The sequence below is a fragment of the Acipenser ruthenus genome, chromosome 12, assembly GCF_902713425.1.
Source record: "Acipenser ruthenus chromosome 12, fAciRut3.2 maternal haplotype, whole genome shotgun sequence".
In the NCBI taxonomy this organism is placed as follows: domain Eukaryota; kingdom Metazoa; phylum Chordata; class Actinopteri; order Acipenseriformes; family Acipenseridae; genus Acipenser; species Acipenser ruthenus.
This window is the reverse complement of record NC_081200.1, coordinates 3,015,510-3,076,457: the sequence shown is the minus strand read 5'-3', so window position 1 is coordinate 3,076,457 and position 60,948 is coordinate 3,015,510. Positions and strand designations below refer to the sequence as shown.

Genomic DNA, 60,948 nt, shown 5'->3' with positions numbered 1-60,948 from the left:
GCTCTGGCCAATGGTTTTGCATCAGCCTATAGAATTAACACATTTTGCTTCATAAAGTCGAACGAAACCTGCTGAATAATGTTAGGCTAGCATATTGAATTAGTATCTTTGTAGTTTTCCATATACTTAACGAATAACTGACAAAAACTGTGACATTTCGAAATCTAACATGAAATACTGGACTACTATTATGGCTTCCGGTAGACTTTTGCATAATCATTTTGTAGTTTCTTTGATTCACATGATGTTAAATAAAATATCTAAATTATGTTCATGTAGCTTTTTTTTTCTTTTGTAAATAATGTTTCAATCTTAAAATTCTAGGTGATGCAAAACTTTTGGCCATAGCTCTAAACCCCAGTAAAGCACACAAGAAAAAAACAAATAGCAGAGCCTGCATGACACAACAAGTAGCTGTTTTTCTAAATACAACCTGTTTTATTTGAAAGCAATTTAAACTTACATTTAGGTGTAGCTGCATTTCCCTAAATTGTACAGAACAGAATACATGTTGACTACAGAGAACAAGCTAACCACTAGTTCATCTTTAGGGAGGCCCAGGGCTTTGTTTAATTTAATAAAACATAACAAAGAGAGAGAGAGAGGTACGGGAAAGCTATACTTAGTATTTTTAACTGTTTTTGGTTTTATGTTCATATGTTTATTTTTTTAATTATGTCTCAGTCCTAATATTGTAGGTGATGGCAAACGTTTGGGTACAGCTGTACAGCAATTACACCAATTCAATGTATCTTTATTCAGGTTTGGTTTAATACAGATTACTAGTAGTAGACTTGTCATAACTTGCACATGCTTTTTGCACTGGTCTATAGATGTCTTTTGCCACTCTTCCCAACAGATACATTTTGCCATGCTTCTTAACAGATCAGTTTGAAATGGCTTCATTTGACCAACCTTTTTATCACAATCCTGCAATGCCTGATTGAATCCAGGACTGGACATGGTATGGGCTGTGGATTAGCACCAGGAACCGTGCATCCCAAAACAAATATGCAGGGAATGTCAATTGATCCAAAAAGTCTAGGATCCAAATACTGCTACTGATTAAATTATTAATACAGGGCTCGCTAGTGAAAATCAAACACTTGACGGTGCATGCGTGTCTCTTTGATGCATTTGTGTCTCTAATTCTATGGGTATTTAGGTCAATACAATGGAACATATATGTACATATACAGTATGCTGACACTAATGGTGAGGTTTCTCAAGATCTTTACACCATCGTAAACGGAAATATTAAACTGTTTGTGTTAAACCACACCTAAATGAATATTCTGAGTAGGTTGTTATTTACTGAAGACTTTTTTTCACCACGGTGTAATTCTCACTGTTATTTGGTAAATGAACACACCGGGAATGATACAAAATAGGAAGAAACAGCTCGGCCAGGGTTGCTTCTCGCGTGTTATGTAAAATTGCCGTTTCTATGTCCCTCTGTTCAGTTTGCACCATTGATCGCTATTGTACCGTAAGCCTGGATCAGTGAAAAAAGAGACGCATGAACCTGTGCCCGCTGCCACCTGTACCGGTCCAAAAGAGTCAGGCCTACAGAGAAATGTTTCAGCATGGTCCGGAGCTTGGAAAAGCTCATCACGTATATATATATATATATATATATATATATATATATATATATATATATATATATATATATATATATATAACACAAATATAACATCATGCCAATACAAGAGTACCCCTGAGCACTGTTATGACTCAGGGCATAGTAATCGTACAGTTTTGAATTTGCCAGTAATACTTATGAAGTGTTCCGGTAACTGAACAAGAAATGCATCGACCAAAACACAACAGAGCTGACATGTATTGGTATTCTCCATTCTATTTGAAAACACAGTCTTTCAATAACTTATGGGTTGGTGCTTTGTGCATTTGTATTGGGTGATTTAGCTTCAGTGTTTGATTAAATACAGTGCATTCAATCACACTCTGTTACCTGTTTATTTGGTTAGTTATTTATTCCCCTCTATTTTTTATGAGTTCTGTAAATGCTACTACTTGAAACAGCCCTGCAAAATAATGCTGACAGTTTTTGGGAGGTTTCTGGTCTATGTGGTATATTAGGGGTTCAAGACTAACCGTGAACAGGCTCAGTTGATTCTTAAGCTGTGTTCAGACTATATCCGAGCTCAGACCAGACCAGGTACAAATACAGAAATGTACTATGTAACTTAAATAAAAAAGAATGATCGCTCGGTGTAAAACACAACGCAGAACTGAGAATGATTAAGCTTGGAAAGGTGTGTAATTGAACTGGAATTGATCAGTTATATGGTTTAATTACAAGAACCACCAACATCCTTCAAACTCGCATTGCATTGTATTATCACTCAGCTTGGGTAAGCTATCAATGGGGGTTTAGGAGCAATGTGGGAGAACTCGGATCAGCTCAGATCCGTGCTCATAAAAATGAGATATTAGTGTGAACAGTCAATCTCGGTTTGTTTCTTCAGCCTAGTCCTAACAGCTTTGCATCCAAACCTAAACCTCTCTGTGGATCATGCAGCACATGCACATCTTTAAGAAATATTTTTGCAGAGTCGCCCAAAGAATATAAACAAATCACATCGCTTATGTCATGGAAATCTAATGTGTGACAAAGATTAAAGGCAAACGATTGATCTTGAAAACCTTAAAATGCCTGATTTCACTGTATAGTCATTCCACTTAAAATAAGTTAGGTCATATGATGTCATCTGTGTCACGAGTTCTAATCAGATTCAAAGTGAAACATTAAAAAAAAAAAAAACATGTTTTCCCACTATTTTTGTATTTTTTTATATTGAGGTATCAGTAAAAAAGATACATAAAAAGTAGGTAACTTTATTGCGTGCATTTTTTCATTTCTGGAAAAAATAAATACAGTTTTGTTGACGATTTTGAATAAAGAACTTTGAGAATCTAGCACTTAAAAGACTAAAATAGGTAAGAGATTGTGTTTTATTTATCACAATAAAGTCTTACAGTTTCTGTTCCCCTTTGGTTTTAAACCACCAGATGAATACATTACCAGATGACTGCATACCAATGCTGAATTGCTGACTCCCGAAATGGTTATAAACGTCTCAAAAGATATCGATACGCCTGAAATACTGGTCCATTAGCTCATAACAGCAGAATGATTTATTTTAGGAAAATAAAAATAATGTTGATACTCATGAAACTTCTAACTAATAAACACCATGTACATGTAATGTTAGCTAAGTGACATTTTCACATGCAACTCTGTCTACAGCTAAATGCACATTCAGTTTCTCCATTGGTTTGATGCAATCAGGGATGCTGGCACTAGGGGTGCTGGCTTTGCATTATAGGGGTTACAGTTCTGTTCAATGGCTTTCAGCACCCCCATTTTAAAAATGGTTCCAGTGCCACTGGATGCAATAATAAGACATGGTAAATGTCATAGTTCCTGTCCAGGAATATGTAAAACAATAATAATAATGTAGACTTAAGATAATAAAGTAACAAAATGAAGCTGAGCTGCTGGTTTTCTCCTTGCTATTGCACTGAGGCGGCGTGTGATTTTATTACTGAACAAGGTCTCTACTGAAGCTCTGTGACATTTATGACAGCAAGTCGTTTTCATGTGCACAGTTCTCCCAGGGCGTCTCACACACTGTTTATCGTGACTTACCTTTTCTTATCACATTTGTGTACACTAGTGTTCTTACCCACATAGCATCAATAATGCATGACAATGCACTGAAAACTTGTAAAAGCTGCAGAACCTCTACCCGTGTGGTAAGGAGACTGGATAAAATGAAGTGCAGGAAATATGACGATGATAGGGCTGTTAGCCTCGGTTGTTTTTGCTGTCGCTCAAAAATCCTAAAGGATATCTTGCTTTGTTAGCCTTTGATACTGCAACAAATTCCTTCTGAACCGAATATGTAAGTACCAGAAAAAAGGTTAGGGTTAGAATTAGGAATAGTGTTAGGGATAGGGTTATTGTAAGGGTTATATTTTATTTTTGACTAACACAAAATCTACAAATACAAACTTGTTTTATTGGTCTTAATAATAAATTAAGAAAAACAATTAACCAAATATGACTCCTGTTTCCTGCATTGCAGCCTCATCCTCTCAATGACGACTCTTTGATTTTGTGCCTAAACTGTTGTTTGCTGTACAGAGCACACTTGTGCCCTCGTTGCATTGAAAAATAAAGTGTTCTCCTTGCTAACATGTAGTTTTCATATTTTTAAAAACTCTCATCATAGCATTTTTGGAAGGACTAGAATACTGCTACTACTACAACTATTTGTAAATCAGAGAAAATAATGGTTTCAGTAATCCATACTGCATCTGCCATTTACCACACAAGTTCATCTTTTTATTTGTGTGTGTGTGTGTGCTGCATGGAAAAAATCGTAGTTACCACAATGTCCTGTGCAAAAGCAAATTTCGTGTACACATTACACACACACACACACACACACACTCACAGACACACACACACACAGACACACAGACACACACGCACACACACTCAGACACACACACAGACACGCACACACAGACACACGCACACACACATACAGACACACACACAGTCAGACACACAGACACGCACACACACACACAGACACATACACACACACACACGCACAGACACACTCACAGACACACACACACGCACACACAGACACGCACACACAGACACACGCACACACACACAGACACACACACAGTCAGACACACAGACACAGACACGCACACACAGACACACACAGACACTCACACACACACACACAGACACACACACACACACAATTCCATGTACCTTTTAAAAGCACTCAGTCTGTTTTGAAATTCCCACGTCGTTAGAAGCGAGAGATTCGGTCGTCAGCCAAGAAAAACACATCAAAGAAAAGGGCCTTGATGTAACCCTTGTGAACTGGAGGAGAGGCAGCATGCTTGTATTCAGGAAACTTGGAGTTTATTGAGCCCACATTGGCTTGTATCCTTGGCAGTGTTAGTCAATACTCAGTGTTTATACTATAAACCCACAATGCCATGACACTAGCACTAGTATTCTTGTTATAAGGTGGAACACAAACATAACTATGGCTTCTGACTACAGCACTATAAAGGGGAGCGCTGTACTTTTAATACATGCCTTTTTACTATTAATTGGAAGCACAAACACCAACTGCAATTCTAAAATGAATGGTTTCTAACTAAGGCTGCTTCCAAGCCCACATAGATTTAATGTAGGACGTGTTTATTGCAGATTGTGGGTGTATCTTGCTTTAAAAACAAATGTCATCAATGCTATTAAGAGTGAAAAAGTTTTTTTTATTTAACTACTGTGGGCTTCAGCATTTTACAAAAAAAAACAAAAAACAAAACAAAAAAACACTGCTAAAATGTAGCTGTTATATTCATGAACATTTTAGTTTTTTTTGTCCACTCATTTTAAAAATGAATAATATTTTTTTTTATATACATATTGCAACTTTAACTTTCAGAGCAGTGCTGGTTTTGTTACCATGAAAACCTCAAGCATTGCTTCAAAGTGTGTGATTCATACCGAAAACAAAAGCAGCCTACAGCTTTGGGCTGAAGATAAAGATTGCGTGTCTGAAATGTGTTTTTCCGAATGACATTAGCAAAGCAAAATTAGAACCATCTCAGAAGATTAGAAAAGCCACACCATATGGCTGGATATGCCTGCTGTAGGATTAGGGTTAGCATATTCAAGGGCCTGCTGTAGCTTTGGCTGCAGAATACAGACCGCGTGCACAAGTGTGACATTTCACAGAAGGATGAAAGGTAGAAATCTATTTTACAATACGTGCAGGAAACAAATCAGCGTGGCCTACGCATGAGAAATCACATTATTCATTTAGTTCTTTCTTGCTGGTTTTTTTTAATTTATTTTTTTTAGTTTGGTGGTGAAGTGTGCATTTGTTTCAAAATCTGGCTTAGTAAATGTGTACCAAAAGACTACAATTGAAAAAGCAATGTGGAAGCCTTGTACAGTATGCTGACCATTCATTTCCAATCATTTATATAGTTAGTAACCATTAGAATAGACAGGCCAAGCAGACAGCTTGGTAGAGAGGTTTAAGGGTTTCAGAGGGTTCTGTATATCAGCAATATCATTGCTGTGCTTTTAAAAATATATTATTATTATTATTATTATTATTATTATTATTATTATTATTCCTCATACGATAGCATGCATATTCAGAAGGAACAAATCCATATCGACTGAAAATTAGTTTGTAATATAATATCAAGCTTTTTTTTCACTTTATATTAAATTCAATACCAGCAATTTGTTTAAGACTCTGTAACAGCAGATACAGCGCTAGACGTTTAGGTTCACTTGCGCATTCAACTCACCAGGCTGATTTCGAAGCAGGCATACAAGCTTGAGCCTAATTCTAAAAATCGAAATGTATTATTTTCCAAGAAACTAAGAGTAAACCGCAGATCTGTAACGAGAACGATCGAATAAAACTGAAAGAAAAGCAAGTACATTTTTGATTCGAAAGATACGCTGACCGAAGCTCAGCTATTGGAAGAGTCTAGACAGCAGACAGTGGTTAACCTCTAGAAGTGTGCTAATAATAAAATAACCGTGTTGGAAAAATACGATTATCAGAGAGGAAAAAAGAAAAACAGCTGTGAAATTATAAAACTAGCAAGTTAAATGTCTGTCCTGAGCACAGTTTCCTACCTTGAAAATAATTGTATTCCTGTGCCAACAGGGCCGTTTGTGTTTTTCAGCGTGTATTTCAAAAATAATAATAAAAAAAACAGGACCGTTTGTGTTTTTCAGCGTGTATTTCAAAAGGAAACAGCAGTGCAGTGCTGTGCTAGTATGCTGGTCGGGTTACTGTAACTGAATATGCTGATTGAACACGACAAGTTGCAAGTTGAGTCAGTGCCATTATGTGTTAAGCAGTTAGTTACCTTTACATCAGACATGTGCCAGTTAAAAATAAAAAAAAACATACAAAAGTGTGTGTGTGTGTGTGTGTTTTATTATTATTTGATATTTACCAATAAAAAGAACAAATTGGACTGAGATCCTCTCGCTTAAAACACAACAAAACCTCACCAGGTAAGTGCCGTCTCAATAACTATGGAAACGGATTGTGTTTGCAGCATAACAAGCAGGAGCATTGTGTAATAATATTCAGCTGTGCAGTGATTATGTGAAAAGGGACTTTAAGGACTACAACGGATTGTAATGAGCTAGTAAGTGTTTAAAAAAGAAATTCTGTACTACTGGGAGCCTGGACTGGGGTTTTACAATGATTAATTTCATAAAGCACAATGCAAAGTGGGAAATTATGAATGGCTATTTCTTGCATACTTGTTCCACAGTGCTTGTTTGAAGTACTCATTTAAAAATACTACTATTACCAGCACTACTACAACTACAATCAATAATAATAATAATAATATAACCTGAAAAACTAAATACAGTATTGTTGTAGAAAAATCTGTTAAAAATATTTTAAATCGTTTTGGGAACCATGCAAGATTTTTTTTTTTTTTTTCCATGAAATTATTCAAACTGATTCTTCAAGATCAGATCCCCAAAGCCGCTTCTAAAGCCACGGGAATCTCTAGATTAATCCTGCTGGTGTTTCCCCCAGCAGACATGCATTGATCTCTATAAATGAAACTCTAGTCTAGTACACTGCATCCTGTGCGAGAGCAGTTTGAAAAAGGTCTTGCTTGTTACAATCAAAACCTGCTGAAGTTGAGATAATCAAAGAAGACTCTCTTATCTCTGCTTCTCCAGCATATTATGAGTTTTCTAATTTCATGGTAATGCTGCTTTGAAGTTTTGCAGTTGATCATGATTCAATCTTTATCTTTTTCAAGACAAACTTTTCTAAACTATTGGGATCTTTAGTTGGTAACTTTTATTGTATATGATGCTGTAGAGTCCCTAAGTTTACCACTGTAAATGTGCATGGTACTTTTGCTTTCCCATGATTATAATATGCCTTTACCATGGTTTTCCTTGTTTTTTGATATACTTTACCATGCCTCTCTGTGCTTTATAGTACTTATCTATGCTTAGGATGCTTTCATCGTGCTTCATTACACTTTGCTATGCTTTTAGTATGAACTTTATAAGGTTAGGCTGGTGTATCTTTCCTCTAGAACAACACTATCTGATAAAATGTTTCATCACACATTTGAACAAATAAGATGGACTACTCCAATACTCTTACAGTCATTGTCATGAATCACGGTCACCCCCAGTCTTCACTCCCACAGACCCACGTACAACACATGAGCACACAACCAGGGTGACGTCATTGTGATGAATCACAGTCACCCCCAATCTTCACTCCCACAGACCCACGTACAGCACATGAGCACACAACCAGGGTGACCTCAATGACTGTGTCTGTCTGAGACAGCACTATACCAGCTTGTGCAACTATTGAAACTACATTCTGTTACAAAATCCCTTTTTTTTGTCATGAACAGATTTTATTAGGGTGTACTCAGCTCTTTCACACTATTGCAGTTTCCTCAGTCCTCAGACCTGGCCAGTGCTAGCTATAGCTGACAACACCGCATGCTTTAGTTGATAACCATGACTTGATGTATATATATATATACACTGTATCCTGTTTTGTACAGACTAGACAAGATAAGAAAAGGTGACAGACAATTACTGTTAAATGTGGCACACATCGGCTTTTAAAAAAACTACTTATACCGTTAAATAATCTTACTCACAGGACTGAACAAATCAAAGCATTATGTAATACCTAAACATATGTGACATGCTTGTATGTGTATATATGTGTACATGTATTGTGACTGGCTCAATACAATGAACAAACATATGTTTAAAAGCATATGTATTAAGAAAATGAATCTTAACCATAGTAGTAATTAGTGACATCTATATGTTTAGTGATTTGATCAGTAATGCAAGCAAAAAATGTTATTATTCGGAACAACTGTGTTCCAAAACGGACCCTTTCTGAGCATGAAGGAAAGAAGCATGAAATGAAGCGGCTCGCAGCCTCTCTGCGTGCACTGCGGGTCTAACCACATCCTTCTTTCACTGCTAGCTCATTGTGTGCTCATTTCTACTTTGGTGTTGTTTGTTTTTAGTTGGGTTTTTTAATTTTTTTACCAAAAAAGCAGTGTTTTAAATGCTGAAGCGCCAAGTTTATCTTGTTCATAGGAATCATGGTATACTGTTAATGTTCAAATATTACTGCACCAGTTGTAAAGGTTGTATTTATTCTGTCTATATTTATTCTCTGGTAGAACTTGCTGATGGAAAGTACCAAAGAGGATCTGAACTAACCAACAAATCCAACAAGACCAGCAACAACAAAAACATGTTTCCTCTTAAAGGTACAAGTACAGGTCTATAATAGATATAATAGATATATATATATATATATATATATATATATATATATATATATATATATATATATATATATAGTAACAGGATTGCACTCACTCGGGTTCGTTGCCCCTTTAAAAATACGACCCAGCACAACAGAAATGGATTTTCAAGCGCGGTTGCGCTAATTTTTTAATCAACACAAAATCAAACAAATACAAAATCAAAATAAACACCTAACTCCTCTTGGAGCACTAACTCAACTTCCAGGAACACACTGTCAAACAAAAAGGTGCATTCCACACATGTTTCTCTCGCAGGGAGGTTTTAACCCCCTCCCTGATGTCTCACACAACCCACTATCTTACAATATATATATATATATATATATATATATATATACAGACCTAGGTTGATCTCTGGTTGCCTCAGATAGCATGGTAGAAATAGCTAGGTAGGCTATGGTGTATTACACATGCACACACACACATCTCACGAGATAAAGCTTTATAAAATAGGCTCACTGTTGTAATGCAAATATCACACAATGCTGGCGTGCTGTGCACTAGCACAGTGTACGATATAGGAGTTGCCTAGCTGTGGAGGTTGATTCAGATGGTGATCAACAACATATACAGCTTCATTTCTCTCTGGTATAGGGGCCACAGCTTTACCTCATCAGTAATATGAGGGTTTCTTTTTTATTAGTCTGTTGTTTTTTATTAATTTATGATTTGTTCATGAATTACCAAACTTTATTGTAATCCATAAAGATCTACGTATCTTGTGTTTCTCTCCCTTTTTGTTTCTTGACTTCTCTACTGTTACAGTATTGTCTTCTTATTTTTTAATAGCGATAGCTGTGAAAGACCACTGAACTGCAGGAGGGTTACAGTGCTGTTCAAAGACTCTGGATTGGCTGTCTTGGAGTCCCTATACCCGTCATGTTAAAACAGCCTGCAAAGGAACAATCACAACGATTCATTTCATCCCATCCCTGACACGCAATTAAAAACATATCAGCTTCAAGTGGACTCAAACTAAACCCAATGAATGGCTCTGCTGTAGTCATCTGTGCTCAAGGTAGTGTTTATTGCCATGTGAATGTGAATACATGTTAGTATAAATATGAGCTGTCAAGCTAATCATACTGTACTGCTCTTCTCTTGAGTGCTGATGAATTTCCCCATGAAGTAAGTTGAAACTTGCTCCTCTGAGCACGCTATCACGGCACCACAGCACGTCTCTTAAACATAAGATTTGAAATGCAATAATATTGGAAATATATATATAAATCTATATATATATATATGAGAGAGAGAGAGAGAGAGAGAGAGAGAGAGAGAGAGAGAGAGAGAGGTTTCCAGGAAGGAACTCTAAAATGCAAATATGATCATTTGATTGACAGGAACATCTTTTGGTGCAACCATCACCAGAGTTTCAGCAAGACAATGGACTCCGGATCCAGGTACATTTAACCCTACCTCTCTTTACAGTCCGTGCAATGCTTTGGGTTTGCCCTCTACCGCCTCCCTCCCCGAACCGCCATCTTATTTTTAGCTTTTAAGTTTAGAGAAAGCTGAACTATTTTGATTGGCAATCATTATACCCTCCTCCCTCTTGGCATTGCCAGCTGCAGGCATGCATGCATACTGCAGTCATAGCTTTGGGGTTGACCTGGCACCTCCATACAGTAGGTGTAAATCACACAGGAGTGATAAAGATACATTCTCAGTTTGGGTTTCCCCCAGCTGAAGGCTGGCAGTCTGTGCTGCTCCACTGTGCTACGCAGGACACATTTCCTGACACAGGAAGTCTACCAAGTGAAATACTGATGAATAAAAGAAATCAGGCTTCCTGGTTTCAGTTTAGCCAGATGTTGCTGTTCTGGGGGCCAAAGTGAAACTTTCCTGAGGCCCACATGACCATATACCGGACCCTCGCTTTCCAAAGGTACATTTAAGGCTAGGAGCTACGTGATGTTCAGAAACCCAGACATGTGTGAGTCACTGCATTTCCCCCTGGCCGATTACTCCGAGTCTGCCTGTCTCATGTGCTTCTCATGGGTGGTAAAGCTTGCAGTCTCTCTCTCTCTCATTGTAGATTCCTGTAGTTCCTCTTGTTGACCAGACTTTCCTCACAAGGCATGTGCTGAAAACCACAGCTCTGCCCAACACAGTTTCATATTACCAGTCAGGCACCATCATCTGCAGGGGTGACAAAAACTAACAAACAAGCTAAGTCTATTAAAATTGTGTGTAGTTCTTAAGAATATATGAATATATATATATATATATATATATACAGTCACCTCCAAAATTATTGGCACCCTTGATAAAGATGAGCAAAAAAGGCTATATAAAATAAACAACACAAGTAATGAGCTATATTTTATGCTCAAATATATGGGAAATCCATATTCTTTTATTCTAATACAATTGCTCAGAGAAAAAGGTTTTTATTAGCAAGTAATAACATTTTTTCTCAAAAAGATAGCTGTCAGAATTATTGGCACCCCTAAAGATTCTTATAAATAAAATCAAACAAAATTAAATCTGCATTAACATTCTATAGGAGGCTGTGTGGTCCAGTGGTTAAAGAAACCGGCTTGTAACTAGAAGGTCCCCGGTTCAAATCCCACCTCAGCCACTGACTCATTGTGTGACCCTGAGTAAGTCACTTAACCTCCTTGTGCTCCGTCTTTCGGGTGAGATGTAATTGTAAGTGACTCTGCAGCTGATGCATAGTTCACACACCCTAGTCTCTGTAAGTCGCCTTGGATAAAGGCGTCTGCTAAATAAACAAATAATAATAATACTTCTTTAAGTTCATCTTGCCTGGTAGAGGACGCAAGTGTATCTTGCCCCCACGCATAGTGAGGCAGATGGTTCAGGAGGCAAAGGGAAATCCAAGGGCCACAGTTGGAGAATTACAGAACGTGGTTGCATCTTGGGGTCACCAAGTCTCCAAATCTACAATTAGACGACACCTCTATGACAATAGGCTATTTGGAAGGGTTGCCAGAAAAAAGCCTTTATTGAGAGCAACCAACAAATGTAAGCGCCTGGAGTTTGCTAAACGGCACTGGCACTTTGATTGGAACCGGGTGCTATGGTCAGTTGAGACAAAAATAGAGCTCTTTGGCCACGCACACCAGCGGTGGGTTTGGCGTCGAAAGAAGGATGCGTGTGCAGAAAAGAACCTCATACTTACTGTAAAATATGGTGGTCGATCTTTGATGTTATGGGGCTGTTTTGATTCCACTGGTCCTGGGGCCTTTTTGAGGTCAACGGCATCATGAACTCTAGTACCAGTACCAGGACATTTTAGCCAAAAACCTGGTTGCCTCTGCCAGGAGGCTGAAACTTGGCTGCAAGTGGATCTTCCAGCAAGACGATGACCCCAAGCACACATCAAAATCCACAAAGAAATGGTTAATTGACCACAAAATCAACATTTTGCAATGGCCATCTCAGTCTCCGGACTTGAACCCCATTGAAAACCTGTGGTTTCAATTGAAGAGGGCAGTCCATAAGCGCAGACCGAAGGATATCAAGCATCTGGAAAGATTCTGTATGGAGGAATGGTCTAAGATTCCTCCCAATGTGTTCTCCAATCTCATTAAACATTATAGAAAAAGACTCAGTGCCGTTATCCTTGCAAGGGGAGGGTGCACAAAGTACTGAAAACAAGGGTGCCAATAATTGTGACACTTCATTTTTTTTGGAAATAAATTTATAATTTGAGAAATGTGTAATTTTGGTTGATTCCATTGAATCATTAATAAAGTCAAATATATTCCACATGTTGGAAAATTACAATATAGCTCAGTACTGGTATTATTTATTTTATAGTCTTTTTTGCTCATCTTCATCAAGTGTGCCAATTATTTTGGAGGTGACTGTATATATAACATTGCTTGTATGAACTTATTTGGAACAAATTATGTACTATGCAATGTCTTGCCTATGAAAATAATTTTCTCTGTTCTTGCTGCTCAATTCACTCAAACCTAAGCACTGGCTGTTTCTAATTTACAGAACCCTGAAGGACAGATTTCGGCCTAACCGCTCTCTGCCTAACTTCGTCTGCATCCGGACACTAGGGGTCACTGTAGCGTAGTGAAGCGAACAAATCCAAGCTGGTTTTCCATTCCTTGCACATGGGAACTTGCAAGCTCCAGGTTCCAGTGTGCCTACCAGGAAACACTGAGTAAACTCTTATATCAATAGTACTTGCATACAGACAGGGTCAGCTGTAGCCAGTTTCAGAGTCTCAGGAGGTGATGCAATGTGGTGTCTGCTTTACAAAAAGGGCCAGGTGAGAGAGCCTATGATCTTCTCGGACTCGATTTCCCCAAGGCTCCTGTTTCAGCATACCTGTTTTCTACTGTAGTGTGTAGTGCAACTTTTAAGAGTAAGAGTAGTGTCTGGTGCATTCAAAATTAGAGGGGTATTTTAGACCCTGTTGTGCATTGTTTGACTTAGACCTTTTTGTATCAGTTGTTTTTTATATATAGTTTTTTTTTATAAAATACCTTTTTAGGATATCTTGAAACAAAATCCTCTCTACAGCAGTTACTGCACTGTGTAATATTTCTGAATACTTATCATTTAAGGTTTAAATTAACTGTTATATTACAGTACATGACTGAGTGATACCTGCAGAGGGTACATCACTTTTAGTATTTTCAGCTTCTTTATTTTGTATTGATAAATGTTTCTTGTACCGATATGTATACATTTTAAAAGTATTTATTCATTGTCAGTCAAATTGTCTAAATTCTTTTTATGTTTACACCTGGCTGTGCATATAAGTACCTGCACTTTTTGGTTGAGAATTTCACCCCAGAACGTACCTGTAATTTTTCTTTTCATTGTTAACATCCTGACAACTTTTTACACTTATAACTTTAAAGTCTGTTTCAAAGCTCTTTTCAAAATGTCCGCTCTAGTGTTCTGGGGGTTGAGATCTGTTCTCTAAATCACTGCAGGAAAAAACGTGCTGTGTTACCTGTTTGACAATGTGGGCAATAATCCTTGCACTATTAGTGCACTAGAGCGGACATTTTGAAAAGAGCTTTGAAACAGACTTTAAAGTATAAGTGTAAAAAGTTAACATTGAAAAGAAAAATTACAGTATGTTATTTAAACAGTTGTAGCAGCATGTGGTAACGTTAACGTTATATTTTTCAGAACCCCGCTACTTACTCTTTAAGCAATAGGACCTGAAGAATTGTATTTATTTATAATTCTATATCTACTTTGAAAACAATTCTTAACTGTGATATTTGTTGTTCAATGATTACGTGACTAAAGGTGGCAGTCTTAGCATGGTCTCACTAATGTATTTTGTCAGGGTGTTTTCTATGTGTGAAATACAAATGTGCACAAAGTAGAGGGGCTGGAACCTCCGCTGGCTGTGGCTATTACTCTGAGCTTGTGTTGTGGTACACAGTGTAACGGATTTGCACGTTAGAATGGGGGCAGAAGTTTATCGTTCAACGTGCATGCAGGGCGTGAGTTTTAAAATAGTCTGCTGTAACCACATAGTGCTTGCTTGTTGAGGTTTTTTCCGACTCGAGTTTTACAGCCAAGCTACAAAGGTGCTGTATGTGTAATTACCTGTCACATGGAGTAACACACACACACACACACACACACACACACACACACACACACACACACACACACACATATATATATATATATATATATATATATATATATATATATATATATATATATATATATATATATATCGCCCCTCGCTATACTGCAGATTAGGATATATCGCAGTCCTCGAGTTAGCTCTCAATTTTTACTGTCTAACTGTGAATGCCTTAGCCGCAATATACATATCTCTACCTGTCTGTCTGCTATCTCCTCCTCGATGCACTCGCATCACCTCAAACTCAACCTCTCTAAATCTGACCTCCTTTTCTTTCCCTCCTCCTCCTCGTCCCCCTCCTCTGATCTCTCTATCTCCATTCCTCTGGAATCTACCACACTCTCTCACTAAGAACGTCGGAGTCACCCTGGACCCCTGCCTCTCTTATTCCCAGCGCACCTCCACTCTGGCACGGACTTGCCAGGAGGCTGTGTGGTCCATGGGTTAAAAAAACGGGCTTGTAACCAGGAGGTCCCCGGTTCAAATCCCACCGCAGCCAGTGACTCATTGTGTGACCCTGAGCAAGTCACTTAACCTCCTTGTGCTCCGTCTTTCGGGTGAGACGTAGTTGTAAGTGACTCTGCAGCTGATGCATAGTTTACACACCCTAGTCTCTGTAATCGCCTTGGATAAAGGCGCCTGCTAAATAAACAAATAATAATAATAACTTGCCGATTCTTCCTGAGCAACATACGAAGAATCCGACCCTTCCTCACCAACTACGCCACCCAGTCCACGTAGAGGACTTATATTGGACCCTGACGCCCCAGATAAAACGAGTGAGTGGTTGTACAGTATTTGTTAGCCTATTTGTTTTTTTATGGGTCTCTCGCTATATAGCAGATTTATATTGGACCGTGACACCCGCGATATATCGAGTGGGTGCTGTTTGTGTGTGTGTGTGTATATATATACACACAAATAGCACCCACTTTTATGCAGTACACCCCCTTCCGGGTAAAATGAAGAAACAAATATCCGGAAGGGGGGGTATTTATTTAGTGATTCCCAGACATTTAGTAAAAAAAAAAAAAAAAAATGTCGCACTTCCAGTAATTCATCATTCTTAAAAACGGAACACATTTTGGTCACAGCTGCTCTGACAGAGAGCTAATTAGCATGATTTGCATGTAGGATAGGATCGCAAGTGGTCAGAGTGGGGTAAAACAGGCAACAAATCTCCCACCCCTATCAACCGCAATTAGGTTAATTATATGTAATGTGACCTATCCTGATTAAAGACCAGAATGCATCCCTCCACTGCGCCGGGGTGAGGAGTATGACAGAGACTCTGGTCATTCTTCCTCGCTGGTCAGCCAATTAGAGGGTTGTTACAGACACAAAACAAACCTCGTCTTTCCTTTTCACCCATTTACGTTCAATTACCTGAGAAATATAGCTAGGCTATGCTGTGCTGTCCCAGGCAAACAAGCTTGCTAGTTAAATATAAAGGGATCACTGTTTTAACCAAAAATCTGTAACATAACCTCAGTTGCAGACCTATACTTGATAATAATTTGTATACCCTATACAAATTATTATCAATGCATGCATAAAAGCAAGGCAGCACTACCATCAACATATGGACCTTTTGAAGACAGAACAGTTATTACAAAAAGTACAGAGCCATTGCACCACCTGCTGGAAGGATAGAAGCATAACCAAAGGCTGCACTTGATTCTCATCTTTTATAAACCTTATTTAGCAGTGTAATCTGTTTGAACGTGTCATTGTCGGCTCATATTTGAAAGCTCAGCTATTTCAATTTAGATTATTATTAATAATAATAATAATAATAATAATAATAATAATAATAATAATAAATCCTTTGTGCCTGTCCGGACTATCGTAACTGCCTGGCATTGAACATACTGCACTTCTTAATTCCTTTCCGTGATCTTTCAGCTGGCGCCCTCTGGTGTCTTAAAGGAGGAGTGCAGATTGTAATATTGTTTATTGCAGTATCGTCATAATAATTATCAAGCTTACTATTGTTTTAGAAATTAATTTTTCTACAATAAACATATTTAAATAATAAGGTGAACACTTATCGTCCTTAACCAGTTGCTTTCCAATTAAGTTGTAAAGACGTCCATAGGCCAGCGTAGGACAGCTTCATAATTCTTCTGAGACGGGAACTTGTGATAAAGACTCTCATCTCGCTAAACCTAAAGCACATCTTTATCAGCAGGCAGGCAGGCAGGTATAGAGTCTAGTGCTGCTCAACAGAATGTAAAAGCTTGGGCTGCAGTTCAAGATTTATTACTCCACTAGGTGGCAGATGATGCTGGTCTCTATTTCCTTTTTGCAAGCATGGACATGTTCAAAGATAATCAAATAAGTACATGTTATATCCTGTGGTACTGCAGTTATTTACTGTGCCTAGTAAAACCTTTTCAAAGTTGTTGAAGCTGCATTGCAGTACAGTAATGTACGGTAGATCGTTTACAAGGCCAGTCTCTGAACACAACAGAGAAAGACACCATTACAAGGCAGGTTATTGAGTTTATTATTATTATTATTATTATTATTATTATTATTATTATTATTATTTTAAAATTGGGTGTAACGCCCATGTGTTTAGCTTGTGAAATTCTCATCTAAGGAAATGAAGAAGATAAATAAGATTGTGTAACTGTCCTTTTGATCAGAAGACTTCAGTCTGAATGGAAACAGCAATGAAATGTGAGCCTGAAAACCATAAACCTTTCTGTGGGTTTGGTGGACTTTTAGGTATAAATATTAAGAAAGGTTTTGGTTTAAATAAAAAATAGCAATGTAGGCTACCAAACCAAATACCCTTTTTTTTTTTTTTTGGTTTGGTTTGTCTTTATAAATATAGAGAAATATTTTGAAAGAAAAGTTAAGTGGCTGCATTCACAGACAGTGATTAGCATTAATCATGATCTTACCAAAGCTACTGTGAAGGAATGTACCCGTATTCTAACATTAGTGCTATTCAAGGTTAATGTATGAAACCGGCTAGCTTTAATATGAAAGAAGACACCTGAGTCTCCCATTCCTGTTCACTTTCTTTTTCTATGCACGGGTCATTTAGTAAATTTAATGTGATTGTGTGTATTTTCTGTAAATAAAAGTTTGATTAATCTGAATTTAAGTTTGGCAGGGATGAGGTTAAAAATCTCATCCCTGTAAACATAAGTGTGGAATGAGGCTGTTCCCCAAATTGATTAATTGAGTGCCAGTTTGGGGATGGCCAGCTGTGTAAAAGAGGAGCTGGGAGCGAGGGAGAGAGCTCCCTGGATGGTTGAGGGAAAGGACTGGGAGCAGCAGGGTGTGATTCTTGGATAATTGAGGGAAAGAACTGGGAGCAGCAGGGTGTGATTCCTGGATAATTGAGGGAAAGGACTGGGAGCAGCAGGGTGTGATTCCTGGATAATTGAGGGAAAGGACTGGGAGCAGCAGGGTGTGATTCCTGGATAATTGAGGGAAAGGACTGGGAGCAGCAGGGTGTGATTCCTGGATAATTGAGGGAAAGGACTGGGAGCAGCAGGGTGTGATTCCTGGATAATCGAGGGAAAGGACTGGGAGCAGCAGGGTGTGATTCCTGGATAATCGAGGGAAAGGACTGGGAGCAGCAGGGTGTGATTCCTGGATAATCGAGGGAAAGGACTGGGAGCAGCAGGGTGTGATTCCTGGATAATTGAGGGAAAGGACTGGGAGCAGCAGGATGTGATTCCTGGATAATTGAGGGAAAGGACTGGGAGCAGCAGGGTGTGATTCTTGGATAATTGAGGGAAAGGACTGGGAGCAGCAGGGTGTGATTCCTGGATAATTGAGGGAAAGGACTGGGAGCAGCAGGGTGTGATTCCTGGATAATTGAGGGAAAGGACTGGGAGCAGCAGGGTGTGATTCCTGGATAATTGAGGGAAAGGACTGGGAGCAGCAGGGTGTGATTCCTGGGTAATTGAGGGAAAGGACTGGGAGCAGCAGGGTGTGATTCCTGGATAATCGAGGGAAAGGACTTGGAGCAGCAGGGTGTGATTCCTGGATAATTGAGGGAAAGGACTGGGAGCAGCAGGGTGTGATTCCTGGATAATTGAGGGAAAGGACTGGGAGCAGCAGGGTGTGATTCCTGGATAATTGAGGGAAAGGACTGGGAGCAGCAGGGTGTGATTCCTGGCTCTGCTATTCTTGCCATTAGCTTGCCACAGTACGTAGAAAACAAAATGCAGTTTAATTTAATGCAGTTTTATTCAGTTGTTTTATTCATTATTTTTCACATTTTAACAGTCAAGAATCTGTTTATATACAGAAACATGTTACATATAAGTACTTAAAATCGTGAATGAATTCAGGTACCCCTTTGACACATTTTTAATTATTAAGAGTTTGACTAAAAAACCCAAATAAAACATGTTTATGTTAAGTGTAACATACTGTAGGCAGGACATGTAATGTGGTACAGTTCATTCATTCATGTTTTTGAATATATTTATTGGGCTTGCATTTCATTATATACCAAAAGTCAGTTAAATACATTGAAATACAGTGCTTTAAATGCTATATTGAGACAACAGACGGAGAGCATATAAAAAGGTCAATAAGCACTAACTAAAGACAAAATGGCCCGTTCCACATTATTTTTAAATTTATATAGCCAAAAACATTTTCTTGATTTGTTTAAAAAAACAAAACTCAAGCACAAGAGAAGCTCAACATAAAGAAGACAACAAAGGCCTAGAGCCTAGCGCTTGGTGACATTACAAGTGCAGGTCAGAAACGGTTGCAAATGTGTTCAAACGTGTGTCAGTGTAGCCACAGATCTGACTGTCAGTATTATTTCTGCAGCTTAAGTTCTTGCCTGACAGCTCTGATTCAGTCAGCATGTAAGAGCTGGGCATGAAGTAGTGGAGGTGGTACAGTAAGTAACACACACTCGTCAGAATCCGGCAAGCTGCTCCAAAGCAGACATGTAAAAAAATAGTTTGCAATCATGTAAGAACACATAACTCAGAATGAGACCATATAGGAATTGCTTTTAGTAATTTATCAGCCATCAGCCTGTGAAAAACTCGTTGGGTCTGATTTTCAAAGCTTGGTGCTGTAACTTATGTGGCCAACTTAAGCTGAATGTCCTGTTATTTTTCCTCTTAAGTGTTTCTTCAGGTTAAGGGTCTGCAAAAAGCAGCTTAACACGCCTCAGTCCACCCCTCAGTAGTGTGTATTGTACTTAAAAAAGGGCTCTACTTAAACGAGTCACTGAAGGGTTTACACAGCCTGTCATCTGCACACAAAATGCAGAATATTTACATTTTGGGTGAAACAAAAATACGTTTATACTTTTAAAATTGATAAGTGGGTACATTTTCACCACATTCTCTTTATAAAATATCATGCACTAATATCACAAAGCTTTTGGGTTTCATTAAATGAATTGTATAATGCAAGTGAACCTCTAGATGGTAGCACATTGTGTTATTTACATTATTGGGATTAACTACATAACATTTAATTTTTTTAAATATATATACAGTATATATTTAATATAAAATGTTATATAGCTAATCCCAATATATATATATATATATATATATATATATATATATATATATATATAGATAGATAGTTAGATAGATATATATATATATATAGATAGATAGATGCAATTTAAAAAAGGGACCACGCCTTCCCTCTGTGTTGTGTTTCAACACCAATGCAGCTTGAAATGAATCATAAAGGATGCAACATTTTTTGTCTTGTGATACTGAAGTGCTTCTGAAGTTTACTGATGGTTATCTGCGCTCTTAATCCGATTTCCGTTAAACTGTGTGAGTGTTAGATTTCTATCAGTAAATGAGCATTGCAGTTTTGAGAAACTCATTTACCAAGGATGGCAACGGTATAGGGTTTGTAAGGGTGGGCCAAAGGTTTTGCATCACCTAGAATTGTAGGACGGACACATAATTTAAAAATAAAAATTATATGAACGTAATTTAGATCTTTTATTTAACATGAAATCAAAGAAACTACTAAATGATATTGCAAAAATCTACTGGAAGCCACACAAGTAGTACAGTATTTCATGTTAGATTTCAAAATGTCAGATTTTTTCCTGTCTGTCAGTTTTTTGTTAAGTATCTGGAAAGCAGAATGTAATTCAGTATGTTAGCATAAAATTATTCAGCAGGTTTCATTCCACTTTGTTAATTCTGTAGGCTGTACAGTGGTTTTATCTGGAGTCTACAAGATGTCGGTAGGCCTTTTATGCTATCTGGGACCAGTCTTCTTTCAGAGACTCACTGCACAATGGCTTTGGTCATGTTTATATGATGGTGGTCTTTATTTACTGCTTCCCTGGCCAGGTCTCACTTGTAGAAAAGATCTTTCATCTCAATTGATTTGCTGCTGTTAGTTATTTTTACATGGCTTCAGTTGACTGAAAAAATGCATTGACTTTCTCTTAAGACTGGTATAGTACAGTGCATACACTCCTGTACTACTATACTCTGTTATGTAACCCTTTTACCACCTAGTAATGTCTAAAAAACTTAGCTGTTCAGTTGTGGTTTCCATTGACGCAAAATCTCTTTGAAGACATCCAAGCAGCAGTTGGCGGTGAGGCAGCTGGACATACCCATGAAGGACTGCAGGTCCTGAAGGACAGTGCAGTCACCAGGATGGAACGTCTCAGTTAAGAGCTTGATGAAAAGGCCCACATGGACAGGAGTGAAGCAGACGAGAAACACAACCACGTTTGCAACCATCATGTCTATGCGTGTTCTTTTCTCCAGCTCACATCCATGTGGTCCAACAGGACACGGATATTCTGGGCAGAACAGAAAGTTATTACTGCTAGCGGCACACAATATCCAAAGATCTCCAGAACCAGTAAGAAGGAAAGTGGCACAGGTTTGAAGTTATTACTTTGAAAACATTTATAAAGCTTACTCCTTTCACTTTCTCTTCTTCAAAAATATCCTCCACAAAGAACACAGAACTCAGTGACCATACAGCAAGCCATATAAGGAAGCGGACATGGACTGCTTTCCTCACTGACCTGGTGTCTGAGGCACTGAGCAGATGCTTGATTGCAATGTATTGAGCAACACTAATGGCAGTCACGGCAACACATCTCAGAAGCTATATCTTCACTCATGAGGCAGATTGTTTCAGACCCTGTTAAGACTGCTCATAAATGTTGCTTATTTCTGCATTTTCTTTTGTTGTCGTCGCCCCCTGGAACGATGGTCTGAAATGTGCAGTTTTGAAAGAAACACATATTGTTGCAAACATGCAATTTCCTTTTAAAACATGGTATGTGATACTACACTAGGTTAAAGAAATCTTTGTTTGCAAGCTGTGCTTTTGGAGTATGCTTCAATTCTGGGTCATTTCACTGGGAGAGTACAATTGTTCCCCGTTCTTTCAGGGCCTTGTTTCCAGGAAGTAAAGCAGCAACAGACTTCCTGGAAGGCAAGGCAGTCAGCCCTGTTCAGTACCATACATCATGTTTTAAACTGAAAATACATGTGTGCTTCAAAACTGCACATTGAGACCTGCATCGCAAGTGTCTAGTTTATTATCTATTGTCTACTGTATAACTAGAATATGTGTGTGCTTTTTGTGGGCTATTTAATGATTATGGACATTTTTCCTTATGAAACAAGTTTGTGTTCCTGTTTTTTTAATTGAGATGTATTTAATGAATTACAATTAACATAGAATTTCATGACTCAAATTTTAAATACATTTTCTTATAGGCTCAGATTATTGTTATGTTTTGGATGCACATAAGTGGTTTCTTACAAAACTAGCTGTATAACATTAACATTGTGGCACTGCACTGTCTGGAACTAAGATCCTATTGAAAAGCAATGCAGAATTGCTTACCTGAAATATACTGAAAGATCATGTGCAATAAAATATGACTGAGATGGAGTTTTACAGTCTCATTCAGTATGTAGCCGCTGTCTTTTGATACATGAGAAAGGAAGCTGTGTTGAAGGGAAGATGCTACTGGAACATTTGTAATTAGACAGGCTTGTACTTTTGCAGAAGCCCCACCCAGTCCTGTTTAATGTACATTGTTTCATTTTAGACAGAGTGTGCTAAAGCTTATGCAGGAACCTGTAGTGGTTAGGTAAAACTAGAATAAGCTGCACCACACTTAAGATGACACTAGCCGAAACATTTGGTCTGATTGAGCATTTCGAATTATGGTTGTAGAGTGCTGCACTAGAAAAAATTATGAAAAACTGATACAGTATACTTTTGAAGCAAGGATCATCAATTATTGCCTTGCTTAATACCTGGTTCAAGCAAGACACAGTGTGTTTAAAGGAGTTTTATTATAGCATCACAGAAACAAAAGACTGAAGTGACAGGCTAATAATAAGATGGGACCCACACTATTATGTGCATTTGCATCTGCTGTAAAATGCATCCTAGTAAATAATTACATGAAGCAGTCAGAATTTGAAGTGTCTGATATACAATAGAAACAAAATGCCTTTTAACACTTTAAAATACCCAGTTATACAGTATTTGCATGCACAGACATTGGTCTGCACGTGCAAACCCACTTACAACATTTACACCCTATCTTTTATGAAAGAGAAATACATCCAATAACCTTAAATTGCTTTCATTCTATTCTGTTGTTTGTTTTCATGTTATTTCCCCACTGTATTGCCTATAGGCTTGTCACTTTCACACTGTCTTTAAAATAATGTTGTTTCTTCACACCTACAACTCTGACCAAAAGTTTTGGATCATCCTATAACCTTAACACATTTTGCTTCTTTATTATTATTATTATTATTTATTTCTTAGCAGACGCCCTTATCCAGGGCGACTTACAATCGTAAACAAAAATACATTTCAAGAATCACAGTACAAGTGATAATACAATTAAGAGCAAGATAAAATACAATCACTTAAAGTCGAATGAAACCTGCTGAATAATGTTACATTAACATATTGAATTGCATACCGCTTTGTAGTTTTCCCGTACACTTATTGAAAAACTAACAAAAATTAAAAAATGTGACATTCTGATATCTAACATGAAATACTGTACTACTATTATGGTTTTTGATACACTTTTGTGATATCATGCTGTAGTTTCTTTGATTACATGATGTTAAATAGAAGATCCAAATTATGTTCATATAGTTTTAATTTTTTATTATATCTCAATCCTGGAATTGCTGGTGATGTACAACTTGTGACCATAGCTGTACACTACTCTGCATGAAGATTCTGATACTATCACAAGTGTAATGTCTGAAACAGCACTGATAAGAAACTGTTTAACAGGCATATTATGAATAGCAGCCCTCAGCACATTTTACTCTCATAGTCGCATACTTTTTTACAATATTTTTTTTAACAATTAACTGATAACCACAAGCAACCAACACATCTACCATGATACAGAAACAATACTACATATTTAAATATTGTATACAAAATATTTACACTCAAAGTACAATATTACATCAATTAGATGGAGTAGTGGTCAGGGCTCTGGACTCTTGACTGGAGGGTTGTGGGTTCAATCCCAGGTGGGGGACACTGCTGCTGTACCCTTGATAAAGGTACTTTACCTCGATTGCTCCAGTAAAAACCCAACTATATAAATGGGTAATTGTATGTAAAAATAATGTGATATCTTGTAACAATTGTAAGTTGCCCTGGATAAAGTGTCTGCTAAGATATATATTTATATATATTTTTTAAATTTAGTCTATGTGTCATGTGATCCACTAGACCAGGGATGTCTGATCACGGTCCTGGAGGGCATTTCCACTCCAGGTTTAACAGGTAAAATGAGATAATGAACTACTTCAGGGTCTGGATACCAGGTTTAATTCATTCAAAGCAACAGTTCAGAACTAGGCTGGAAAAAAGACTATGTGTGGAAGAGCCAACTTAGCCACCCTTGCACTAGACCAATATAAGCTGGGAGAGAGTCACACTATTCGTGAGGGGCATGAAAGTGCAGTGCAGTGGCTGTTGGCAACGCTTGCAGAAAATGACCACAGCTGCAAGACAGTCATGAGCAAAGCATATATATATATATATATATATATATATATATATATATATATATATATATATATATATATAGACATCTTGATTATGGAAATGCTTTAGGAAATTCATCAAAGAGATGATCTTTTGCCATGTTAATTATCCCTTTGTGGAGAAGTCCGCACAGAAGATGATAAAAAAAACTCCTTTGCCACAAAATAATAGCACACTGCGTCCAAGCAGCAGTTGGTATTGGTGATGCAACTGGAAACATGCATGAAATTGGCCATTTGCTGTTGAAGACTGCAATTGGAATGATCTAAAGTTTTAAAAAGGTGCTGGAGAAACATTGCAATGTGGATGGGGGCAAAGCAAATGAAAAAGACGACCAGATTTGTAGCAATGACATGAATGCCCCTGCGTTTTTCATCTCTGCGTTCTGAGCTTATGTCTTTTGACAAAGAGTGGATAGCTTGCGTGGAACAAAATGTCAGTATTACAAGAGGCATGCAAAATCCCACTATCTCAATGAGCAAAATTGATTTGAAGGAGAGACCTGTGGAAGCATTACTTTGAAAACATTTATTCTGCAGTTTGCTGTCCTTGTGCTTGCTGTCTGTGTTAACCATGACACTGAATGAGCCTATGATCAACCATATCATAAGGCACACGGCTGCTGCTTTCAGTGGCGACCGGAGGGTTCTAGCTCTAAATGGATGTTTAATTGCGATGTAGCGGTCAACACTTATAGCGGTGATTGTGAGGATGCTCACATACATGTTCACGTAGTAAACTGAGACCAAAAGCATGCAGAACTGCTTTGTAAAAATGTGGTGATATGTTGCCATCTTAAATGGCAGGGAAAGGAGAAGGATGAAGTCAGCAATTGCCAAGTTAGTCATGTATATTTTGGTTTCCGTCCATTCTCTCAGTTTGCAGCACAACAGGAAAAGGGCTGCAGCGTTGAATAATAGTCCCAGAATTAAAACTGGTATGGAGATCACCATCTGGAATGTCTCCACGGCCCTTGGCATGCTGATATTGCAGAGTAAGGCTGTATTATTCATTGCTGTCCGTACTGTAAAATAATTGAAGATAATTAAGCATTGGGATGTTGCTTTAATGCAGACTGTTCACAATTTAAGGGTAGTTGATAGCTTTTGAAATTCAAGGCTGGCTTCCTGTACTGCTGTTTCCAACAGTGTTGCATCACCCTATAGAATTAACACTTTTTGCTTCATAAAGTCAATGTCTTAATCCTAAAATTAAGTGATGCTAAACTTTTGGCCATAGCTGTACATGACAAGAAATATCTTTGTGGTTGATCCACTGCCATGATAACAGCTTACAATATCTCACCCCTGGTGTGAATGCTCACTTAGCTGTCTATCTTGTGAAACCACTGCTATTTAAAAACATTTGCAGTATCATATATCAGCATTTCTATTTAACTCTAAGGTGCCAATGAAGGTGCTTGCCCTGATGTACAATGTTTTATATGTCTCTTAGGATTTAAAGGGCTTGCAGTGCTGGTGAGTTTTATCTCACACCAGGTATGTTTGCATGAGAATAAAAGACCCAAACAGACAAAGCGACAACAAGACAAATACACAAAATCCAATTACAGCAGCTACCCAATTAATGTTGCATTGTTTCTGATGAATAATAATAATAATAATAATAATAATAATAATAATAATAATAATAATAATAATAATAATAATAATAGCGCTCTGGTGACATTACACCACAACAATTTTTTTTTCTTTGGTTCCTGGGTAGTAAGTGTTATTTCCTAATTGCTTATGCCTCAAAAGTATAGAAAATGGCTATTATTCCCCACAAACTTTGCTTTTGTGACCAGGACAGTGATATTTTGAAATTTACCTATTTTCCAGAACATTCCAGATAGATTCAGTGCTGAGTAAACTTGGAGTAACTTCTAGAACTTTCTAGAACTTTCCAGTAATATAAATAGTAGTATAAATACAGGGGCCTTAAGCCCACCAGTTCAGTTTAGTTCCAGCTGCCTAAGTGGATACATATCTGCATTTTTCTGAGATGGCATCAAGAGGCTGCAAGCATCCGGCAGACGCATTTTGCTATGTCTGCGGCCAATTTATCAAGACAAGAGCGAAAAAGTACTCTGTGGAAGCATCTGCTAAGATGTGTGAGGCCTACAAGGCATATTTCGGCATGCCTGTCGGGGATCAAGACAAACCCTGGGCACCTCATTTCACCTGCGAGCACTGTAAAAAAACTCTGGAAGGTAAGATGGACAATTGTTGCTCGGAATTTTATGTTATAAAATTTGTTAAAAATTTTAAAATTGTAAAAGTTTTTAATTTTAAAATGTTTTACAATTTTCAATGTTATTGAAAAAATATATCATATATGAAAAATGGTGCGAGAATCTCTTACACATTAGTCATGGGTGAAATAAATGTATTTTTGTAGGATGGTACAGAGGGGAAAAGAGAGCCATGACGTTTGCTATCCCAAGAATTTGGCGGGAACCCACTGACCACTCAAGCGGACCGAGTTCTCTGTGGGGAGGAACAACGTCAAGTGGGAGCCACTGGTGGACCCCCGGAAGGTGCTGATGCCACCACTGCACATCAAATTGGGCCTTATGAAACAATTTGTCAGAGCTCTAGATAAGGAGTCGGCAGCCTTCAAGTACCTTCAAGACTTCTTCCCTAAGCTGTCTGAGGCAAAGGTCAAAGCCGGTGTCTTCGTCAGACCACAGATAAAGAAGATCCTGGAGTGCAATGAATTCCCCAAGAAGCTCACTAGTAAGGAGAAAGTGGCTTGGAACAGCTTTGTCGCAGTGGTTTGGAGCTTCCTGGGCAATCACAAGGCCGAAAACTATGTGGAGCTGGTTGAGACTCTGGTGAAGAACTACGGCACAATGGGCTGTAGGATGTCCCTCAAAGTCCATATCCTTGATGCTCATCTTGATAAATTCAAGGAGAACATGGGAGCGTACTCGGAGGAGCAAGGCGAGCGCTTCCACCAGGATATACTTACTGGACTTTGAATGCCGCTACCGAGGACAGTATAACGAGAACATGATGGGAGACTACATTTGGGGGCTGATTCGTGAAAGTGATTTACAGTATAATCGTAAATCTCGAAAAACTACTCACTTCTAAATCTTTTGTAGTCATTTTTGTATTACTTTAGTATAAATACATGTTAATTTGGATGCATATGTTGTTTTTTTCTGACTTTATGTGAACGAAAAGACACAAATTCGCCCGTTTTCTCATTGGAAATAGGTAAATTTCAAAATATCACTGTCCTGGTCACAAAAGCAAAATTTGTGGGGAATAATAGCCATTTTCTATACTTTTGAGGCATAAGCAATTAGGAAATAACACTTACTACCCAGGAACAAAAATTGTGTTACATAGTGTTATCAATGCAGAACTAGCAGAGTTTATTTGTAACAGTTGAAGACGTGTTGCAAAGAACATTGGAAAACCACATTTTGAAAAAATCCAAGTTATTTTTTCAAATGAGATTTGTTGTAATGAATGGATATTTAGTAAATAACAGACCCCGTTGATTTGTTGCGATATGTTAGTTTAATAATAATGGGCTATGTGCATACTTAAAATGACCATGCTGTGTTTGTCTGTGTTCAAAAACTGTCAAGGCTTGCTAATAAAAAAAGAGCATAGGGCTATGGATTCTACAGCACTCATTCTATTAGTGTATTAATCGCAGTGTAAAAATGTATTAAAATAATATAGGCACTTTAAAATACTAAGTAATATATATTATGTTTGGATTTGCTCATTATTAAATATTACAAAAAAGGGGTTACTGGCATTACTACTATCAGCCCCTATACTGAAGCTGTGGTTAATGCCCCAATGGGTTTGACAGGGTGTAACAGGGTGCTCTTTACAGCGAAGGGACTCACTTTATAATACCTTGTTGTCTCTTAAACAAAAAAAAACAACTGGCATTAAAGGACAATACGGTCAATCGTACAGAAATCCACAGTCTATTCCTTTCTAGCTGAACTATTTGGTATGAAAGTACGTCTGGCAAATCTACAAACCCTGTGGCTTACAAACCCTGTGGCTTACAAACCCTGTGGCTTACAAACCTTGTGGCTTATACCTTGGAGGCAAACTGTTAAATAAAAGGTGCCTTTAACCTGGGCTTGTTTTCTGTTTGTTTTGTAAATGATCACATCCGCTTTCTGAGAATAGTTGTATAATTATACCGAAAAGCACTTAATTAGATGCATCATTAGGTAGTTAAATTTAAATTATAAAATGTCAATGTTTCATTACTGATAAAAATATTTATTTACATATAACAACTAACTGAGAGTACTAAATCGAGAGTAAATGAACTAATTTGAAATATAACAACCTACTGAGAATTGTGCCCTATGGGCTTCTAAAAGGCTTTCACAGAGATTGTTATTTTTACGCAAGCACAGCAGGAATCACTAAACTTACTGGCACGGCAGTCTAAAGTGGTTAAATACATGGAAAAAAAATACAGTGGTGATTTCCCCTCTCCTCCATCTTTTCTAAACTGGTACTGTGAATAATTTGTTTGTGGGTATCTGAAAAGTGCATTTGTGTTTGCTGTTAATTAGTGTACTAATTTGAACATGTTTTCCTTATTCATATATTTCAAATCAACTTTTAGCACATTACAATCTTTAGCTTTATTAGCGGATTTAGTCATGTAAAAATCCTTACCTGACAAAGGTAATAGAAATAGAGGTGTGATGGAATAAAGATCTGTAGTGTACGGATACTGCGAGTTCCACAGGGTTAATAAGATGATGAGCCTTTAACACTTTTATGTAGACACAGCACAGTCACTAAAGTTATTGGCGTGGCAGTCTAAAGTGGTTAAGTGTGTAAAAAAAAAAACAGGAAATAAAATGGACTGAAAACACCCATGTCACTTCCTACATGATAAGGACATATTCGTTATCATTTTTAATCTTGCTCTAAATACTTATCTGTACTTCACTCTTTCTGGCAAGTCTTTTTGTTCACTTTCGGATGTGCTGATTATTTTTATTTTATTATTATTTATTTCTTAGCAGACGCCCTTATCCAGGGCGACTTACAATTGTTACAAGATGTCACATTATTTCACATTATACAGATATCAATTTTTTACATAATTTTTGGATCCTCATGCTTGTAGTTGTAATTGGGCAGCAGTGTGGAGTAGTGGTTAGGGCTCTGGACCGGAGGGTTGTGGGTTCAATCCCAAGTGAGGGACACTGCTGCTGTACCCTTGAACAAGGTAAATGGGTAATTGTATGTAAAAATATAATGTAATTGTATGTAAAAATGTAATATCTTGTAACAATTGTAAGACGCCCTGGATAAGGGCATCTGCTAAGAAATAAATTATAATAATTGACTTTAAGAAGTATTTATCGGCAGGTATTATATAAATCCATTCATTTAATGTGTTTGTTTTTCATTTTCAGTTTATGGCCTGGTTACGACACTGACATTGCAGTGCCCAGCTTGAGAGGAAAATGCGCTTCCAATCGGCTTTTTAACCACTCAATGCAGAAGTTAATTGTCATTGATTAGTACTCGGTTGTAAATGTGAGTGCAGCTTTTCCTGTTTTGAGATCAACACATTCCACCCTACTTCCAACCCACCACACTCTCACCTTCTAATTAAAACATGTAGAGATGAATCTTTAAATAAAAGTAAAAGGGAAATATGTAGCCAGGCATTTGAGCACAACAGGAAACACAACAGAGCTAATCGCCATTCTGTGTGAAGAAGTTGTTGAGGAGTTCCAGCCCTGTGTTTTAAAGACTTGTTCAAACATGTAGAAAACTCAGCTTATTTGCTCCACCTGGGAAAAGTTTGCCGCAGAGAAAGAATATTGCATGTGAACGAGTGCACCTGTGAGGTGGGGGAGGGGCGTGATCGAGTCGTGGTCCCAGTGTGCTTGTGAATGTTGTCCAATAACAAGTCTTATTATGTCTAAATGTTACATGTTTTCACAGGGTTTTGGGCTGCTGTGAGCTGTGTTGTGGTGTCCTGACCTTGTGTGAAGAAAATCTTGAATGAGATCTTGCTGTGGTCGTCTGGCTCCCTTTTGTTTACCCCAGAACGCTACAATACTGTATTATAAAAAAGGGCGAAGGCTGATGTCATCTCTCATCTCACCAGCAGCGGTCAGAATGATACAACTCACTACTGTTACAGTTAGAGAGAGCTCTACGTTTGATTTGCTTTGTCTGTGTTTGACACCCACGGTTAAATGAAAGAATTGGCAACATACAATAGCTGAGAATACCCAGCCCTTCTAAACCACACAGTGAACAGGAAACTAAGCTGGGTGGGGTTTGGAGAGATGCCGGATGATTGATAAAGCAATGAAGGGTGGAGCATATGTGATAAGCCATGAGAGATACCCCTTAAGAAGGACCCATGTTGTTTGTTTTAGTATATTTGTATTATGTATTTATTTATTTATTTTTGCGATTAACGCATTTGTCATATATAGTACATGTTCCCTTTACTGTATTACATATGCAGTGATGTATGTGGATCCCACCAAAACATGCAGCCCCCTCCCCTGAAAGAAAAGCTGGCTAGACTTCATATTAATCCTTTGAAGGGTCTTCACAGCACTTTGCTTTCCACTTTCCCATGCACAATAGATCCAAATGCACCAGAACCCTCTGTATATCCAGCCCTCTGTATATCCAGCCCTCTGTATATCCAGCGCTAACACTTCTCTACATAAACTGATCATTCTGCATTTCCCCTTGAGGCAAAAAAAAAACAAAAGAAAAATGGAACACTGTTATATCTTGTTTACTTAACCCAATCTTAGGAATTGTTAACTTAATGACTTATTTCCCTCTCTCTAAATTTAAGGCCAATAAAAGATTGATGCAAAACTTTTGGCCGTAACTGTGTCTGTGTGTGTGTGTGTGTGCAATACAAAATGCCCAATTCAGATGTAGCATCAGTGCTATAACCCACTTACCGATCACGAGGACTGTATATTATAGAGCAGCCTCTGTTCACACTGAAGCCAATTGCCTCCTTTTTTATATATAGTGACAGTGTAGGGGACATGCAACTTAAAATGTTCATTTTGTAATAGTGGCAGGGACAGGGTTAAATTTTCCCTGCCAGCGTAATTGTTTTCGATTGTAAATTCAAGCCAGGTGCAGAGTACTTAAGGAGAGCAGGTAGTCTCTTCTGGGTCTCTCCTGTGTGAAGAGCCCCGAGGGTAAGTGTTGTCCGTGCGTATTAAAAAAAAAAAAAGAGAGAGAAAGTACTATGTAAGCTTCTTTGTTATTGTTATGTGTAAACCTGGGTGGGTTTGTGCTGTTGCAGCAGGTAAACAGCTTAGCTGTCCTGGGTTAGTTTGGTTCCTGAAAGGTGTATAGTCAGGGACTAGTGCTTTGTTTTTGTTTGTTTTATTTTGTGTTTTTTAAAAAACAAATAAAAAACAAATAAATAAATGCATACATAAATAAATAAATAAAAATAAATAAATAAAAGCACATTTGAAATCAAGATCCTGTGTGTGTTGGTCAATCACCTGTGCTGAAAAGAACCCAAAGTGAGCAGAGTAGCAAAAATCCTTTACTATATGTATATATATATATATATATATCAAGTCCCAAACCAGATGCCAAGGACGCTAGGTTAATGTCTAAATACCCCTGGAGGGTTAGATGTAGCTGGAGCCTTACTCGGTGGATGAAACAAAATCATGTCTGGCACCTCTAACAGAAACGGAAGACATAACCCATAAGCTTTAATATGTGAGCAGTAATACAAATGGAAACATTTCTATTACAGAATGCCTGCGTTTCTAACCACTGAAATGTATGAGTCAAAGAGTGAATAGTTGACTAGCTGCACACCAATCTGACGCAGTTTATGTAGGTCTAGCGGATCCTACAATAGGTCACATAACCACGTACACTTTCCTACATTGCAGGCTAGAAAACTTTCCAATATTGCTTACATTTTGTAAGTGGCTGTGTAAGTAGCAATACTACATACTTGTCATACTTTTTTTTAATAATAATTAGACAAACAGCAGTAAAGGATGAACAATTCAAATGTTTTATTAGTTGTTATTTTTTTAAGCAAATCCAGCGATCATTCTCCATTTCTTTCTGTTTGTATGTACAATAATACCAATAACAACTTTTTTGTAAAATACTGCCACCTAATGGAATAAAACAAGCATAACCAGGAACTTGTATTTTCAAACATTTGCTAAATTTCTGTATGTCCTAGGATATCTACTGTATAAAAGTATTACATGGCAGCAACGTGCAGTAAAACACCCGTATTGTAGGCAAGGCTCTTAAAACAACAACACGAAGGAGCAAAAATCTCTTGTTCAGTATTTATAAGTGTCCAGTAAGAGTTCATTAGAGATCAATGTGGAGAAAGTGTGTTCATCAATTTATAGACTAGAGGGTTTTTGTTGATACCTTACATTAGGGACTGATATCCTTTTAAAGAATCACCAGATAACTACACAAATCAATAGGATTGATGTTGTCGGTAATTTTGATAGGGCATTCATTTTTTATAACCATTTTTTTTTATTTTTTTTTATGCTGAATCTCTTGGACCCTTGAAGACCCAACTTGACAACGTTTTGAGATTAATCAGACTCCAGTAATGTTCTTCTGTTCTTGTTCCATGAGCTCACTGTGGAGTCACTGCATGTCATAGAGGAAGGAGAGGGAAAGTGATGGGTGACGATTTACATTAAGCGTCTCTAATTGCTGTGTTTGGAGTTAAGGTTAGGGGGATAGAGTTAGGGTTAGGATTAAGGTTAGGTTTGGAGTTAAGGTCAGGGAGATAGGGTTAGGGTTAGGATTAAGGTTAGGTTTGGAGTTAAGGTCAGGGAGATAGGGTTAGGGTTAGGATTAAGGTTAGATTTGGAGTTAAAGTCAGGGGGATAGGGTTAGGGTTAGGATTAAGGTTAGATTTGGAGTTAAAGTTAGAGGGTTAGGGTTAGGATTAAGGTTAGGTTTGGAGTTAAGGTTAGGGGGGTACGGTTAGGATTTGGATTAAGGTTATGTCATGCAAAACAATTTACACATTAAATACATTGTAACTATGAATAATAACATTGTAATGATGTGTAAGTACACCTGTATGTACTACGTAAATACACAGGAATAAGAGACACTTGATGTAAAGTGTTACAAAGCGATGTATGCCTCAAGCAGTTTAGAACTTCCTAATAATGTAACAGACTTGCAACTTACTTTAAAGTGTTTAGATAATATGACTTGTGACTAATGCATTTCAGAGTAGAGTAGGAAACATTTTCCACCACAACCAATCAATGAAATGTGGGTTAAAATGCTAACACTTCCTTCACATTGAGTAAAACAACACTGAATTACAAACATAATACTGATCCACAAAAAGGGAGACAAAACCGAACCAGGTAACTACAGACCAATAAGCCTGACTTCTATTATATGTAAACCTATGGAACATAATGACAATGTCAACCCAGGGGACTTTTTCAATCTGATAAAAGAAACAAGGACGAGGGGTCACAAATGGAGATTAGATAAAGGGGCATTCAGAACAGAAAATAGGGGCACTTTTTTACACAGAGAATTGTGGGAGTCAGGAACCAACTCCTCAGTAATGTTGTTGAAGCTGACACCCTGGGATCCTTCAAGAAGCTGCTTGATGAGATTCTGGGATCAATAAGCTACTAACACCAAAACGAGCAAGATTGGCCGAATGACCTCCTCTCGTTTGTAACCTTTCTTATGTTCTTATGTTCTTGTGTTAAGATTCAAGAACTGACAGTGAAGACATCTGGAATGACTGAGTGTCTCGTTGGGTAGTCCCTTGTGCATTATTCTGCACAGGAGAGAACACGCTGTCACGGAACTCCTTAACTGCAAAGTAATAGAACACAGCATCCAGACAGCAGTTGGTACTGGCAAGCCAGTCTGCAGCATGAAAGAAAGTGTGCACTTTCTGACCAAGACTGCAGTTATCATTAGAATATATCTGAACTAAGAACTTGAGTAAAAATCCAACGTGGAAGGGTGTAAAGCAAACCACAAAGACAACTGCATTGGTAGTAAGCATGTGAATGCTTCTGCTGTTCTCCTCATGGGGACCGAGGTGCTGAGCTTTCAGCAGCGTATAAACAGACTGAGCCGAACAGTAAAACACTGCGATAAGAGGCAGGACAAACCCAACGATCTCTGTAACAAAAACAAAAGGCATCTCGAATATCTCGTCCTTTTGGAAACATTTAAATGCTGTACTATTTTTTTGAAAGTGGAAACTGTGCTTGAAAAAACCGACACTCAGCGTACATACGGTTATCCATATTAAAATGCACAGGACTCCAGCTTCCAAAGGTGACCTGATGCTTTTGGCTTTAAAGGGATGTTTGATTGCAATGTATCGGTCAATGCTTATAGTAGTGATTGTTAGGATGCTCACATACATGTTCACGTAGTAAACCGAGACTAGGAGTCTGCACAGGTCTGTTTCTAACATCCACTCGTAGTTGTAGGAGTACATCTTGAATGGGAGAAAGAATAGCAGGAGGATGTCTGAAATCACCAAGTTGGTCATGTATATTTTAATCTCTGTCCATTTTCCTTTGCGGCAGAACACCACCAAGGCTATGGTATTTAATATGAGTCCTATGATAAAAACCGGTAAGTCCATTACCATCCGGATTAGCATCACATTTTCTGTCGTAAGATTGCAGGATTTATTCATCATTGTGTAGACTGTGAAAAATAAAAATAACTATGATAAAGTATATTTGATTTATTTGTTTTTCTTAAAAACACGAATTACAATCAAACAACAAGGCATGCTGTACAAAAAGCCATTCAAATTAAAAAAAAAAAAAAACCCTGCACATCAAGGACTTGTTTTTTAATTGATTTTAGAAAATTATTATTATTTCTTAGCACAATATTTCTTTTTCATTTTTAGGACACTCAATATGTTCTGCTTAACTATCAGAAGGATTTTATTGACTCTTGATTTAAACCAATATGCTTATTATTACAGGTTTCATAACTAATAAAAAAAGCACATTTTCCACTGGAGCAAACTATCTGCCTGTTTATACCTTTTATAAAAGTTTTTTCATTGCACTTTTCCCATGGTTATACTCTGCATTTACTATGGCTTACACTGGTTTGCCATGTTTCGTAATATGCTTTACTATACCTCACTATTCTTTACAATGTTTAAATATTCTTTACCGTGTTTTCACGATACTGCATTACATTTTGCTATGCTTTTACTTTAACGTTAGTCAGCTATGAGAAGTGAAAGATTACTCACCTCAACCTCAAAGCCCATGCACTCAATGAACAGGCAAGAGTTTAACATTTGCTTCTGAACATGACAGTGACAGGACATTAATACCGCACACAATACAATGAACAACCCAGTTATCTACCACAACCCCCTACAGTATAGTGTGTGTTTAAATGTATAAAAAGTAATTATTTTCTATTACTGTTAACAATGTTTTCTTCAGAAAATTTACTCTATATATATATATATATATACATACATACATATATATATTCACAGAGGTTCATTTTAGGAAATTGCCTTTTTCCTGAAATCCTAAAACAGAGAAGAGTTGCTGTACACTTTCTTTCTCTAGTCTATTGAGACACGAATGAAATGAAATACAAAATCATTCCCCACAGTTCTTCTGTTAACTGTTACCAGTTGTTTTAATCAAAAAGATCAATGAGCAGTAAATAAAAGCAACACAGTGGTGACCTACTGTAATACATTATCTTTCACGGAGCGGAGTGAATGTCAGAACACTGTAAATGCTTCTTCAAGTTGATATACACATAATGGGACACAAAAGAGAAATTATTGATCGCAATTTTTGAAGCTGAATCAAGGACTGGCGACATGCTTTGCGGTTACATTCAAGACTTTTATTAAACTATACAGATAATAAAAAGCTTTGCCTTGCCACCACACACACTTTAGTGCCAGCAAAATACTATATTACCGTAATTCATAAGCTATACAGTCATATACATAGATGTAGCAACACACATATCATTTTCCCCAGTCAGTTGTTTAAATAGAGTAGTGGGTAACAAGTTCATAAAGTGCAAAAACTAAAACTGTGCACAAATAAATTCTCCCAGACTAGTAATAACCTTTTAGTCATCTTCTACAATACAAAGCATGCATCAGCAGAGCACACATAAAGAAATAACATTGATACATCATACCTGCTACATTTAAAAGAGTTTTAAAATAAGACTTACTTCTTAAAGGGGTTTGTAACTCAGACAAGTTCTCTTTAACTGGGAGCAAACGGCCCCAGCCTCTTAGGGGTTATGGATGTCGTGCAATTCTTCACACTAGAGAAAGTTAGATGGTCACTTTATGGGTCTACCAGAACAGACTCCAACCCCAAGTAAAAGAACTACTTCTTTTGCTTTCCATTTTGTCCGGACGATTCTGTCAATTCACACTGCGTCTCTCTGTCGCTTTCTCTGTCCCATGTTTACTCTGCTTATTTCTGATATTGTTGATATTTGTTTTCTGTTTGTGTTATATAGAAAAATGATATTCTAATAAAAAAATAAATGCCATATTTAATATAGAGAGTAAAGTCATAAACTGTCAAAAGCAGACAATAAATATTTTGAAAACACGATTTTCAAGTGTTACAGAACCCTCTGCACTCTATACAAGCACTGTATTACTTTACCTTTGCTGTATTATGTGTTGTCCTTACCACAGAACTATATGTAAAAACACATTTTTTATTCATACATTGTGGGTCAGAAATCAGGTGGCGGAATACATTTCTCAACTTTTATTCAGGACCAGTCACCAAAGGAGAAAGATCATTTCACTTATAAACAACTTAGTAATCTGACTGAAATGAGCATTGTTTTGTGATCTGAATACACCACAGTCCTCATAACAGTAAATTCACCTTCTCTTGGCACGCGATACAGCGAAAGCGATGTAATGCATTTCTTGAAAACATTGCAGAGGGTTATGTACTGTACATTAACACTAATGTGCACACTGATATATAAAGACAACACCACTGTGAACATTCATACTGCAGATAACTGGCAGGGGTGAGTGTTCTGATGGATGATCCTTTTCTGTACAGGAGAGACAATGTTGGTACGAAATGCCTTAGCCACAAAGTAATAGCCAATTGCATCCAAGCAGCAGTTGGTACTGGCAATGCAGTCAGCAACATGTAGGAAGGTGTGTGCTTTCTGAAGAAGATTGCAGTGGTCTTGAGAAGACAAAGTCTGAATTAAGAACTTCAGTAAGAGCGCGACGTGAAAGGGTGTAAAGCAAAGAAAAAACACAACTCCATTTGAGGCAATTATCCGAACACTTCTAGTTTTCTCCTCTTGGGAACTCACATGCTGTTCTTTCTGCAACGTACAGATCGACTGCGCTGAACAATAAGCCACTGTGATAAGAGGCACAACGAATCCTAATATCTCCAGAACCAAAAGGAAAGCATGTGGAAAGGGCTCTTCTGAATCCTTTTGAAAGCATTTGAATTCTGACTGATTTTTATGATCATGAACACTTTTCATGTAAAAACTGGCACTCAGTGTGCCTACAGTTATCCATATTAAAATGCACACGACTAATGCTTTCAAAGGTGACCTCATTCTTTCGGCTCTAAAAGGGTGTTTTATTGCGATGTATCGATCAAAGCTTATAGCTGCGATGGTTAGTATACTCACATACATGTTTGCATAGTAAACTGAGACCAAAAGTGCACACAGATCATTGCCGAAAGTCCAGTGGTGTGTGTAGGAATACATCTTAAATGGTAGCGAAAGTAGAAGGGCAAAGTCAGAAATCACCAAGTTGGTCATGTATATTTGAGTCTCAGTCCATCTTCTTTTACAGCAGAACACCACCAAGGCTATGCCGTTTAATACGAGTGTAATATTTGGGTTCGGATGTAGTGAAGAAATGACTCTAATATCAACAACTCAATTAGATGCAGACAGATTACAATCCAACAGTTTTATTTAAAACAGCTCACACGATGTCAACAACAACTGCCACCCCTTACCCACTCTTCCTGGTGTTGTCAATAAAGCTTATCAATACAAAACCTTTAAATAACTTTATACAAACAATTAGAAGGCAAACACTCACACACTATTTATTAAAGCAATACTGCACAACTAGCTTAATGCTGCCAGGAGAGTTTAACCAACTTACTTACTAGCCTTTTAACAGTAAGTATTTTCCTTTATTATTAATAATATCGTATTAATGCTGTTTTACATGAATTATTAATTTTGTAAATATAAATGTTAACCTAATTTTAAAATACTTAATAATCCTAAACAATAACAAAAATAATCTTACACGAGTCCTATGACAAAAACCGGTAAATCCATTACCATCCGGATTAGCCTTACATTCTCCACGGTAAGATTGCAACTTTTATTCATCCTTGTATGCACTGTAAAACAATGAACTGGTTTTATTTTTTAACACACAACATGTACAACTGAAAAGGGTGCACCTTTTTGATCAATGTGATTTCGATATAGCTGCAGTCTGGTTTTAAATTGCATCAATTAAAGACAAGAAATATTTGTAAGAAGCAAATGAACAAAACAAAGACAACACATCAAATCTAAATGAACTCTAAACTTGATTTTTAACCTAGTTTGATTGTGTAAATTTGTTTGCAAATCTTTATTTGAAGACTGCATGAGCATTACCCATTAGTCTTTCCATTTTTTTATACACAGCAATTTGCAAACTTTTGTTTGTTATTAATGACTCCAGTGCAAAATGTGGTTCATTTTTTCTGTAAGTAAATACGGACATCATCTCAAGAAGTTCACCAACTGATTTCTGAGTCAACCAGTTTATTTTAAATAATATTTAAAAAGACTTGCAGTGAAACAAAAAATGTGTCTGTTTTAAGTAAAATATTACTTACCTCACACTCAAAGCACATACACAGTACTGGAGCATACACAGGTATTTGTAATATACAGTTGATGCTGTCTGCAAGATTAAACAGAGAATCTCCACTGATCAAAGGAAATGTATACCTCAGAGATCATATCAAATAATGTAAGACACCACTTGCAACCTGAATGTAAGTAAAATGTTCTATTTGGAGGACACTGCATGTGTAGTGATCCCAAACTATGCCATGGCCCAGGTTATAACCTAGTCATTAAATAAAACTGATATTAATTACAGTACCATGAATTACATTGACTGGTTTTGGTTTTAATCTTGCAAGAAAAGATACATATGGCCAGTTACGCTATCAACCAATGACAGCAAGGTGTTAGTCAAGACATGGCTTTCTTTATATCTGTGAGCATGAGCAAGTGCCAGTGGGGATCTTCACTGTTTTAAAGGTCTGATGAGTTAATATATAATACTGACACCAGCATAAGACTACAGATCTTGCATTGCATTTAATTCAATGGGCTGAGATGGCAATTCATTGCAATTATATTACCCAGAGTTCACTTTAAAAACATGACATAGAACCTAGGTGTGCGTGTGTGTGTATGTGTGTGTGTGTGTTCATGTCAATAATGTAGAGACGAAAAGAAACCCTGAGATGTTATAGTTTAGATTTAAAATGCCTGCTAGAGTTAATTCGTAATTATGTAATTTACTACAAAATAAAAGCTCAGTTCAGATTTACGATCTGCCTGATTGTTTTCTGCTCCACACTTATTTGTTTCTTATTCTCAAATAATATAATTCTGTCAAACCCAAACTCTCAAATAATATATTTAAAAAATAACATGTATACTTGCATGCTTTATAAATATATATATAGCATGTGAGTATAAATGTATATATATACTGAGCATCAAAAGAAACTTATCACTTATATTTGAGCATCAAAAGAAAAGCATCACTTATATTTGGATCAAATTCACTAGATGTGATCGAAACTCTGTTTTAGAGCAGGTGCAGTGACTTTTTTATTGTGCTGATTAACAATTGACATCACAAAGATGCTGCAAAATGATCTGTTGATCTTGGGCAGGTCTTTTGACTCTTCATCTCCCAGTTCATGGCCTGTCATTGACAGAGTGTGTCTGGTCATACCATCTTGCCAGGTTTGAAATTGCTGGCTGTGGGCACCCAAGACAGCGAGCCACAGTACGCTGCCCTAGTCCAGCCTCCAACATGCTGATTGCACGAAGATGCTGCTCTCTTGACAGACATGGCATATTGTTTTTTTTCTGTGATTTTCTTTATTGCTTTTATTCAAGCTTGCAATTCAACAGCTGAAATCACCCCATATCCAGTGTCCAATCAACTGTCTCATTAATTAGGTGATTAAGTGCATATGCTTCAGTCATACTCACTCAAGCGTGTTATGGTCAGGGATTATTATTATTATTTTTATTTCTTAGCAGACACCCTTATCCAGGGTGACTTACAATTGTTGCAAGATATCATATTATTTTTACATACAATTACATTATTTTTTATTTATTTTTTTTACACATTCTTTTTTCATACAATTACCCATTTATACAGTTGGATTTTGACTGGAGCAATCTAGGTAAAGTACCTTGCTCAAGGGTACAGCAGCAGTGTCCCCCACCGGGAATTGAACCCACGACCCTCTGGGCAAGAGTCCAGAGCCCTAACCACTACCCCACACTGCTGCCCATGATTGATCGGTATATTTAAAATGATATGTCTATACACAGTGTGTATTTATATATGTGTATAGAGCGAGAGAGAGAGTGAGAAAGCGAGAGAGAGAAAGCAAAGCAATGTTTTTTTTTAATATATACTGTATGGAGATGCAAATGCTTTCATGCTTGTGATTCTAATATTTTTAGACAGTAGATTTTATAGGGGACCTGTTAAATGCTCCACAACCGGTTAAAAATGTTTGTCAAAGACAATCCTTTCAAGCTAGTAGCGTCATCTCTGCATTTACAAGCAATGTGGTTAACCAACTTCTTGCTGAGAGTTAGAAATGCAGTAGCGCTGATGAGAATGAGCAAGCAGATGCAAAGCATATTGCAATCCGCTGTAACATTTAGTGGCTGTCATGTGATATTCACTTTCTGACCTTTGAGCAATTGAAAATGTTCAACAAACACGTCTTAAAATTAAGAAACGCGATATAGATCTGAATCAATATGTACATTACCACCAGGAATGAAAGGACTAGGAGGGTTTTTGTAGTTATTGTTCTTCACGATGTTTAGCCCTTTGAGGTACAAGGGACATATATACCCCTCAAATAAAATGAATAAAATTTACTGACTGGTCAGTTTCCTCCTTGTGATATTTGAGTCACTCAAATGTATTTCAAGAAGAAACTGCTTGAACAACTGCTCAGTCCCTGGTGTACCTTCGGGGGTTAATACTTGCAGTACATGTGGAGAGAAAACCCCTACAAACATTATGGAATTCATGCAGTAAAACAGAAAATTGTGTTCTAAAGGAACAGAACATGCAGGCATTGTGCAAACTTTTTGAAAGTACAGTCGACATGCATTTAGAAAGTGTCATTGCCACAATAACCTTTTCACCTTTTTTAAGATTGTGTTACGATACCCTCTGATGCTTAAAGACTTTTGAAACTTTTGAAAATCTGGAAATGAAACCACACTGTACAACTTGAAGGTTATCAAGCAGAAGTTATGTAACTGCACGCAGGTGGAAATTGATTGAGGTTTTCTGTAGAGACAGTTTACCATATCCCTTTTGTTGCATTGCAATCAGTGTAGATAAAGGTTATTGTAATTTACAGAGATCATATACACTACTAAAGCTAAACTAAATAACATTTTTACAATTGTATTTTTGTTGAAAGGTTCCTAAATGTAAAACTCAATGCAGTTCCTAATCAGACTCAATTAGGATTGGTTACTTATCGCTAGTTATTATTATTTAAAGCCTCTTGGGTTTCAGTCCGATGGACTTAGTGTGTTGTAAAGGTACGGCACTCTGGCTGTGCCTATGCCCACACTAGCTTCTCCACATCCATCGCCTGTGTGAATGGCTGTGTGTGTGTGTGTGTGTGTGTGTATGTGTGTGTGTGTGTGTGTGTGTGTGAATGGCTGTGTGTGTGTGTGTGAATGGCTGTGTGTGTGTGTGTGTGTGTGTGCGTGTGTGTGTGTGTGTGCGTAATCGTTTTCATTTTAGGGCTGTTTGGTTGATTTTATATTCTTTGTGTCTATCACTGGGGAAACTGAACAGATATTCATAAATAGCACCACATGTTGGGTTAAAAGTAGTAGTACAGTCTAGAAAGTTAGTCTGGCACAAGCTAACACATTATTAACTAACACATTAGAAAGGCACTAATACATTTGGCTGTGCATCATGTGAATCTGGCTTGGGAGACCCAAGTGTGTCAGCTTGGATTGGGGATGGTCTATGGCAAGACTGAAACCCTTAACAAAACACAATCCAGTTTGAACCAATGTGTTAATATACAGTATGTCATCTGTACAGCTGGTAATGGAACTGTGGTTTACATCTCAGTAAAAAGAAACAGAACATTTCTCTGTGGTTCAGAAACCAATGTGCATGATGTCTGCAAGGCACGTAGTCAAAATAACACATTAAACAGAGGTTATCAACCCATCATTGTTTGTTTTTAAATACTCTATTCAGTATGAATGTAAAGCTAGTCAAGGCTGTTGTTGAGATCAAACCAATTTGATGCACTACACTATGTGCATGTTTTAAAAAGGGACCTGTTAAATGCTCCACACCGTGGCCTAGTTAGTAATCGCAGTATGGAGCTCAATTTTTTCCATGACTGAAACTCATGCTTTAACTTTTGGAAAATCGCTCGCATACCTGCTGTCCATACTGTAGTGCCTCCCAAAAACAAGAACACCTCCAGAAATGCAAAATAACGTTAATATGTAACACATTTTGCTAGTTAACATTTGTTACACAAACAGAAAGCAGAGAAAAAAAAGCAGAGAAAAAATAAATAAATAACTAAAGACATGATCTCAATCACAGGGGCTTGACTCCATCCACAGGGGCTTGATTCCTTCCACTGGAGCGCAGACTGTTCATATCGATCTGCTGAGGATATCATGTTAGCTCATGGACAGTACCGAGGAGGAGAGCAGGGTGTACAGACTAGAGAGGGTGAGGAGAGGAAAGCGGGTCCCGACAGTTCATATATTGGATTGGGATTTTCTGCACCAGGTTGCTGCAGAGCAGTACTATGATGACATGCAAGAGAAGCTGGAAGAGTACATTAGTTTGTGGTCTGCTGCTGTACTGGTTACCAGTATGCCAACCAACACATTTTGAACATTAGAACATTCACCAAATAGCTCAATCTTTTTTGCTCCAATGGAAATTGATGAGTTCTTGTCTGACAGCTTTTTATAATGGAGGATCTTCGCTGCTTCCTGTTATGCCTGTGTGACAACACATTGCTGGTGAAGGCTTGACAAGAATGAAGGCTTTGACTAGAGAGAGAATTGACTTGGTGCTGTGTAGGTAGATATGATTGCTCGTTATATGTTTTACATGGTTGTTGCACCACAGGAATTTACCATTTTTAAAATCATGCTGATATACAGTAGCCTACATATACTGTATGATCTCTCTTTCTTACAATAGCTATCTTGGTTGTTATTGAACTGCAGGTATTTACCACGGTTTAGCAAAGACGTTAACTCTTTAGTTTTTAACTAATTAATGTATTGTTTCTTCCCAAACTTGTAATTGAAATACATGCACTATGATAACCAGTCTCCTGTTCGTTTTCTGTCCTAATTATACAAAGTACTGTATGTAAAAATAAATGAAACAACAAAGTGCATAATACAAAATAATAATAATACTGTATAAGCAACACGTTTCAAGTACATCATGTGATTGATGTGCACCGTGGCCTAGTTAGTAATCACAGTATGGAGCTCAATTTTTTCCATGACTGAAACTCATGCTTTAACTTTTGGGAAATCGCTCGCATACCTGCTGTCCATACTGTAGTGCCTCCCAAAAACAAGAACACCTCCAGAAATGCAAAATAACGTTAAATATGTAACACATTTTGCTAGTTAACATTTGTTACACAAACAGAAATACACATAAATATCACAGGCTACTTACAAATTTATTTTTAAATTATGTATTTGTTGCTTTATATATATATATATATATATATATATATTGTAATAGATTCCGCAACTCACTTGGTTCGTTGCCCCTTTAAAAATAGACCCAACACACTGGAATGGATTTTTAAGTGCGGTTGCACAATTTTTAATAAGCACAAAAATAAACAAACACAAAATAAACACCTAGCTCTTTACGAGCACTAACTAAACAAACAGGAACCTAAACTATAAATCAGGACAGCTAAGCTGTTTACCTGGAACACAAAACAAAGTCTTCACCACGAAACAAACCACACAGGTTTACACTACCTTTCTTCACCCGACTGCTCGGAAGCAGAGCACCTATCCTGCTTCCTTCTCTCTCAGCAGCCATGGGCAGACTATCTGCCTCTCTTAAATACCCTGCACCTGGTACTAATTTAACAATGGCTACCAGGTGCAGGGGATAATTAATACTACAACAATTAACAAAATTCAATTAAACAATAAAGCAAAACAATCAAACAAAACAAACCCACACATTTTACTGCGGGGATGACTCCAATCCCATCCCCACTGTGTTACAATATATATATATTAGTGATATTCACATTCTCTTATCTAGCGTCATACTGTCGAAGACATCCGATCTACTAATTTATATAAATTATAAATTATTTATTGTTTGTTAATATATCCGATCAACTTATTTCCTAGGCTGGATATACTTATTTCCTGGGCTCGATCCACTTATTTCCCAGCCTAAGCTCGTAGGCATTAGAAACAATGGAACCTCCCCTTTAAATTCTACAGCTTGATCAACTTATCTCCAAGGACACCGGCAGGAGCGGATCGTCCACTAGTGGCGCTAGGGCGTCACCCCACCATAGCAGAACACAAGAAAAAAAAATAAAAAGCATAAAAACGACTGTGAACTTTAAGTGCTTAATTCGGACATTTACTCACGTTCTTATTTGTTATTATCCAGAGCAAATGCGCATTTTATGGAAAAAAAAAGTATTTATGCCAAATTGCTGGTTATGCTTATCGTATGCCTCTTCTCCTGGTTCCGGGGGGTCACGCCCGGAGGATGTGTAGTTATGATTTTCGGCCGAAATTGTAGCCTAGCTTTTCACTGCTCCTATTAATAGCATTTGAGGTGGCGAATTTAATGCCCAATGGGGAGTCTATGCATTTACCAACTAGACACACTAGATGGCGGTTTATAAAATATTGCTATATTTATATTTAGGTTTATCCTGTAAATATTTCACTACAGTTAATATTTGTTAATTTATTTTTGGGTTTATAAACATTTTGGACGATTTAGTATGATTTCTGGTAAGCTTGTTCTTGTAATCGCCAAATCTCCCGACAAAAAAAATAAACTCACTCATCTAACATTCTGTCTATCTATCTTTATTTTCATATAAAACTAGCCCTGGTTGGTTGTTGGAACCTTTGGAGATGTCAGTCATTTGGTAAGCAACCAATGTTTTTTTTTTAAAAAGGCTTAAAATGGGCGTCTACCATCACCATTACGTCATCGTTCATAGTTCACCCTTATTTTTTACATTCAAACTAGGTAATCCTATATTTCATCATAGAGCTGTTTAGATAATATGGTATACTTTCGGTGGATATTTGTCCTGATTAACAAGCCAAAAGTCATGTTATGTCAGTCAGACCTCAAACAAATAATCTGAGAAGAAAAGTTACAGAGAAGAAATGTAAAACCCAGCTTGCTTTAAGCTGTTCCTATACTATTTAAGTTACAGGAATTTCCCATTGTGTCACCAGCTGGTTAAACTTGTTTCAGTAATTGAATGCCTGCCAATGAACATGTGAGTGGACTGAAACTAAGCAGGGAGTGTTGCTGAGAGCAGGGCACAACCTATCTGGGAAAAGCTAAGCCTTTTTGTGCAAAGTGGTTTGCAGTGTGCAGGTGTAGTGATGATGTGATTAGGACACAGAAGACAGACAACAAAGTTCACAATCCAAACTGGTTTTATTTTATAATCCTGGTCTAGCGACCACAAAGAATACAATTAGAAATATAAGCAAACCAAACACTCATGGGTATTTTACACGCATCCTTCAGCTGTTCTCTCTGAACCATTACAAAGGAACAGATCACCTAGCCATGTCCCCTGTTTGTACCTTCAGTCATGCCCCCTTGGTTAGCAAGTGCAGTGCAGCCGTTTCTCCTCCAGTCCGCGGTTGCCACATCACTTTCCGTCTGGAGCGATGACTTAATTTGCCGCAGCTGTGCCCGCTTCTAGATGGCCGACTTCCCCCTAACCCTGGGAATGAATTGTCAGGCCATCCAGTCCAGGGCACTTTTGCCTTTATATTGCAACCTCACAGGTTGGGAGGGAGATTTATCACCGAGAATCATTCTGTCTCTGTCTCATCTCTACAGTACCTTTAAAGAACGGGCAGCATTGATTTAGACATCTGTTTTGTACATTCAGGTATTAGATTTGATGAGGAACAGTAAGAATAAACCCAGACCCCTTCAATTTCAGCCCACTTTCTTCCACCTCAATGTGTTCTAACATGACCTGTTAGATGTGTATGTTTACAAAGGAGACAAAAGTCCAATGCAGGAAGCAGCAACAGTACACACACTTCATGTCAAAATACTTGTATTTAAAAGACACAACACACGCTTGTCATTGTCAACCTGGTGCTTGAGAAAGCAGGAAGGAGCAGTGAAGCAATGCTTTGTTTCTAGTCATTTGGTAAGCAACCAATGTTTTTTTTTTAATTTTGTTTGAACAGTTTGATTGCTCTCTGATGGGTCTTGTGTGGTTCCATCAGAATGTTTGTTTTGATTGTTGTTTAAAGTAACCTTGTTAATATGTTTTAACAATTTGAAATCAGGTTCTGTTTTCTTTTTTTTTTTTTTTAGTGACCTTATTGGCCATTTATCAGATATCAGAATTTTTCAGTTCACCATTGTTGTGCGAAACGCTGTTTAACTTGCTTCCGATCAGAAGTGATCAGTGACAGTGACAGTAAACAGTAGAAAACAATGTCCTACATCCACTGTGTTCACATGTAAGAATGACAGTCACATCCCTCTATCTGATTACCCCCGGATTCTGATGTTCTCAAAAACTTATGTGCCAAATGCAGTAAGTGTGACATCCATACAGACAACTGGACAGGCTAATAAACCCAGATTAAACAGTTGGGCTATCCAACAGAAATAGGGTCAGAAAGACTGACACTGAGAGACAGTGGTGTTGCTGAGGTCTGGAGATTATCCAAGCACAAGCATAGGTCATTTTATCTAAAGTGACTTAGTGGAAGGAGAAACACATTGGACAAGTATTAACTCAGGAGATGGCCACCGTCTGCATGAGTTTAATAAGGATGTGTGAAATATATCAGATAGCTAAATAAATCACTAGCTGATCAGTCACGCATCCTCACAAGGTTTTTTTTTAAATATAAACACTATAACAAATATGCGGCGCTTTTATCCACGCTGCAAACAATAATACAAATAATAAAACCGAGCACATATATAGGGGCGGGACACTATTTCAATGAAACCTGAAGAATGCCATTAGAGGTTTATTTTTCAAACAAGGAAGTAAAAGGTCTTTAAATACAAATAATATTTCAGGTTTCATTGAAAGCCAGAATTTAACACTGCTCCAAGCAGCTCCGTAATGTTACAGGGGTACGTTCTGTAAAGCAGAGATGTACCTACCATGTAACAACATGAAAATTATTTTGTTTTTAATGATAGTTTCTGCTGAGCAGACACAAGGTAAGAACCGTTTTTTTCCTCTGTAAAGCGACAAGTGGAATGAAAGACATTTCAAATGTAGGTGTAACGTTATACCAGTGCTGACAAGCTCAGTTACACAGGGTACCTGCAGACAGTCCTGCAGTCATGAACAGTGTAGTGTTGGTACCTGAATATGTGTGTTTTCTGCTATTTCTGAGGTTTGTTCTGTAAAGTGAAGATGTTCAAGCTAACAGTTAATGGCAGTGATTAGTTTGGTGTCAGAGTAGTCTAATGTTGCAGTGTAACCCTACAGTGCAGTACATGGTAAAACAATAAACTGCTTTGCCAGAATTAAATAGATGTCAATATATATTTTGCATTCAACACTTATATTATAAAACAATACCTAAATCCTACTTTCAAACAGTTTCCATATCTAAGCAATAAAGGTACAACATTATCAGCATGTCTTAAAAATAAGTTACATGTCAGTCTTTATCCTTCCACAGCAACAGAAACCGCACTTGAAACAACTACAATACCTGAACCAACTACAACACCTGAACCAACTACAACACCTGAACCAGCTACAACACCAACTGAACCAGCTACAACAACAACTGAACCAGCTACAACAACACCTGAACCAGCTACAACAACACCTGCATCAACTACAACAACACCTACAACAACTGAACCAGCTACAACAACTGAACCATCTACAACAACACCTGAAAAAGCTACAACACCACCTGACCCAGCTACAACAACACCTGAACCAGCTACAACAACACCTGAACCAACTACAACAACAACTGAACCAGTTACAACACCTGAACCAGCTACAACAACACCTGCATCAACTACAACAACACCTACAACAACTGAACCAGCTACAACACCTGAACCAGCTACAACACCTGAAAAAGCTACAACACCACCTGACCCAGCTACAACAACACCTGAACCAGCTACAACAACACCTGAACCAGCTACAACAACTGAACCAGCTACAATAACTGAACCAGCTACAACAACATCTGAACCACCTACAACACCTGAACCAACTACAACAACACCTGAACCAACTACAACAACACCTACACCTGCATCAACTACAACAACACCTACGCCAACTACAACACATACATCAACTACAACAACAACTACAACAACACCTACACCAACTACAACAACACCTACACCAACATCAACAACACCTACATCAACTACAACACCTACACCAACTACAACAACACCTACACCTACATCAACTACAACACCTACACCAACACCAACTACAACAACACCTACACCAACTACAACACCTGAAACAACTACAAAACCTGAACCAGCTACAACACCTGAACCAGCTACGACAACAACTGAACCAGCTACAACAACACCTGAACCAGCTACAACAACACCTGCATCAACTACAACAACACCTACAACAACTGAACCAGCTACAACACCTGAACCATCTACAACAACACCTGAACCAGCTACAACAACACCTGAACCAGCTACAACAACTGAACCAGCTACAACAACACCTAAACCATCTACAACACCTGAACCACCTACAACACCTGAAACAACTACAACAACACCTACACCTGCATCAACTACAACAACACCAACGCCAACTACAACACATACATCAACTACAACAACAACTACAACAACACCTACACCAACTACAACAACACCTACACCAACATCAACAACACCTACATCAACTACAACACCTACACCAACTACAACAACACCTACACCTACATCAACTACAACAACACCTACACCAACACCAACTACAACAACACCTACACCAACTACAACACCTGAAACAACTACAAAACCTGAACCAGCTACAACACCTGAACCAGCTACGACAACAACTGAACCAGCTACAACAACACCTGAACCAGCTACAACAACACCTGCATCAACTACAACAACACCTACAACAACTGAACCAGCTACAACACCTGAACCATCTACAACAACACCTGAACCAGCTACAACAACACCTGAACCAGCTACAACAACTGAACCAGCTACAACAACACCTAAACCATCTACAACACCTGAACCACCTACAACAACACCTGAAACAACTACAACAACACCTACACCTGCATCAACTACAACAACACCAACGTCAACTACAACATATACATCAACTACAACAACACCTACACCAACTACAACAACACCTACACCAACATCAACAACACCTACATCAACTACAACAACACCTACACCAACTACAACAACACCTACACCAACACCAACTACAACAACACCTACACCAACTACAACACCTGAAACAACTACAACACCTGAACCAGCTACAACACCTGAACCAGCTACGACAACAACTGAAACAGCTACAACAACACCTGAACCAGCTACAACACCTGAACCAGCTACAACAACACCTGACCCAGCTACAACAACACCTGAACCAACAACATCTGCATCAACTACAACATCAACACCTGCACCAACTACGACAACATCTGAACCAACTACAACATCAACACCTGAACCAAATACATCAACACCTGCATCAACTACAACACCTGCACCAACTACAACACCTGCACCAACTACAACAACACCTGCACCAACAACATCTGCATCAACTACAACATCAACTCCTGAACCATTTACAACAACACCTGCACCAACTACAACAACACCTGCAGCAACTACAACAGCAACACCTGCACCAACTACGACAACATCTGAACCAACTACAACATCAACACCTGAACCAACTACATCAACACCTGCATCAACTACAACAACACCTGCACCAACTACAACACCTGCACCAACTACAACAACACCTGCACCAACAACATTTGCATCAACTACAACATCAACTCCTGCACCAACTACAACATCAACACCTGAACCATTTACAACAACACCTGCACCAACAACATCTGCATCAACTACAACATCAACACCTGAAACAACAACATATGTACCAGCTACAACAACACCTGAACCAGCTACATCAACACCTGAAACAAATACAACAACACCTGCACCAACTACAACACCTGCACCAACTACGACAACATCTGAACCAACTACAACATCAACACCTGCATCAACTACAACACCTGCACCAACAACATCGGCATCAACTACAACATCAACACCTGAACCAACTACAACAACACCTGCACCAACTACAACAACACCTGCACCAACTACAACAGCAACACCTCCACCAACTACAACACCTGCACCAACAACATCTGCATCAACTACAACAACACCTGCACCAACTACAACAACACCTGCACCAACTACAACAGCAACACCTCCACCAACTACAACACCTGCACCAACAACATCTGCATCAACTACAACATCACCTGAACCAACTACAACAACACCTGCACCAACTACTACAACACCTGCACCAACAACATCTTCATCAACTACAACATCAACAACTGCACCAACTACATCAACACCTAAACCAACTACAACAACACCTGAACCAACTACTACATCTGAAGCAACTACAAAATCAACACCTGCACCAACGACAACAACACCTGCATCAACTACAACACCTGCACCAACTACGACAACATCTGAACCAACTACAACATTAACACCTGCACCAACGACAACAACACCTGCATCAACTACAACATCTGCACCAACTACAACACCTGCACCAACTACAACAGCAACACCTGCACCAACTACAACAACACCTGCACCAACAACATCTGCATCAACTACAACATCAACACTTGAACCAACTACAACACCTGCAACAACTACAACAACACCTGCACCAACAACATCTGCATCAACTACAACATCAACACCTGCACCAACTACAACACCTGCACCAACTACAACAACACCTGCACCAACAACATCTGCATCAACTACAACATCAACACCTGCACCAACTACGACAACATCTGAACCAACTACATCAACACCTGAACCAACTACATCAACACCTGCATCAACTACAACAACACCTGCACCAACTACAACAGCTGCACCAACTACAACAACACCTGCACCAACAACATCTGCATCAACTACAACATCAACTCCTGCACCAACTACAACATCAACACCTGAACCATTTACAACAACACCTGCACCAACTACAACAACACCTGCAGCAACTACAACAGCAACACCTGCACCAACTACAACACCTGCACCAACTACGACAACATCTGAACCATCTACAACATCAACACCTGCACCAACTACAACAACATCTGCATCAACTACAACATCAACACCTGCACTAACTACAACATCAACACCTGCACCAACTACAACATCAACACCTGCACCAACTACAACATCAACACCTGAACCATTTACAACAACACCTGCACCAACTACAACAACACCTGCAGCAACTACAACAGCAACACCTGCACCAACTACAACACCTGCACCAACTACGACAACAACTGAACCATCTACAACATCAACACCTGCACCAACTACAACAACATCTGCATCAACTACAACATCAACACCTGCACTAACTACAACATCAACACCTGCACCAACTACAACATCAACACCTGAACCAACTACAAAAACACCTGCACCAACTACAACAACACCTGCACCAACTACAACATCAACACCTGAACCAACTACAACACCTCCACCAACTACAACAACACCTGCACCAACTACAACACCTGCACCAACTACGACAACATCTGAGCCAACGACAACATTAACGCCCGCACCAACGACAACAACACCTGCATCAACTACAACATCAACACCTGCACCAACTACGACACCTACACCAACTACAACACCTGAAACAACTACAACAACACCTGCACCAACAACACCAACACCTGCACCGACTACGACACCTGCACCAACTACGACAACATCTGAACCAACTACAACATCAACACCTGCACCAATGACAACAACACCTGCATCAACTACAAAATCAACACCTGCACCAAATACAACATCAACACCTGCACCAACTACAACACCTGCACCAACTACGACATCAGCACCTGCACCAGTAACAGCAACACCTGCACCAACTATAACATCAACACCTGCACCAACAACACCTGCACCAACTACAACAACACCTGCACCAACTACAACATCAACACCTGCACCAACTACAATATCAACACCTGCACCAACTACATCACCTGCACCAACTACAACAACACCTGCACCAACTACAACATCAACACCTGCACCAACTACACCTACACCTGCACCAACTACAATTACACCTGCAACAACTACATCAACACCTGCACCAACTACAACATCAACACCTGCACCAACTACAATATCAACAACTGCACCAACTACATCACCTGCACCAACTACAACAACACCTGCACCAACTACAACATCAACACCTGCACCAACTACACCTACACCTGCACCAACTACAATTACACCTGCACCAACTACAACTACACCTGCACCAACTACAACTACACCTGCACCAACTACGACATCAGCACCTGCACTAACTACATCAACACCTGCACCAACTACATCATCAACACCTGCACCAACTACAACAACAGGAACAACAAGTAAGTATGTTATATATTACTTTTATGGGAACGATAGTGGTAAAATTATTTTATGTTTAGAATATTCCAATACAATACCACTTTCTGTCCTAACTCACTTTTCAACACCAGTATAAGACCAATACTGTTGTGGTATACCTGTCCACATTTAAGAGTACATCAAAGATATTCTGTATTACACCAAGATACTGAACTCCACTGATTCTCTATGGCAGGGGTGTCAAACTTTTTGAGCTGCGCCCACCTTCCTCTAGTCTATGGTACTTGATGCTCACCCCCACCAACAGACACACGTTTGCACAAACAAGCTACCGATCCATCATAAGAGCAAAATTAACACTGCAAATTACAGTTTACGGATTGTGACCAACACTTACTAACATGCACACCACACAGTAAGTTGATAAACAAACACCATTAAGTCAGTCAGTGGAAGAGCTGGGATTTGAACTGGTGACTTTCTGGTTACAAGCCCTGGACTTTAACAAATGGACCACACTGCCTCCAGTGTGGGTCCAGTGGTTAAGTTAATATAACGTATAAAATGCGAAATTTTGGCTGGTATTAAATTCAGCAGATTTGCTACCTTGGGGGATATTTTCACAGCACGTTCCCAAAAAAAAGTCAGTTTTGTATTTATACTGTTTCAATTCAGGGGAACAAACAAACATGAGGCAGATGACCACAGCAAGATCTCAAATCAGGTTTTATTCACACAAGGTCAGGACACCACAACACAGCCCCAAGCTGCTGGCAGGCAGCTCCTAAATAGAGATCCCCCCCTGCCGAGCCCTATTGGCTCACATACACATGGGCTCATTTACATACACACAGACCAATCGCTCACACCGTCGGTCCCACGCAACCAGCTGACTGGCGGAACCGAACACAAATCACAGTGCAGCAAACACAGACCTCCATCTACATACAGCTGCACTGTGCACATGACACCCCAGGCAGCACTCGAGCACTGTCTAGACACAAAACGCTCTTTACTCACAGATTCATGCAGGGTGACTGTGAAAGGATGGCTTGAGTGGTGCATGTGGGTGGTGAGGTCAGACCAGGAAATGAACCAATAACAATGAACATACGGGGCTAAACTGAACGCAAGAGCTCTGCTTTTTTTTTTTTTTTTTAAATCCTGAACCCTTTAACGCCCCCCAGGATACTCGTCGCACCCCCCCTTTTGATAACCACTGCTCTATGAGGACCTCCGTCACGCTGCGCACAAAGGGTTGTGGGATATAGAGAGCGTGGGAGAAAATGTTCAATTGACAGTCAATGGAGAGGTGAAGGACTGAGCTGCTTTCAGCTTATTTTATCGATGTTTAAAAATATAAAAAAACTTGTGGGCTAGTTTACTATTTATATTTGTGTTGACGAAAAACATGGTAATGACGACATACAGTAACCTTCTGAAATTCACTTTTTTGAACACAGTACCAGAGATGGCACATGCGCAGAAAACAGGAATGAGCGTTTCACACAGAACTAGAGTAGACGGGTGCAATTATAAAACGGAGTTGAGCGTTTCACACAGTACAGAATAGATGGGTGCAATTATAAAACAGATTAGCAATTATAAAATGGATTTATTGGTATAAGCCATCCATTTGTATATGTTTTTACTACTGTGGCTTATCGTAGAATATCCTTGGTGTAAGTGTTGCATGTCTCAGACTCATGTATTCCATTGTCGTACCGATCCACCTGTGCACACTTATTCTGTTCGAGTCATAGCACAGCTGTACTGGTGTAGTGTTAAAAAGATAAGGAAGTGCATTGTCACAATGCGGTATGCGTACCAAAACTTGACCCGTGTAATGTTAGAAGGTGGTACACTCTCACATTGAAAGTGGTATGCTGTGAGATTTTGGTACAGGTGCAATCAATTGCGATGTGATATGTTTTCCTATTGTCAAACAGAGATACATTTACCATGAATTATACATCATTTTTTTGCAAAGCATTAATGATACATAATTTTTTTTGCAACCTTAAACTGGAAACAGACAATCAATTTCTCCAAAAAGAAAAAGCAGTTCACGACGTTCAAGACAAAATGAGAAGTGCACCGCAAAGTACATGAATTAAACAAGAATTACTTGCAGAAGTAAAAAGACCCAATGTATTGCATATGATAAATATCCGCATACTATTTTGTTAATGGTGGAAAAAATTATAAATTACATTTAAAAAGATGTAAAAGACTGAAAACAGCATAACGTACCAGATTTGAATGGGCACTTGCGTGCTTTCTTAGCGGAAGTTGTTTGGAAGTTGTTTAAGCATGCACAAGCAAGCGCAGTGCGCTGCGTACCAGTTATTACCTTTGTACCTAAAAATAACACTGCAACGGGACAAAACATGCTCTTGTCTGGGTTTCGTATGGATACAGTTATACCGGTATGACGCCGGTATAACTCCAGTGTGAACAGACATTGCAATACTGTTCTGCAACGATACCAGTATAAAAATGCAACAGGGCTATGTTTAAAAAGACACAAGTTAGAAAGGAGTCGATTACCTGCCATGGTAGTTTCCACAGTCCATTAACTTCCCATCAAGTACAAGAATAAAGAGTTACTTACTGACCAGAATAAAGTACATAATCACTCTATCAATGGCACCTTAGACCTTATAAAAAGACTATGACATTTCAATTAAAGAGAGCCAGAATCAAAAGTTTAACCATGAAAGCTTTATTCACCAGTATCACAGGGCTGCTCCCTCTTAGCAATTACACCCTGCAGGTCATCGCTGTGGCTGCAGATAGGTTAACAGGAGGAGACGCAGTAGCAATAGTGACATTTACAAGTGAGTTTGGTGATAGAAACTTCTACTAAAGAGACATCCATTGCAACATTTGGCTTTTTTACTGTAAGTAAGTGAGTAAAAGACTTTGTCAAGCTTTAAGAGGTTTGTTTTATGATTTCTGCAGGTGGGCTGGATGCTACTCTGAGAATGCAATTATCTGTTTCTGCATCAGCCAAAAAAGAAGAAAAGGAACTGGAAAGCATGATTTTAGCAGAGGTACTGTAGGCGGTTATTCTTTACCTAATTAATTTCAGTGGCATAATTCTACCTGTCACAACAGACTTCATCATTTAAACAGGTAATTAAAAACACACACACTGCTTAATTGTATTTCATTATTTCTCACTGAAAGCAGGTGCTGAGATGTAAGTAGAAATATGGATGTAGATTTGCGCATATCAGTCAGTGCCATTTAAATCAAATAGTCTGGATAAAGGTATGTGAATCGCGATAAATACATGGAAGTTCTGATTTCACAAATGACCGTCATTTCCATGCAATAGAATGTCTACAGCATCCTTGATTTTTGAATGGTTTGCGCATATGAAATGAACAACAAAGTATAGTCATAAACAGACCTGTTTCAATGATGTTGTTTTCTTTTATTGCAGATAAAAAAGTATATTGAGCAGTATCTTCCAGACAACAGGTTTCACTTAACTTGGAAAGGACTAAGAAGAAAGAATCCTTGAGCCACAACAAACATTACGGCACTGGACAGTCTCCTCAGGAAAACCATTACTTCACTATCAGAAACCAGTGCCAAAAAAAATACACATGGACAATTTATTTTATTTATCTCCTTCTCTATGTTTTCAAACTGTTCACTTTCATTTCTATTAACATTAACATGGAGGGGTCTATCTATCTTAATGACCTAAACCGAGGCGGATTTTAAAAACTCCAAACCAAACGGAATGCATTCGTTTGAAGCTGTACAGTGAATGACATGCTTCTGTGTGCAGGTCAGTTTAAGACAGTTGAAATCTGTTTCGTTTGTCCAATCACTTTGTATCTGCTTTCTCTCTGTATATAGAGAGAATTGAAATCAGGGTGTTATCAGAAGGAAAGTCCAGTGACCGAGCAGTGCATGGGGGGCTCAGACTGCTGCTTATAAACTATTGCCAATGTACTAATGAACTGGGTGACAATTTATATGAAGTGTCTCTAATTACTGTGTATTTGCATAGTAGTTACTTAGTAAATACATGTGTACTTACACATAATTGCAATGTATGCACATGTACTTAATAATGTGTAAATATTTTTGCATGATATATGTAAGTACACAATTATATCAGAAAAGGGTTAGGGTTATTTGGTACAAAAAGATTTACGTGTACAAGTACATTGTAACTATGCATAATAGCATTGCAATGATGTGTAAGTACACATGTATTTACTAAGTGACTACTATGTAAACACACAATAATTAGAGACACTTAAAGTGTTACCATGAACTGTGAGCAAACTGTTCTCATTGGTAAACTGACTGGTCCTGCTCCTTTCTCATTGGTATACTGACTTGCCCTGATCCTTTCTCATTGGTAAACTGACTGGCCCTGATCCTTTCTCATTGGTATACTGACTTGCCCTGATCCTTTCTCATTGGTAAACTGACTGGCCCTGATCCATTATTATTATTATTATTATTATTATTATTATTATTATTATTATTATTATTATTATTATTATTACTGTTTTTCCTCTTGTTTCTAGTAAAACATTATTTACACTCTACCTGTGGCCTCATTGTGTGTCTGTCCCAGTACCTGCTCGTTAGGTTGTTTCATCCATACCTGTCAGTGTTGTGTTCGCTTTCTTGTGCCCACTTATAGAGAAATAAGAAAACTACAATATTTCCATTTAACGGTAGATGGTGGTACTGTAGTATATACCATTTGCCATTCAAATGATATGATATACCAATGATATTATATAATATTATGTTTTATTTATAAATAAATTTCGACTTGAGAAAAATAACTGGAGCTTGTTAACTCTCCATTGACTTTCAAAATCATTCACTCTCCCATGCGCTGTGTGAATAGGAAACGCTTTCTCAAACACAAGTACAGTATCTTGGAGTGACATCCCTGGTGGCTGCAACACTATTTTGGGAAGGCAAGTGAATATTTCAAGCTCTGTAAAAGTGGTATCGTTTTAGATAAAAAGAAAAAGTGCAACTCTTTTGTACGCTTTCTGAAAATGCTGATCATTTTTAGGCAGCCCTTAGTTCCTTCCCACTGTGCAAGTCAATTGAAGTAATAATTTAAATTGCAATGACCTATAATTAACCTACTTAGGATAACTTCTTCCCTTCTGTTTTGTCCTGGTTAATTTGATGAAACCCTCTCCCTCTTTATCTGCCATCCATAAACTTTAGCACATTGCACAGCACACTGTACTACATGCTGCCCTTTCTATTGCAAAGACCGGACCCCTGCGTGTACTATTTCACGCTGTTTCATCGTGTCAGTGACTGCCCGAGTTGCAGACACTGAAGTACTACTAGTGGGGGCGTATATCATACGGTGCTTGTGCAGAATGTACCGTCAAAAGTGTATTCTTGTTAATTGCACTGTACCAGTAAATACATTGTAATCTCTCAAAGAGACGTCACTGGAGAGCTACCTTTGGACGCTACACCTCAGCTAGACTTCTGCTTCATTCAAGAATACAAAGAGATTCCAATCAGAGACACTCCACCAAGTCTACAGTGCTGTCTTCTGTTCAAATCTCCATGGACATGCTTCTGTGTTACGTGTTGTGTACTGGATTACCAATCCTGAAAGGTGTTATATCTCGGAATGTTTTTTTTCTGTATAAATATTTTACATACATGCATACACTGTACATACAGTACAACATCTATAGAAAAAGCATTTACACATCTATAAACAGGTTAGTGAACAAAAACAACATGCAAACTGCTTTAAACATGGGGAAATGTTTTGCTTTAAAAGTAAACAAATGTAAACAAAATTAATTAGGTTACAAATGCACAGTGTTGCTATACGGTTTGCTATAAACCATCTCCACCCAAAGCTTAAAAAAAAAAAAAAAAAAAAAAAAGCTAAATGTACAGTAACCTACAATTAAACTCCACCCTGCCTTCATAGACGAAAATCATTTGGGCTAACGACGCATCTCAATTATCTCTTTGAACAGCAGCTGTCGTTAAATAGGCAGCTAGGGATGAAATCCGATCGTGTACTGCTGTTTTCTCATTTTGACAGGCGTTAACTCTCTTATGTTCTTATATTCATTATGAATAGACCCAGCTATACATAGTTGTCATAAAATAACAAAATTAACCAAAAGCAAGCTTCTGTGCGCCTCTCTTCCTGTGTGTGTGGACCCGTCCGCCCCCGTGCAGTTTTTGTAAAATGTCCCAAACAAACGGCGACCTCTCGGGGGCCCCACTTGTGCTAGGGGTCCTACGCTATAGCGTAATTTGCGTATACTTTAATCTGCTGTCAGATTGATAAAAGAAAAAACAGAAAAAAAATTTACTCGCAGATTCTGATGTTCTCAAAAACTGTGTGCCAAAGAATGTCCTAAACA

The 60,948-nt window shown here is 38.2% G+C and overlaps 3 protein-coding genes and 1 long non-coding RNA gene across 4 annotated transcripts; 3 read left to right on the top strand and 1 right to left on the bottom strand.

The window, feature by feature from the left end:
* Nucleotides 1-7,208: 7,208 nt before the first annotated feature.
* Nucleotides 7,209-11,621, top strand: LOC131739977 (uncharacterized). The gene is made up of 5 exons (XR_009330609.1): nucleotides 7,209-7,254; nucleotides 9,307-9,396; nucleotides 10,246-10,474; nucleotides 10,800-10,859; nucleotides 11,495-11,621. It is a non-coding gene; the product is annotated as an uncharacterized LOC131739977 (long non-coding RNA).
* Nucleotides 11,622-25,114: 13,493 nt separating this feature from the next.
* LOC117417462 (G-protein coupled receptor 35-like) lies at nucleotides 25,115-29,897 on the bottom strand. Its single transcript, XM_034029625.2, has 2 exons — nucleotides 29,791-29,897; nucleotides 25,115-26,138 (listed from the first exon to the last, which is right to left on the bottom strand). The coding sequence occupies exon 2, from the start codon at nucleotides 26,125-26,127 to the stop codon at nucleotides 25,216-25,218; it is 912 nt and encodes a 303-aa protein (XP_033885516.2). The 5' UTR covers nucleotides 26,128-26,138; nucleotides 29,791-29,897; the 3' UTR covers nucleotides 25,115-25,215.
* Nucleotides 29,898-39,487: 9,590 nt separating this feature from the next.
* LOC131740020 (uncharacterized) lies at nucleotides 39,488-49,988 on the top strand. The gene is made up of 4 exons (XM_059034196.1): nucleotides 39,488-39,541; nucleotides 40,377-40,453; nucleotides 48,982-48,988; nucleotides 49,459-49,988. Exons 1-4 carry the CDS (start codon nucleotides 39,488-39,490, stop codon nucleotides 49,966-49,968), a joined length of 648 nt encoding a protein of 215 aa, XP_058890179.1. The 3' UTR covers nucleotides 49,969-49,988.
* On the top strand, nucleotides 49,987-52,711 carry LOC117973231 (involucrin-like; the record flags this gene model as incomplete). The annotated part of the gene is made up of 1 exon (XM_059034195.1): nucleotides 49,987-52,711. A coding segment is annotated over one exon (2,607 nt), but the record flags the coding sequence as incomplete, so codon positions are not given.
* Between the last annotated feature and the right edge of the window lie 8,237 nt (nucleotides 52,712-60,948).

Bases quoted from the DNA above. Each gene is read 5' to 3' on its own strand.
- LOC117417462 (XM_034029625.2), bottom strand. From the start codon at position 26,127: ATGAATAATACAGCCTTACTCTGCAATATCAGCATGCCAAGGGCCGTG.
- LOC131740020 (XM_059034196.1), top strand. From the start codon at position 39,488: ATGACAAAAACCGGTAAATCCATTACCATCCGGATTAGCCTTACATTC. The intron at 39,542-40,376 runs GTAAGATTGCAA...TAATCTTGCAAG, and splicing joins TTAGCCTTACATTCTCCACG to AAAAGATACATATGGCCAGT.